This window comes from Coffea arabica, chromosome 8e (genome assembly GCF_036785885.1).
Source record: "Coffea arabica cultivar ET-39 chromosome 8e, Coffea Arabica ET-39 HiFi, whole genome shotgun sequence".
Lineage (NCBI taxonomy): Eukaryota > Viridiplantae > Streptophyta > Magnoliopsida > Gentianales > Rubiaceae > Coffea > Coffea arabica.
Window position 1 is genome coordinate 44,333,974 of NC_092324.1, and position 71,182 is coordinate 44,405,155.

A 71,182-nucleotide genomic window follows, 5' to 3' on the forward strand; every position below is an offset into this window, starting at 1 on the left:
GTGATACAAGCAACAAACTAAACTAACTACAAGTTACAACAAAGTTAACTCTGGAGTTTGTGAATAATCATTAATGAATAAGCAACTTCTACGAAAACAAAAGAATGATGTGCAGAAAATAAAGAAAACTAAACTTTACATTACAATCATTTATATGGTAATTGTGTTGCAAGGACGTAGAACTAATCGAAACGATAAAAAACAAAAAAGGCAAAGACGTAAAAGGAAAATATGAAAAAAGAAAATAAGTTTAATATTAAGTTTAATTCCTCCATAAACATGAATTTAGAGGTAAATTATGTAAATAAGTCTTTAGGAGGGCTAAGCGCAACCGTAATCACAATTCATGATGGTAAATTACAATTGCTAACTTAAACGTAAGTGGGTTGATTCACTGAACATTCAATCCATGGGGTAAAGTGATTCGTCAGGGGACGAAGTGATTTTGGGACCAAATTGTTAGGGGGCTTAATGCAATTAACCCTATTGTTTTCCCACTTTTGTTCTTTTGTAGAACACTGGAAGCCAATTAGAGTGTTGCCGTTCGTGACTTTTGGTAGCCGGCAGCTTACTTGCTCTGCTCTAAGTCTTCACAAGCACAGGAAACTGAGCTAATACTTTGTCAATTAGCACAAATAATTTATCTGAGATTGGAGAAAATGTATTCTCCTCTCTTGACCTAAAGTCTTATTTTTATTTTTTTCCCTCATCTTCTAATTAACAATTTATTACTCTTTCAGGTCTATAACAGTCAGTCTGCTAAATGACTTTGTCTCTGCAATAAGGGGGAAGGACCAAAATATTGATGGTCTATATCCATTTCATTCAACTACTTGATAGGAAGGACCAAAACAGTTGCTGTGCTGACTTACTTTTTGAAGTCTATAATTTTAAGCTTGTGTTTTAGTACATGCATGTCTACTCTGCAAGGATTAGAGACTTTGGTGTAAATACTAGGAAGATGAACAAAGAAAGAAAAGGTTTCAAATTGTAAATTGTACAATCACTTTTCCTTCTTATGCTAGATTTGTCTTCTATTAATGTTCAATACAAAGGATATATATCCTTTAGGATAAGGCAAAGTTTGTTTGTCTACAATGTACACTAATATGACAAACTGGTTAAAACAATAGAGAGTAGTTTTAGAGTATTCTAAAATGTGAAGAATGATTTTCTGCAATAAATCAATTCTCTGCAGTTAGAATAGTTGTGATTTAGGAATCGTATCTTATAGTCAATGATCAAACAACTCTTCAAAGTTTTGTTTCATCCGAATAAGTGATCAGAAACATTGTCTAAAGTGAAGGCAGCCGATCATCTGGCAATGCTGCAACGTAATTTTCGTACAATTGATTCCCACCTTCTATCCCTTGGTGTCGTTCTCATCATTCATATGGAAGGGCATGCTTAATAGAAGCAAGAGTATGCAATGCATTGTAATAAAGTAGTACAATTTATTACATAATGTAAATTACAGAAGCATAAGACCCAAACCATAATGTTGTTCAAAACATCCAATTTCGTCATCAACTCATCAACTTCAGTTCGGAGATTCAGACCAACAAACAAACAGCTGCAAATCAAGCTTTTATGCATTAGTACCAGAAAGAAGTCATCCTTTTCCATGCGAACAACACATAAACTTTTGCTTTGTTTCCTTTTTTTTCTTCTTTTAGCTAAAATAGATTCCGAATAATAGAATGAGTTAGCTTATAAGACGATATCAATAATAAAATTGCTCATCTAAAATAGAAGAAATGAACTTCAACTTCTGAACCGTATTAAATTCTTGTATGTACCTGTGGCTATTAAGGTTCAAGATTTTTTTGATATGCCCTGACACCAAGAAAAACATCCTTAATATGATGTAATTTTCCGACAACTTCATTCATGTGCATCCGATCATTTGGCGATTTCTCTGAGCATTTGAGCCCGATTTTCAACAGGGAAATAACACACTCCATCTCTCTTCCACCATCAGTTTTATCCCCTCTAGGAGTCATTCTTTTGTTTTCATCTCCTGATTTAGAAAGAAGCAAGGGATCCATGATCTCATAAACGTGTCCAGGCAAGGCCCTATTAACAAAATTATGTAGATCAAGCTCGTCCATAAACATATCATCTGTTGGTCTTTTCCTTGTGATCATCTCTAGCAAAAGAATTCCATAGCTGTAGACATCCCCCAGAGTTGATGCCGCAACACCCATTCCATACTCTGTATTTTTGTTTTTAGATATATTATTGTTATGTTATACAAGAAAACCTAAAAAAGTAAAGGGAAAATTATTTTAAGGGACATAAACTGAATCAATTATTTACGGCTATTTCCATATGAATATATTTGTTAACCTATACTCTATGAGTTTGATTATTCATGCAATTATCAAATGATATGATAAATCCACGGTTGAAAATGATAAATGATAAATGAACAATATATATATATATGTATATGTATATATACATATTAAAAAAAATCAAAGAATGAGTTAAAAGTGATTTTAAAAAGTTATTCTAAATATGCTAAACGAGATGAATGGAGAGAAAGTGTGACATGACAAAATTGAGAAGGAAAAAAAATAAAATAAAGAGAATCAGATATTGTATCTCCCAAAGTCCTTTACTCCGCTTCACAATGAAATAAAGAATGAGTTAAAGAGCCAAATAATAGTACTATGTTTTTTTGTATGTCTAAACCTTAATAGTTTGTGTACAATTTAAGTGACCATAAGAATTTGTATTTACCTGGGGCTGCGTAACCGATTGTTCCTTTAATAGCAATAGTACTGCTGGTTCCCTGCTCGGAAGATATGTTGATGGGTTTTGGGAGAAGCCTTGCCAATCCAAAATCACCCACATGTGCAACAAGATCATTGTCAAGAAGAATGTTACTTGGTTTTAGATCACAATGAACAATCTCTGCTTCGCAGTGGTTGTGAAGATATTGCAATGCTGAAGCCACATCAATTGCAATATTTAGCATCTGAAGAAGATTAAGGCTTCTTGAGCTTGTTGCCTGATCAGTTGTCTCTGAAGGATGCAACCACAAGTCCAGATTCCCATTTTCCATAAACTCATAGACTAGAGCTTTGAATTCATGACCCTTGGAATCAATACTGGAGCAATAACTCATGATAGAGACGACGTTTCTATGGCGAATATTTCTCAATGTTTTGCACTCGGCTTTAAAACTTTTGGAAGCCCCATTCTTTTGAAGATCAAGAACTTTGACCGCTACAAGCTTATTGCCATGTTCTCCTAGCCTTCCTTTATAGACAGTTCCAAAGTTACCTGAGCCAATTAAGTTTTCCGGAGAAAATCCTGAAGTTACACGATGAAGTTCATGGTAAGAAATTTGTAAATGCTTATCGACTCTTGTGGACATGCTAGAGACCCGGGCTGCCACTCTTCTTTCTCTGTTTTGATATGCCAAGAAATATAACAACAATATACCGAGAACCAGAGTTGCAGGTAAAACAATGGACAGCAATATGATAACGTTAAGCTTTCCTCTGTTTTTCCCCTTAATCACTGGGCAAGGTGGGAACTCCAATTCTGGAATGCCTCCACAGAGTTTGTTGTTGCCAATCAATGATATTTGACTCGCATTGCTGAAAAATCCTGTGTTTGGTATCTCGCCCTCAATGTCGTTATAGGAAAGGTTTAAGTATCTCAAAAATTGGAGCTTCTCAAGTTCTTTTGGTATTGGACCAGTCAACTTATTACTTGAAAGGTCTAATTGCTGGATGCTCTTCAAAGAAGCCAAATTTGGTGGAATTGTACCTTGGAAAAAATTGGCTTGCATAGAAAGATTCTCCAGATTTGAACAATCAGCAAGTGACAAGGGTATATCTCCAACAAGGTGGTTGTGGGAAACATTGAAATCCACCAAATGTATAAGCTTTCCAATTTCAGGCGGCAGAGAACCGCTAAACGAATTTTCACCTAATTTCATATATATCAGCGATGATTGTGTCTGCAAAAAATGTGGTGATATAATTCCAGTGATGATTGTTTTGAGATATATCCAGATATTGCAAATTTTGATAGTTCACAAGAACATTGTCAAATACATTGCCCCCTTCAAAATGGTTGGTTGATAGATCCAGATGGTACAGGGTGGTGCTGTTACTTAAAGTAGAGACTATCTGTCCTGCAAATTCATTATGGTCTAGCCGCAGACGACGTAAATTTTGTAATTTACCAATATCTCTTGGAATGGCCCCAGAAAGAGAGTTTTCTTCAAGGCTAAGAATATGTACGTTGACAAAATTTCCAATTCCTTCTGGAATGGTTCCCGACAGTTGGTTTGCTCTCAAGTACATTTCAGCCAGTTGATTTGAGAGATTGGCCATGACCTTAGGTATATTACCACCAAATTCATTGCCACTCAATGAAAGAGATCTTAGATTACTGCAGTTGATCAATGATGCAACAAAATCTAAATCTCCGGTAGATTTACTGCCGAAGAGATTATCATAAAGATCAAATACTATAAGATTTGTGAGATCTCCTAAATTAGCTGGAATTTGGCCTTCAAACTTATTTCTGGAAAGGTCAAGTACCTCAAGCCAGAAGCATTGGTGATTGAAGTTGCAAAGTTTCCATAGAATTTGTTTGCCCCGAGATATAATCCTTCCAAATTTGGAAGGGTGAGACCTATGTTGGTTGGGAGATTGCCATGAAAGGAATTGGCGGGTACTGAAATGGCAATAATGGCTGAACAATTAAAGATAGAGGCAGGGATTATACAAGATAGTTTATTTCCTCCAGCTGTTAATATAGCAAATTTTTTTAAGAGCCCCATCTCGCTGGGCAAATTTCCCTCCAGATTGTTGAAGCCTAGAGCAAGTGATGATAAGTTCCCGATGGAGGAGGGAATCTCACCTGTCAAATTGTTCGTATGAAGATGAAAATTTTCAAGCTTCTTCAAATTGCTCAGCTGAACAATTGGAATTTTGCCTTCGAGCTTGTTCCTGTTTAAGCTAATAGTTATCATCTGTGAGCAGTAGCTCAGGTTTGCTGGGATTTTTCCACCGAGTGCGTTACTTGACAGGTTCAAAACTCTTAGCCTGAAGAGTCGACCGAATTCTTGGGGAATCTCACCATGGAATTGATTCTCCCCAAGCTGGATGAACCGCATGAAGCTTAGATTTCCGACGTGAGGAGACATAGTTCCAGATAACTGCCTATCCATCAGAGTCAAGGCTACGACCCTTTGATGTCGAGTACTACATGTGACTCCTTCCCACTGGCAGTGGTGTTGTGAGTGGTTCCAGGAATTGAGCACTCCAAACGGGTCGTCATATATCTGATGCTTGAATTCAAGCAAAGCAAGGCGATCAGTCTCATTTTGAAATTGTTATGCAGCTGAAAGTGAAACGTGGATTGCTGGAAAGCTCATGGCAAATTGGAGCAGTAGAAAAATGTTTGCTAATCTTGATGTCCAAAATGCCCACATGGTATTTGAAATTGAAAATTTCCTCAGCTGTGAAGGCAAAGATGGATTAATATGCAACAAACTGATGAGTGAATGATAAAAGATTGATTGGGAACACGTTTGAGCTAAACTTCGTTGTTCTGTTTTTTTGGTACAAATGAACTTAATTTTATTGGTACAACTGTAAGGAAAATTAGGTAAACTTCGTTGTCAAAACTTAATACAGAAATGGTCAGCGAGCAGCCTACAGTTTTGCATTTATGCATAACGACTGTGACAATTAGAAAGCGTGAAAGAGTACCTATAAAGGAGATCAGAAACAATTAGAAGTTGAATTCCTAATGTTTGGCATCATGGATCATTCATTTGACTAATTAATTTTCACCTCAAAAAAAATTATTTTTTTTTTGGTAAGTGGAAAGTTTTGAATTCATGACCTCCTACTTACAATCCCTCCCACTTTATCATCCAATCCAACTTAACTCTCCCCTCAACTACATTAACCTAGAACTTACTATCAAAGCAAGAATTATTTTCAGCCAACCTTTCATTGATATTTTATTGAGCCAAAGTAAGGCCATGTTTGATAATCCAATTTAGTACTTAAATTTAATTAATTCAGTTCTTAATATGTTCAGATGTATTTGATAACCAAAAATTGAACATCTAAATTAAATAAATGGTACTGAATTTCGTAGGAAAAACTTGCTTTCAAAAATCAATGATAAGGTATTCAGTTATCATTGAATGTGATATACGCTCAAATGTATTTGATTTAATACTTAATAATTCAATAATTTAATATATTCAAACTTTAGATTTCAGATTTCAAATTTTAATTTTTAAATTTTAATTTTATCAAACGCATCCTAAGTGTACATCTGTAAAATGTTATCGAATGGATTCTTATGATTTACCCAAAAAGAAAGAAAAAGAAAGGAATTTCGTGAATTATGTTAATCTGAAAAGCCAGTGTAAACTTTAAAGGTTTTCTTACCAAGTCAAGAAAGATCTCTTGTATGACCTCTTACGGGCCATTTGTTCAGGAGTATTTGCTTGTACAAGTAAACTTCCTAGTCATTCTGCTGTTTGATATAGTGTATCAGAGATGATCAATAATCTTCCCAATTCGTAGACGACTAAATTCGACTTTGACAGAAGATGGATAATAAACATCAATTCTGAGATTTTTTTTTAATAAATAGCATCATCTGAATATACCACACATTTGGTTACACTCTGCTAAATCGAATATGAATAGTTGATGTGTGTGTAACATTCAACAACTTCGGTATTTTCCGTCTACTGCGTTTGGATTTCTCATTTTTTGAAAACAAGTTTTTCATGTACAATATTACAGTAGTACACAATAAAAAATACCATATTTATACAATATATCAAAAACAATTCCAAATATACAAAAAAAAATAAAATATAAAATATACACCATTTTTTTTTCTTCCATTTATCACCACCACCCATCACCACTATTCCTACCCACCACTGCCACTGTCCCCTCCCTTCTCTTCTCCTCCCTCTCTTTCTTCCTCCTCCTCCTCTCCTTCTCCGATCTTCCTCCTCCCCTTCTCTTTTCCCCTTTCCCTCCCCTTTCCAATCACGCCTCATCCCTCCCTTTCCCCCCTAAATCTGGCCTCGACCAGAGGTTATGATCTGGCCACAACCAGATCGTAAAATGTCGAAATGTCATGACCGGAGGTCTCAATCCGGTCTCAACCGAATCTGGGGGGGGAGGGGAGGGGTGAGGCGTGGCGGGAAAAGGGAAGGGGTGAGGCATGGTGGAGAAAGGGAAGGGAGGAGGGGAGAAAAGAAATGGAAGAGAAAAATGGGAGGAGGAAGGGAGGAGGAAGAAAGAGAAGGAGGAGAAGGAAGGGGGTGGTGGTGGTGGTAATTTTTAAAAAATATCACAAAAATTTTTAAATTTTAAAAATACTCCAAAATATATCCCAAAAGTAACTCCAAAAATATCACGAAAAATATCTATAGTAAAAAGTTTTTCATGTACACTGTTACAGTAAAATATTTTAAAAATACCGTAAAAAACAGCTAATCCAAATGAAACTGTAGTCTTACAAGGTGGACTTTGTTCTCCATTAGTTTGAGATCGAATCCACCAGATAAATCAATGTGAAATGTCATCAATTCATCATTATTAAAAATGACAAAAAGCTTAATTTTCCCTTTCTTAGGATTTTTATTGAGAGTTTTCTATGCACTATAATTTTCTAGTAAGAGTTTTTTTTCAAGGGGTGGCAAGTAGAAGAGAGGGACTAGACTTCTCTCCATTGCATTAAAGAGAAATTTTTTCCATTACACTCTTACAAGAGTAAAATGCCTGGAGAGCCCTTAAACTATCACTATTGGTTCCACTTTTGGCTTCTGATCTATTTTTTTTTTTTTATCTCCGACTAACTCTTGACCAATTAAAAGTGTATAATTTAAAAACTTCTTGCCATTTTAGACATTAGTCCAGCTAGAATCGAAGAGCATTTTTGTTCAACCTTGATTAAAAGTATCGCAAACTTAATCAAAAGTATTGAGAATAGGAGTAGAAATCTTGAGAAGAGAAAACCCTTCATTCTCCTTGAACTCTGCACGAGATTTTTTCACAAAATTCCCAAATTCATTGATTTCATACTTAAGTGGCCAATGTTTCATCAGATTTTTCATGTCTCTTTCAAGTATGTAATCAATGAATTTGGGCATTTTGTGGAGAAATTTGATGCAAAGTTTAAGGAAAATGAAGGGTTTTCTTTTCTGAATACTTCTACTCCTGCTATTGATGCTTTTGATTAAGTCTCGATACTTTGATTAAGGTTGGACAAAGATGCCCTTTAGTTCCGATTGGACTTATGTCTAAAATGGTTAGAAATTCTTAAACTATGAACTTTTAATTGTTTAGGGGTCAATTGGAGACAAAAAATAGATCAAGGGCTAAAAGTGAAAACAGTGATATTTTAGGGGCTCCCCAGGTTTTTTACCCCTTCAATAAAATTAATTTAAAATTTATTTTCAAAAATCAATACTGTTCATAATATATTTCATTACTCACATTAATTGTACATAAAATTTTTTATAAAATTGACCATGTTTTGCCTTTCGATTAATCATTGCAAATTTTGTCACAATAATGACCCATTTTTCACCGTTCAAATATTTTATGTAAACTAAATGTCAAAATATTCTCAAAAAATATTATTTTTTTGTTTGTTAATCTAGAGATCAAAAGGAAAGTAATGACATAATCACATGATATTATAACATTATCTAAATTTAAACATAAATAAGAGTAAATGACAAAAATGGCCACTAAACTATTCAAAATGGCATGAATTGGACATGATTTTATTTTAGTCAAAAAAGTTGCTCAACTCGTTAAAACGAGACTTTTAGATCACTTTTCGCTAAATTAACCAGAACTGCAACTTTTTAGGGGCAAAATGTCCAAATAATGCCACCTTACTCTTTTTCTCAATCTCCATCATAGCACCACCCTCTGCTACCTTCCTGCCACCTTCTCTTCTCTTCCCTCTTCACCACTCGCCGCCAACTTCTTTCCTCTCTTCCCCTCTTCCTCCTTTCTATCCTCTTTCTTCCTAACCACCATCCATTTCTCTTCCACTTCCCTTCCCCCTCCCTTCCTCCCTTCCCATTCCCTCATTTTCCCTCAATAGCCCTTCAAAAAAGAAAAGAAGAGAGAAAGCAATACTTCATCAGTTCACTCTTTCCCTACATCAAGATCATCACCGTCATCGTCATCGTCATCGTTTTCTTTTTTGTCTTCTTGTTTGATACGAGGCTGTGATGATACTTCTCTTCCTCTTTGAGTTGTAAATTGGGCATCAAATTTACGTGTCCTGTAACTTGGCTGGGCAAACCCCTAATGGCATTATTTGAAATGGGCTATCCATGTTCAAATGCACTAGGACTTGCAGCCATGGCATCATTTTTCCCTCTTTGCATGACTTTTTGACAGATTTGAGGCTTTTTTTTTCTGTTTTGCTCATATAGTTTTAGCTTGATAGAATGAAGCAGCTGAGAGATGGGTTTTTGCTATTTCTCTCTACTTAGCCTATGATTTCTTCATTACCTAGTTCGAGGGTTCCACGGAGTTGATATCTTGAAATTTAGATTTGGTTGCAAGGGAAGGAGGGAAGAGGAGGAGGAGTAAGGGAGAGGAGGGGACAATAGGGAAGGAGAGAGAGTGGGTTGTGTAACAATTACAGTAGGTGGGTAGTTGGGTGGTGGAGGAGGAAGAGGAAGAAGATGATATTGTTTGTGATTTCTTTTTGTTAATTGCATATACCTACTATGAAGTTTGGCCAAAATATGGATAAACCCCTAAAGTTTTTTTAAAAGAAAATTTGTGTTTTTACCCTTGAGAACCTATAATAGTAGGTCAAGTTTGTTTTTTTTCTGGTTGGTTTACTGGCTAAATTGGTCAAAATGATCCTGAAGGCTCATTTTGAAGAGTTGAGTGACTTTTTTGGCCAAAAAAAAAATTTGGTGGCCAACCCATGCCATTGTGAATAGTTTAATAACCATTTTGACCATTGACTTTATAAATAAATTGAGAGAGCAATTGAGAGAAATCCAATAGAAAAGATCCTAACCTAGGAAGGAAAGGAAGAAAAAGTCCAAGTGTAATGCCGCTGGGAGGGATGGGTTTATATAAATTCTATTATAAGTTAGGTAAAATTTTAGATAAATCACCTAAAAAACTCACCAACCAAACAGGCTCACTCATCACTATATTATAGACAAACACCAACATCTTTTTTGTAGAATAATGATATTAAGTTATAGTAAAATTTTAAATAAGTATTCAAAAAACACACCATCAAAGAGGACTCTCAATTGACTCTATACTCATCTGTAGGTCTGTCAATGGGTCGGCTTTGGATCGGAATTGAAAATTCCTGACTCGGACCCATCTTAATGTACTAGATCCGGACCCAAGTCATATACCCGATGGGTCTTGTACTTAAGATTGCAGAACCGGGTCCGACGGGTCCCGAGTCGGATTCGTGTCTACCCGGAAATAAAAAACCCAACATGTATCATTCATTTTCTTTTATCCATATTAGCAAAAAGATCTAACATGATCTCAAAATATTTAGCAAAAAGCACTTATATGCAACTTGTGATGAATACATTTATGATCAAACAAGTTTGTCTCTTCCAAATCCTAATTTCTTAGATACTTCATTTGGGATACGGGTAATTTGGTTAATTTGGTAAAAGAATAATTTTGTTAATTTAGTAAAAGAATGTATCTACAAATTTTTATATTTTATAATTATTAATGTATTGTTCGGATCCGGATCGAAATCATATATTTCGTATCCGACCTATTTTTTTGTTAGAGTAAACGAGTACGGATCCAGGTGCAGGTACTGGAATTATTTTTCAACCCATACCTGAAAAAAATTATAGAATCCGAGTCGGGTCTGGATCCAAACCCAACCCACTGACAGCCCTACTCATATGAATGAATAACGACGGGTAACTTAGTGGCTAGATACATGAATCATGATTCATGACCCGTAAAATGACTAGCATTGAAACTGAAAGTTTTCCACATGAATGATAGGGATGTTATGAAGCACTTGGACGCTTACATTGGGCAAACCATACCACTAAACCTTTTTAAATTTCTTATTTTGTTCACTTGAGACCCTTTTTTAATTTTTGTCCCAATTCGAATTTGATTACTTCTCAAGCTTAGGTGCCTCATATTTTCCATTCGTCTAATTTCTGCCTTTTATCTCACTGACTAAAAGGTAGCACATTCAATTTGGTATCTACTCAATGGCATTTTCCTAGGTCATCTAGCATTTAATTTTTTTCTTTGTTTTTGCACAAGAGTTATGATAAGTTTTAGGATTGACTTGTATGGGGAATGATAGGAGAAGGAATGATGTTTGTCTCGAACGTGGTATGTCTATCACAATTTAATTAAAATCCTTAAAATGTGGACTTGGTTTTTTAGTTTCAAAATTGGCATATTCTTCTTCCAATTACATAATACATTGGCCTTTTTTTTTTGTCGACATGATAGTTGTTCTATTCTACGCCTATTCTTACTCTATATTAAGAAAGAGGGGATGGGTCCAAATGGGCCAAGGAAAAACCAGAAGGGGCTGTCAGGCCAAGAAATCTATGAGAGGTTGGATGAAGCTTAGCAGAGCAAGAGTGGAAAAGTGTTTGAGAGAGAAACTGGAAATGAGCAGAGAAAAAGAAAAAGAGGGAAGAAAGAGTAACAAGGAAGAGAGAGAAAATGAATCTTGTTATTACTCATGCCAATTTGGTTACAAGAAAATGGAATTATTTATACAATTCTATTATTCCTCTAACTAACTGGACATAAAGCTACTAGATTAAGTCCAACTATGTCATTTTGCTTATTTTGCTCCATATGATCAAAACACATAGCAGTCCTTATACAACGACATTTTATCCTTTTTTTTTTGTGCCTGACATTCCCTCCCTGCTAAAGTCAAGTTTGTCCGCAAGCTTGAAAACCTGGAAACTGTTTATCAATGAAGCTTTTGTCTTCCCAAGATGATTCTGATTTTGATAAATTATTCCATTTTACCAGATATTGAATGACTGGTTGAGAATTACGCATAACAGCTCTCCTCTTCAGTACCTTCTCAGGGTATAGTATGCACTGATCAGAGGCATCAAGCTCAGGAAGAGTAGGTTCAATGTCCTAAGCAATGCCAATCTTCTTCTTTAATAAGGAGACATAGAATACTGGATGAATTCTGTCTCTTTTAGGGAGTTGTAACTTGTAAGCTACTGCTCCAAGCTTCTCTATGACCTGGAAGGGTCCATAGTACTTAGCAGATAATTTTAATTTCCTTCTGATAGCCTCTGTCTGCTGTCTATAAGGCTGTAGTTTCAGGAATACCCAATCTCCTACTTGGAAGGTCCTTTTCATCCAGTGTTGATAAGCAAAATGCTTCATTCAGTTCTAAGCTTTGTCAAGGTTATCCTAGATACTTGATGGAACTTGAAGTCTCTCTTGTACCATGTCAGTTGCTGCAGGAATTATACTATCATGAAAGGGTCCTAATGGGAAATACGCTGGCTTATAGCCGTATAAAGCCTCAAAAGGTATGGGTTGCAGACTTGTGTGAAAATTTGTAGTATACCATAGTTCAGCTGTAGACAACCAATCACTCCAATATGAGGGATGTTCATCGCACATACACCTGAGATAATTTTCTAGGCATTGATTTACCCTCTCACTCTGGCCATCTATTTGAGGGTGGTAGGATGAGCTATAGTGCAAACCAATACCCATGGTACGAAAAAGCTCCTGCCAGAATTTACTGATGAATATCTTGTCTCTATCAGAAGTGATAGACTCAAGCAGACCATGCAATTTATACACATGGTCAAGGAATAGTTGAGCTACCTGCTGTGCAGAATAAGGGTGGGACAGCTTCATGAAGTGACTGAACTTAGTGAAACGATCCACTACTCAAGATAGTGTCATACCTATTAGAGAGAGGAAGCTGCTCAAAAAATACCATAGTCAGATGTGTCCAAGCCTGTTGAGGAACTGGAAGTGGTTGCAGCAACTACGGATAGGGAACATTTTCATGTTTATTTCTCTGGCAAGTGTCACAAGCCTAAACAAATTGTATAACATCCTGTTTGATACTAGGCCAGTAAAATAGAGACTGCACCCTCTGCAAGCACCCTCGTTGACCAAAATGGCCTCCTACAGCTGAATCATGTAAAGCCTTGATTAAACTGCGCCTGATTCCATTAGCTGTTCCTACATACAATTTCCCTTTGAATTTGAGCAAACCCTTCTCCAGTTGGTATCGTAAACAAGCATTGGAATCTAACAATAGTTGAGGCATGCTGTTTTGGACCACACTATCACTATTATAACTCTCTGTTAGCTCCTTCATCCAAGCTGGTCGTACTGCTGAAAGGACACAAAGGTAGCTCACTGCTTCTTGCTTATCACAGATCCCTTCCATCCTTTTCCTAGACAAGGCATCAGCTACCCTATTATCAAACCTCTTTTTGTACTAGATCTCATAGTCTAGGCCCAATAATTTGGTAAGCCATTTATGCTGTATGGGGTGAGTAAGCCTCCATTCCAATAAATATTTGAGAGCCTGATGGTCAGTTTTGATGATAAAGTGGTGTCCAACTAAGTAGTGTTTCCATTTGGTCACTGCTAATACTAACGCCGTCAGTTCCTTCTCATAGACAGACATTCCCAAATTTTGGGAGGGATAAAGCTTTGCTAAGAAAAGCTATGGAGTGTCCTTGCTGCATCAAGACTGCTTCAATGCCAATTCCACATGCATCAGTCTCTATCATAAGATGAAGCTCAAAATTTGGCATTCTGAGGACTGGTGCAGTTATCATGGCCCTTCTGAGGTCTTTAAAGGCTATTTGAGCATTGTGACTCCACACAAAACCCTCATTCTTTAATAACTGAGTTAATGGTTTGCAAATAGCCCCATATCCTTTACTAAACCTTCTGTAATATCCAGTTAACCCCAAGAATCTTCTCAACTCCTTAACTGTGCTTGAAGTAGGCCAGGATTGAATATATTCTACCTTAGTTGTATCCATACTCACTCCATCCTCAGATATTCTATGTCCTAGATACCCCACTGAAGTTTGAGCAAAAGAACACTTAGATCTTTTGCAGTAAAGCTGGTTGTCAGCTAAGACTCCCAACACAATCTGTAAGTGCTGTGCATGTGATTCCAAGATAGGACTGTAAACCAAAATGTCATCAAAAAACACCAATACAAACTTCCTCATGTATGGTTGAAATATTTTGTTCATCAGGGATTGAAAGGTAGCTGGTGCGTTAGTCAGTCCAAAGGGTATTACTAAGAATTCAATGTGGCCATCATGCGTTTGGAAAGTAGTTTTATGTGTGTCAACTGTCTTGACTCTCAACTAATGATAAGTAGCCCTAAGATCTAGTTTAGACATATATTTTGTCCCATGCAATTCATTCAACAATTCATCAATGTTTGGGATAGGAAATCTGTCTTTGACAGTGAGCTCATTTAGTTTTCTATAATCCACACATAGCCTCCAAGAGTTGTCCTTCTTTTTAACCAACAACAAAGAGAGGCAAAGGGACTACAACTGTGTTTAACAATTCCACTTGTAAGCATTTCAGCAACCTATTTCTCAATTTCAAACTTATGTGCATGGGGGTACCTGTAAGGTTTGAGTTTGAATGGCTTCGCTCCTGGTTTAAGGATAATTTGGTGATCTAACTCTCTTTCAGGGGGTAATCCCTTTGGAGTTGCAAACACCCGAGGATATTGTTGTAGAGCTGATGCTACCTGTTCTGGAATATCCTTCTCCTGATCGTTCTGAGATTCTACTTGTAGTGAGGCAGAGCTCCTTTCCTTCTCTTGTATAAAAACCCTAAGATCCTTACCCCTCACCAGTTCCATTATAGGCTGATTAATGAAGCCTTGGAGATGTAATAAATCACCCCTACTACTAAGGGCAATACTGAGTGCATGGAAATCAAAAGTGATAAGGCTAAACTGGCACATCTAGTCAACCCCTAAGATGATGTTCCATCCTCCCAATTCCATTATCTTCAAGTCAAACTGAAACTGATAATTTTGTATCAGCCACCTGACATTTGGACAGATTGCTCCATTGGTTATGTCAATTCCATTAGCCAAGGTTACCGTAAAAGGACTGACTGCTTGATGAGGACGTTGAAGAGGCTTAACTAGTCCATAGTGTATGAAGCTATATGAACTTCCAGTATCTACAAGAATCTTGATGGGTACTCCTCCCAGGTTGCCTAACAGTATAATAGATTTCCTCTTTATTGCTATTGCAAGAGCATTCAATGACACCTCAACCATTTCCCCTACCCTGCCTGTAAGCTCATCTTGCTCTTCTTTTACATCCTCAAAGTCAGTTCCCTCCCCTTCATCCAAATCTAAATAGTTCAATCCTCCATATTTGCATTGATGGCCTACCCCAAACTTTTCCCCACATCTGTAGCACAGGTTGTGTTTATGCCTATATTGCATTTCCTGATAGGTTGCAATTTTCTCATTTATTTTATTATTAATTTTTCCTATTACCTGACCTGATGTGAATTAATTAGTAGATTCTACTCACTTTTCGTAATTTACATTTATTTCAGGGAATAGAATAAAAATACCAAACCAATACCAATTTGGCAATCATAAGGAAAGAGCCCAAGTAGCATGCATCTGGGGGCATTTTTGGAACAAGAAGATGCGGCCCTTTCTGGTAATTTGCGAAAGACAACTTTCAAAAGGAAAAAAGAGGTTGAAGTCTTCTTCGGATGGGGGACCACCACAGACCATCAGAAGTAGGCAGTAGATAGAAACTAGAATTTGCAGAGGGTTGGCACTATTTTGGAGTTTTTAGCTTTTGACTTTTCTTCTTCATTTTTAGTGGGGCCTCTTAGTAGTTTTCTTTCTTCCTTCATGGATGTTAGGAGCAAATGGAGAATTGAATGAATCTCTGTAGTTGTTTCACTTTGACTTTTTCATTTCCCATCCCGGTGTAGTTTTCTTCTCGCATGCTTGGACAATTAGAAACAATTGAATCAATTGCTGTGGCTTGCTCTTCCTTTCATTTATTCGAACGAATTGGGTTCTCCCAAACGAAGGCGATGGCCGCGCGTGTCGCATCAATTTTGCATGGGTCTCTCTTGTCAGGGATGAACTAAATCCCTTTTGTCTAGTCAAGAAACAACGGATGTTTTGATTCACCTAAAAATTGTGAGATCGATTTAATTTAATCTTTTCCTTTTATTTATTGGTATCCGCATATTCCTTGATTGCTATGCTTGTGGTTATTTAATTAATTGATTGTCTAGGATCCGGATAATTAGTTGATTGGGTAATCTATTGTCAATTAGGGCATTTAAATCCGTAATCGTTTAATTGCCTTGAATTAATGACAACTGGCACGATTGGGTTTGTGTCAGGGGGATACGCGGGCTAATCTGAAATAACCCTGGTAGTGCGTTATTTGGTTAGAATAGAGCTCTTCTAATATGTAAGGCAATTGGAGAATTAAATCTTTTGGGCGTACCTAGGATTATTTCTCAATTACAGCAGTGATTAACGGGCATACCTTAATCACCGATACAGTAAGGAGGGGTTGACTGTCATCGTTTTTCTGGCAGTTATAACCTATTTATTAATAAATAATTGGAATTGCTTGTGCATCGATGATCAATTAGGTGAACCATGCTGAAGTTATTTCTTGACTAGACCTTTAATTATTATTATCTTATCTTTAGTGAATTGCCATTTGATTTTAGTTGCCTATTCTATTTTTAATTGTTTTCTTGTTTTAATTGTTTTAAACCTTTAATTATTGTTATTCTTAGTTTAGTGAATTGTCATTTATCTTCTAGTTAGTCAATCATTTTAGTTAGTGAATTGTCATTTGTCATCGTTTATACAAAATCACCCCCTGTGTTATTTTTTTTTTATTTCAAAAGAGACAAATACCTCCAGTCCCTGAGGATACGACCCTACTTGCCATGTTTACAAATTAATATTTATTTGTGAAAAAGTCATCCCATTCGGATATATCGGATCAAGCAAACTCTTCGGAAACAGGATGAATCGAGTAACCCATTGCACACCTAGAGTCCCTGCTCTAGTACTTGGAATTGGGTTTTGGTTATTTTAATTGGCAAATAGGTTTATTTTTATTAGTGCACAGGCTTCGACAACCTGTCAATTTTTGGCGCCGTTGCCGGGGACTGGCGTTAATTATTTGTTTCTTTTTAATTCCAATTTTGTTCTAATTTTCTGGTATTTTTCTAGTTTATACCTCGTTCTTCTCGTACAGGCGAATTAGTTTTTAACCCTGAAGTAGAGAAGACCGTATGTAGAACGAGAAAGGAAACCAGACAGTTCAGAGAGGAGCAGTCCAGTGCTGCATCTCAGAGACCTGAGCCAGAAGTTAACCCAACAGATTCGTTTGGTGACACTTCGAGTGACTCTGACCAAGAGGAAGTCACCATGGCGAATGCATAAACACCAAGGGAGTTGGCTGCTTCCAATTTAAATCAGCAACCTCTATGCGTTACTTTTTCAAATTTAAATGATAACATTTGATTTGAATTAAAATCTGGTCTAATTCATCTTTTGCCATCATTCCATGGTTTACCAGGTGAGGAGCAGTATAAACACCTGCAAGAGTTTGATATAGTTTGCAACAGCATGAAGCCCCCAGGTATTACAAAAGAGCAAATAAAAATGAGGGCATTCCCCTTCTCCTTGAAGGACTCTGCAAAAGACTGGCTGTACTACCTGCCACCAGGTAGTATCACCACGTGGGACCAGCTGAAAAAAAATTCTTGGACAAATATTTTTCGACGTCTCGAACTACAAGTCTAAGAAAGGAGATCTACGGTATCAAGCAAAATCCAGGCGAGTCCCTCTATGAGTATTGAGAGAGATTCAAGAAGCTGTGCATCAAGTGCCCCCAACACCAAATAAGTGAGCAACTGCTCATTCAATACTTCTATGAGGGCCTACTCTTCAGGGACAGGAGTATAATCGATGCTGCAAGTGGAGGGGCGTTAGTGAACAAGACTCCTCGGGCAGCATGAGAACTAATTGAAGGAATGATTGAGAATTCGCAGCAATTTGGTACGAGGGAGGATGTCCCAACGTGTAGGGTGAATGAGGTAGAAACATCCTCCATCCAGCAGCAAATCTCTGAATTGACATCCTTCGTGCGACAATTATCTGTAGGAAGTGCCTCACAAGCCAAAGTGTGTAGGGTATGTGCTGCCGTGGGTCATGCTATGGAAGTGTGTCCATTGGTTCAGGAAGAAACTGCAGAGCAGGTGAACATGGCTGGCCACGCACCCGCGCCAAGAATGCAGTACGACCCTTACTCAAGCTCCTACAATCCTAGTTGGAGAGATCATCCCAACCTAAGTTATGGAGGGAATCGGCAGTCCAACTTCATACCAAATAGACAGCAAAAGTACCAGCAGCAGTACCAGCCTCGCCAACCACCACTCCGTTCGAACTCAAGTCCGTCCATGGAAGAGATGATGAAGCAATTACTTGCGAATCAACAAAAGACGGATTCAGACCTGCAAAGCATGAGGAATCAACTGGGACAAGTGCAATCACTGCAAACTCAAGTAAATCAAATGGCCATTTCGATCAACTGTTTGGAGTCCCAGGTTCAAGGAAAGTTGCCATCTCAACCTAAGTTGAATCCGAGAAATGTGAGTGCAATGACTTTGAGGAGTGGCAAGGAAGTCCAAGGACCCGAGCCGGTGATTCTTAAGGACAAGGATGAGGAGAAGATCGAAAATGAGCTTGAGAAAGAGGACAGTAATGGCACAGATCAAAAGGTACTCCCGGACCCAGTTATCACAGTTAAGACTAACCCGCTGCCTTTTCCTAGTGGGTTGGAAAAACCGAAAAAGCAGGATAAGGAGAAGGAGATTTTGGAGGTGTTCCGTAAGGTAGAGATTAATATTCCCCTGTTAGACGCAATTAAACAGGTGCCGAAGTACGCAAAGTTTCTCAGAGACCTGTGCATCAATCGAAGGCGGCTGAGGGGAGATGAAAGAGTCATTATTGGGGAAAATGTGTCGGCGGTCCTACAGAGGAAATTTCCACCAAAGTGCGGGGACTCAGGTATGTTCACGATCCCCTATAGGATAGGTAACACTGTGATTAGGAAGGCCATGTTGGACTTAGGGACGTCAATTAATGTAATACCTAAGTCTATCTATGCTTCTCTGAACCTAGGTCCATTAAAAGAAATTGGAATAATCATTCAATTAACTGACCGAACTAATGCATATCCTGATAGGTTGGTTGAAGATGTGTTAGTAAAAATTAATGATTTGGTGTTTCCAGCCGACTTTTATGTACTTGATATGGATGATGATCACTCCCCCGATCCCCCACCTTTGTTATTAGGTAGACTCTTTTTTACCACAGCACAAACAAAATTGATGTTAATAAGGGTACCTTGTCCATGGAGTTTGATGGGAAAATTGTGCGTTTTAATATCTTTGAAACTATGAAATACCCCTCAAACTCCAACTTTAGCTCGGTTTTCTTTGTGAGTGCTATTGACCCTGCGGTGCAGGAAGTGTTTGAAACTGTTGGCAGGGATGAGTTGGAGGTTGCTTTAACCAAGCACCTCGAGTTGGAGATGACTCCTGAGGTAGAGTGGAGTGAAGATTTGAAATGCACAATATGGACATTCGCTCATTGCCAACCTCAACAAAAAGGTACGAAATTTCACCTATTTTCATTCCCGAACCTCACCAAAAGGTATTACCATCTGTGGTGCAGGCACATGTGTTGGAGTTAAAACCCCTGTCGGAGCACTTGAAATATGCGTATTTGGGTGACAACGAAACACTTCCGGTGATCATCTCAGCTGCACTCTCGGAAACTCAGGAGGAGAAGTTGATTCGAGTCCATAGAGAGCATAAAGAAGCGATAGGTTGGACCATCGTAGACATCAAGGGAATCAGCCCCTCCATCTGTATGCACCAGGTTAGGCTTGAAGAGGATGCCAAACCGGTACGGCAAGCTCAAAGGAGGCTTAACCCTCTCATGATGGAAGTGGTGAAGAAAGAAATTTTGAAACTACTAGATGTAGGGATCATCTTTGCAATATCAGATAGCTCTTGGGTGAGCCCGATCCAGGTAGTCCCAAAGAAGACAGGAGTGACAGTAGAGGCCAACCAAACGGGTGAACTCGTGCTAGTGGGCAAACCCACTGGATGGAGGCAGTGTATTGACTACCGTAGGCTGAACGCCGTCACAAAAAAAGACCATTTTTCTCTCTCTTTCATTGACCAAATGGTTGAACGTTTAGCTTGTCGGGCTTACTATTGCTTTTTGAATGAATTTTCAGGGTATTTTCAGATAGCAATTGCACCAGAGGATCAAGAGAAGATGACCTTTATGTGCTCGTTCGAGACCTTTGCTTATAGACGGATGCCATTCGAGTTGTGTAATACACCTGCAACATTCCAGAGGTGTATGGTAAGATTTTTTCAGAATATGTGGAGAAAATTATTGAGGTTTTCATGGACGATTTTAGTGTATATGGTGATAGCTTTGATACATGTTTGGATAACCTGAAATTGATCTTGTTAAGATGTATAGAGACTAATCTCGTAATTAATTAGAAAAAATGTCATTTTATGATTGAACATGGGATAGTCTTAGGTCATGTTGTGTCTTCTAAAGGCATTGAGGTTGACAAGGCTAAAATAGACATTATATCTGTTTTACCTTACCCCGCGAGTATGCGGGAGGTGCGCTCTTTTCTTGGACATGCAGGATTCTATCGAAGGTTCGTCAAGGACTTCTCGAAGATTGGAACCCCGTTGTTCCAACTCTTATAAAAAGATGTGACTTTCAAGTTCGATAACAAGTGTGAGAGAGCCTTTGACAAGTTAAAGAAGCTGTTAACCTCACCCACGATCATCCAACCCCTTGACTGGAGTTTGCCATTTGAGATCATGTGTGATGCCAATGACCATGCTGTAGGAGCTGTATTGGGGCAAAGAGTGGGAAAAGCAGTTCACGTCATCTACTATGCGTCCCGAACCTTGAATGGAGCTCAATTGAACTACTCCACTACTGAGAAGGAGCTTCTTGCAGTTATTTTTGCTTTAGATAAATTCAGGTCATATTTGTGTATTTTCTGATCATGCAGCATTAAGGTACCTAATGACCAAGAAAGATGCAAAACCGAGACTCATAAGGTGGATACTGCTCCTACAGGAATTTGACCTGGAGATAAGGGATAAAAGAGGGTCAGAGAATCTAGTAGCCGACCATTTGAGTCGTATACCTGTTGGAGAGGAGAACGAGCCATTAAAGGATGCATTCCCTGAAGAGCATTTATTTTCTCTAAATTCTCAATTGTCTTGGTATGCCGATTTAGTCAATTATCTAGTAACAGGTAATTTTCCTGCAGGTTGACCAAAATCGAAGAGGGATAAATTGAAGAGCGATGCCAAGTACTTCATCTGGGATGACCCGTACTTGTGGAAGAAATGCGCTGATTAGGTGATGAGGCGATGTGTAAGTGAGGCTGAATTAGAATCAATTTTAACTTTTTGTCATACTTTTGCCTGTGGAGGTCATTTTGGACCCAAGAGAACTGCTCATAAGGTGTTAGAAAGTAGATTTTATTGGCCTTCTCTGTTTAAAGATGCGTATGTGTTTTGTAAGTCTTATGATCATTGTCAAAGAGTAGATAATATAGCCCGTAGAGATCATATGCTCCAAGTCCCGTTAATTTTTGTTGAAATTTTTGATGTATGGGGTATCGATTTCATGGGTCCTTTTCCTACCTCATTTGGTTTTGTGTATATTTTATTGGCAGTCGATTACGTGTCTAAATGGGTGGAGGCTAAGGTCACCCGGACAAATGATTCGAAAGTAGTTGCAGATTTTATCAGGTCTAATATTTTTGTGCGTTTTGGGATGCCAAGGGCAATTGTTAGTAACATGAGGACGCATTTCTGCAATAAGACCGTAGCTGCGTTATTTCGCAAGTACGGTGTACTCCACAGGGTCTCAACGTCGTACCACTCTCAGACCAATGGTCAAGCGGAGGTATCGAATCAGGAGATTAAGTCCATCTTGGAGAAAATGGTGTGCCCCGATAGGAAAGATTGGAGTCAACGGTTGGAAGATGTACTCTGGGCCTATCGGACGGCGTACAAGACTCCTATAAGGATGTCACCGTATAGATTGGTATTTGAGAAGCCGTGTCACCTTACAGTCGAGTTCGAACACAAAGCTTTTTGGACAATAAAACAATGCAACATGAATCTAGAAGAGGCCGGTGCTCAACGGAAGTTGGATTTGCAAGAATTGGAGGAGATTCGGAACGAAGCGTACGAAAATGCATTAATTTACAAGGAGAGAAGCCGGGCATTTCATGATCAACAAATTTCAAGGAAAACCTTTGAAATCGGTCAGAAGGTCCTCCTGTACCAATCCAGGCTTAAACTCTTCCCAAGTAAGTTAAGTTCCCGTTGGATTGAACCTTTTATTGTTACTCACATCTTTTCCTATGGTGCAGTTGAAATCCAGAGTGCTAAGACAGACAATAAGTTTGTGGTGAATGGGCACCGTCTCAAACATTATTACGAAGGTTTTTCAAGTGGAGAAAGGGAGACGATAAGTCTAGATGCACCACCGTGTCCCAATTAGTGACACCTTGCCATGTCTAGTCAAAGACATTAAAAAGAGGCGCTCATTGGGAGGCAACACAATCTCTTTTGATTGTTTGTTTGGTTTTTTGTGATAGTTTCAATATGTTTTTCTTGATTTTATTGATTTCGGGTTTTAATTTTCGTTTTTGGTGATTTGTAGGTGTTCTTCTGTCATGACGCATCCGCGTCAAGTCGCAGGGAAAGCTCATGGACAGAAGGGTTGTTGCTCTCATGACGTGCCCGCGTCACGTTCGCGGGAAAGGTAAGCATTAAAAAAAAAACTCAAAACTGTTATTGATTTCGTGTTAGTCTCTAATTTTGAATTTCCAAAAATAAATCTGGTTCATATTAATCAATTTTTCATAAAAAAATAAAAAAAAAATTCAATAAACAAAATATAAATTAATTAATTCTTTAATTCGAAAAAAATAGAAATTTTTTTCCGTAGCTTAGATTTTCAAAGTTAATGTTTTAATAAAAAAAAAAAAATTTCCCTCTTTTCTTTCTTTTTCTTTCTTTCTTTCTTCTTCTTCTTCTTTCTTCTTTCTTTCTTCTCCCCTGTTCTCCTCTGTGTCACCCGAAGCTTCACGCCGCCGCCATATTCTTCTCCACAAACGACGCACGCCGCCAACCTTTGCTTCCAGCTCAGCCCACCACCAGCCCTTTCTCTCTGCCTGCCGCTCCCTAGCTCCAACCACTCCACCACCAGATCTCCTCCAAAGTCACGCGCTCTTCCTCATCGCGCGCCGCCGCACTACCACCAGCTCAACCAAGCGCCATCAGCTCGCTCCAACCGTCGCACTCCGCCGTCTCTTGGACTCGTCACGGCACCACAGCCCTCCGCGCGCACAACTCCTCTCCACTCCAACCCTTTACCATCGCCTTCTGCGCACGCAACCACTGCTGAAGCTCGCACGCTGCCGCGTCTTACGCCTAAGCAGAGAGTCGCAGCCGTGGCCCACCAGCTCCCTGAGCTTCCTCATCTCTCCCCTCGGCGTTCGCCAAACGCCGACGCCGCCTCTAACCACCGCTGGCTCCTCGCCGCGCGACTCACGTAGCCACCCCAGCGAGCCCAAGCCGACGCCGCCTTCTCGTTCCTCCCACTTCGCATGCCACCACCCTTGTGCGGCGACTCCAATCCCAGCAGCAGCAGCCCATTGCATGGCTACTTCGCACGCCACTGGTCACGTACCGCTGCCTACTCCAGCCGCAATCGCCGTTCAGCCATCGTGGAGGTAGTCCACTGTTTTCATTCGTTTTCAATTGCTGGTGGGACTTTCTGCCATTAACAGACATCTATGCCATTTGCATTGCTTGTTCAAAGGGGTAAATCTAATTGAATTCTTGGGGATATTCTGACCGTTGCTTTCAATTGCTAATCTCGTTGAGGTTTCTATTGAGATCGTGGTTGAATTAATTCAGAAGTTGCCTGTTTACTTGGGAGGCTTGTACCACTTGATTTACTTGCTGCGGTTGGTAGTATCAAATTGATCTATTGAGGGCAATCTGGTTGTCGAGCATTGGGTATTTGTAGTTCCTGGTGGGTGAATACTTGATTGGGGGTAAATGCTGTGTTCCTGCTCTGCTCTGTTATAGCAATTTTCTGCTTTTTTGAATTGCGATTTGCACCAGTGGTACTGGTACGAGTACTTGTTGACTCTATTTGGATACCTGGTTGTCTGCTGAGAGTTTGTGACTGGGTTGTCGTTTTTCAATTTTTGAACTCTAATTACTGGTAGGATACACAGCTTGCTTGCTGAAAGTTACGGGTTGACTGTTGGGACAATTTGTTCGGATTTTGGGTACACGCAGTTTGCTTGTTGACTGACTACATTGGGTAGTCCCTGTGCCTATTGAATTGCTTTTGCCAGTTGCTAGTTGTTGATAATAGTTGGGCATCCTGTAGTTATTGCGTGCCATTGTTGCTTTGTTAAGAAATTGGTATAAATTGTGAGTGACTCGATTGTACATTTTCTGGTTGCTTAAATTGGCATTTGCTGGTTATTCTTGTCTTGACGATCATGGTGAGACCTAATCATCTTCTAGGTCTAGAGCCTCTCAATCTCAGCCCTCACCCCAACCCTCCATTCCAGTCCATACCCCTATCAACCAATCTTCTGCTTCTGGTGTCCGAACCCGATTAGGCAGGGGTAGGGATGCTCATGTGGCCTCTGCTGCTCACCTAGACGGGCATTTGAACTTTACTAGACCCGCTAATCAGCAGAGATATGCTAAGGTTTGTGAGAGGCGTATCATATCTTGCAAGAGTTGTGAGAAACTTGCTATGATTGGCCTAGGCATCCGGGAGGAGGTCGATCAGATGTTTACTAATATCGGGTGGCGTCCTTATCGTGATATCTTCTGTCCCACCTTTGTCAAGCTGATTAGGGAATTTTACTCCACTTTCGAGTTTGAGTTGCCTACGAGGTATACCATAGAGACCCCAAATGTTATTCATTTCCGTCTGATGGGTCAGGAGTTCAATTTCTCCATTACCCAGTTTAATCTGGCATTTGGATTCATTACTCCGGAGTATGCCGAGACTAGGGAATACGCTGAGAGTGCCTGTGATTATGTAGAGCCATTTCTTTCTTCCTACCACGACATTTGGAGGGACATGTCTGTCGAAAGGCACCTCTAGGACCCTTTTAGATCTAGGAGCTCCTTTTTCAAGGATCCTAGTGCCCGTTATGTTCAGCGACTTCTGGCCTACAGCTACTTGGGTCGAAAGGACAGCTCTAGTATACTCTCCCGACACGAGTTCTTCTTCATTTGGTGCATGAAGAACAATGTCAAGATGAATTTGGGGTGTTGGTTGGCGGCACAGTTCAAGACCGTTTTAGCCAAAAAGAACAAACCCCTAATCCTCAGGTCCTATATCACACACTTGGCGGTACAGCTAGGAGTTCTTAATCTTCAGGACCACGACCTGCATTTGGCTTTCGAAATGGAGTTGCTGAACATGGAATGCTTAGAGAAGATGGGAGTTGTTGAGTGCCTACCCAATGGCTTCTTTCAGTTTACCTTTCTGGGACCGGTACGAGCACCGGGTACGCGCCCTTTGACACAAGCGGGCCCTCTTCGTTCCCTGGGTCTGCCGAGGATACCGCTGGCCCCTCCTCCTATGCACCTCCTCCACCCCCTGGGCCGCTGATTGGAATCAACTTCGGACGCAAGTTTAGAATCTGGAGGCTCGGATGACCAATATTGATCACAACGTGCATTTCATGGCGCAGAATTTAGCGGCATTTATGCAGCATGCGGGTCTTACGCCGCAATTTGGTTATCATCCACCACTTTGACCTCACTTCAGGGAAGTTTTGTTGCCCTCTCTCCTACTTTTGGTGTTTATTTGCTACATTGAGGGCAATGTATCGTTTAGCTGTGGGAGGGTCAGTTGTGGTTCTAGTTTTTAGTTTTTAGGTATTTTTCCTTTATTTCTAGTTTGTTATTTGTTTATCTTTCGTTCAGTCTCTTTCTTTCTTTTTGGTGCTTAGCTCTCATGTGAATGCCAAAGTTTGACGTTGAATTATTGACTCTAATTCTACTATTGCCATGATTTAATAATAAAAGTGTATCTAGTTAATGTGGTTAAGTCCAGAACATCTCTTTGGTGAATATCGGTGATTGCTCGACTCTTTTGATTTCTTTATTAACTCTTCTAGGTATAGGGAATGACTGTTGGCATTTTAATGTGAATCGGTCCAATTTGACTCTGGTTCTCCATGTTTAGCAATAATGAGGCTAGCTGCTCCTAATATTATGTTTAGCAGTGTTATTTTGCGTTATAGTGTTATTTGGCTGTGAATAAACTTGACTGTACTCCGCTATTAGTTACTACTGAGTAACCGGGGATTTTCACCTAAAAGTGTCGATTCTCGATTCAAAAAATAGTAATTTCTATGAATATGTGGTCGTATAGCGATAAGAGCTGAGTAACCGAACTCCTTCATCTAAAAAATATCGGAGTTCGCGTCAAAAGATTTCAATGGCTAGAGACTAAGTCTTTTGCGCTAAAAAAAAGGAGTAAATAATAGAAAACATGAAAAAAAGTGCAGGTTGTGTTAGTGTGTGTTAGAGGTCAGCTTGCCGATTTATAGACTTAATATAGAGATTTTGGTTAATAGTTGGACCATTTGCTGATAAATGTTGTGCGCCATTCCTTCTTCTTAGATTGGTTAATTTGGAATTAGAGGAGTTTGCGGTTTAGAAGCTAACCGAGGTGATGTTTCTCGAATTTTGATCACTGATGCTTGATATATGATTTTTCTTGGCATCTTGGCAATTTGGTAGATAGAGCGATGGCCATTATCAAATTTTGGTGTTTGTTTACTGTTCTTATGCTTGAGGACAAACATGGTTTAGGTGTGGGGGGAATTGATAGGTTGTAATTTTTTCATTTATTTTATTATTAATTTTCCCTATTACCTGACCCGATGTGGATTAATTAGTAGTTCAACTCACTTTTCATAATTTGCATTTATTTCAGGGAGTAGAACGAAAATACCAAACCAATGCCAATTTGGCAATCATAAGGAAAGAGCCCAAGTAGCATGCATCCAGGGGCATATTTGGAACAAGAAGATGCGGCCCTTTCTAGTAATTTGTGGAAGACAACTTTCAAAAGGAAAAAAGAGGCTGAAGTCTTCTTCGGATGGGGGGCTGCCACAGACCATCAGAAGTAGGCAGTAGATAGAAACTAGAATTTGCAAAGGGTTGGCACTATTTTGGAGTTTTTAGCTTTTGACTTATCTTCTTCATTTTTAGTGGGGCCTCTTAGTAGTTTTCTTTCTTCCTTCGTGGATGTTAGGAGCAAATGGAGAATTGAATGAATCTCTGTAGTTGTTTCACTTTGACATTTCCATTTCCCATCCCGGTGTAGTTTTCTTCTCGCATGCCTGGACAATTAGAAACAATTGAATCAATTGCTGTGGCTTGCTCTTCCTTTCATTTATTCGAACGAATTGGGTTCTCCCAAACGAAGGCGATGGCCGCGCGTGTTGCATCAATTTTGCGTGGGTCTCTCTTGTCAAGGATGAACTAAATCCCCTTTGTCTAGTCAAGAAACAACGGATGCTTTGTTTCGCCTAAAAATTGTGAGATCAATTTAATTTAATCTTTTCCTTTTATTTATTGGTATCCGCATATTCCTTGATTGCTATGCTTATGGTTATTTAATTAATTGATTGTCTTGGATCCGGATAATTAGTTGATTGAATAATCTATTGTCAATTAGGGCATTTAAATCCGTAATTGTTTAATTGCCTTGAATTAGTGACAACTGGCACGATTGGCTTTGTGTCAGGGGAATACGCGGACTAATTTGAAATAACCCTGGTAGTGCGTTATTTGGTAAGAATAGGGCTCTTCTAATATGTAAGGCAATTGGAGAATTAAATCTTATAGGCGTACCTAGGATTATTTCTCAATTAGAGCAGTGATTAACGGGCGTACCTTAATCACCGACACAGTAAGGAGGGATTGACTGTCATCGCTTGTTTGGCAGTTATAACCTATTTATTAATAAATAATTAGAATTGTTTGTACATCGATGATCAATTAGGTGAACCATTGTTGAAGTTATTTCTTGGCTAGACCTTTAATTATTATTACCTTGCCTTTAGTGAATTGCCATTTGATTTTAGTTGCCTATTCTATTTTTAATTGTTTTCTTGTTTTAATTGTTTTAGACCTTTAATTATTGTTATTCTTTGTTTAGTGAATTGTCATTTATCTTCTAGTTAGTTAATCATTTTAGTTAGTGAATTGTCATTTGTCGTCGTTTATACAAAATCACCCCCTGTGTTATTTTTTTTTTTTGGATTTCAAAAGAGACAAATACCTCCAATCCCTGAGGATACGACCCTACTTGCCCTGTTTACAAATTAATATTTATTTGTGAAAAAGCCATTACATTCGGGTATATCGGATCAAACAAACTCTTCGGGAACAGGGTGAATCGAGTAACCCATTGCACACCTAGAGTCCTTGTTCCAGTACTTGGAATTGGGTTTTGGTTATTTTAATTGGCAAATAGGTTTATTTTTATTATTGCACAGGCTTCGACAACCTGTCATTTCCTCAACTGAAATCCTATTATATTCCATGGATTTAGTTTCAACCTTCTTGAAATTTGGGTCAATAGCAGGAAGTTTGTAGGAATTTGGATTGCTCTGACCATTTGCGTGGTTCCTGTACATCCCATACTTGGGTTCTACTGCTATTTTCCTGAAGGCTTATGCTGTTCAGATGGAACTTCAAGCGAGCACTCCTGCAATTATGCAACTTCAAAAGCTTTGGATAGAGTTTGTGGTTTGAACATCTTGACCATTGGCTTAATTTCTTCCTTTAAGCCACTGATGAAACTGGACACAAACTACCTCTCACCCGGTTTGGGGTTTCTAATCAACATAAGGGTCTTTAATTCTTCAAATTTCTCCTCATACTCTTCTACAGTTCCCTTTTGTTGTAATTTGTTAAATTCCTCTACCACATCACGTGACCACTTTCCAGCAAACCTTTCACACAATAATTCGCAAAATTCAGACCAAGACATCCTAGGTCTTTCTAGCTTCACCCCTTGGAACCAATTGTCAGCCTTTCCTTCCAAAAATATTTCTATCACATCTATCCTCTGGTTCTCAGGTATTTGGTAATTCAAGAAGTATTTCTCACATTTTCTTAGCCACTCCCTAGGGTTACCCGAAGAAGACATAGGCATCTCTAGTCTTGGCAGGTTGGGAACAAAGTTCTTACCTCTAGCATCAGGCTATATTCCATGCATTTCTGCAGAGGACATGAGCTTCAAATGCGCTGGGAGAGTAGGTAGAATTGGTTCTGACGTTCCTGCTTCAACCTCTGACATGCCTTTTTCTTTCATCATTACCTTTAGTAGAGCATTGAACTTCTGCTCCATCTTGTTGAACTTCTGATCTGGGTTCCCTACCATAGCCGCTAATCTCGAATTGTTCTGCTCCAATTCTTCATGGAATTTGTGCTGCAAATTGTTTTGACAAGAGGCCTAAACTGCAGTCATGGTCCCCATTACTTCTTGGAGTCTACTTTCCTGTTTCTTGAGTTGATCCTCCAACGATCGAAATCTGGTGTTTTCAGCCATGAGTGGTGTCCCTAGCAGCCAAGGATCGACTGCTCTAATTCCAATTGTCAGGCCAAGAAATCTATGAGAGGTTGGATGAAACTTAGCAAAGCAAGAGTGGAGAAGTGTTTGAGAGAGAAACTAGAAATGAGCAGAGAAAGAAGAAGAGAGAAGAGAGAGTAACAAGGAAGAGAGAGAAGATGAACCTTGGTATTACTCATGCCAATTCGGTTACAAGAAAATGGAATTATTTACACAATTCCATTATTCCTCTAACTAACTGGACATAAAGCACTAACTACCAGATTAAGTCCAACTATGTCGTTTTGCTTATTTTGCTCCTTATGATCAAAATGCATAGCAATCATTATAAAACGACATTTTATACTTCTTTTGATGCCTGACAGGGGACTGAACCACCATTGGATCAAATGGATGCCTTTGCACCCGCTGGTGAAACTTTTAAAAAATCTTCAAGATGAATGCAAATCAAGAGATTTAATCCCTTAACTTGCACCCAAGGAGAGCCTTGGTCACATGATCGAAAGAAGCGTGACCAATATTAAGCTTGGACTTAATATATTTTCAGTCAATCGAAGCATTTTTTTAATGTAAGTAGGAAGTCTCGAATTCGAGATCTCTCACTTATACTCCATTTCCCGTACCACCAAATCTATCCCCCTCCCCCTCGGTACACCTATGAAGCATGACCAGCATCCACATGGAAATGATTGTGACCAAATCACGTACATAAACTGCAAATTTTTTTTGAGGAAAAAGAATTAACAGAAAACACAACATTAGTCTTGATAAAACACAGCTGCAATTATTTTTTTTAAAAAAAAATTTGTTTTCTAGCAAGGGAAGGGTAGTTGGGAGGAGAAAGGGAGATTTCAACCTGAGCCACGAAACCAATACCTCATTGGCACAATTGCAATTAATATTGATAAAACATTAAAGGAAAATGAAGATTACGATATTATCAGAAAATTCCACAACATTAACCAATTTGGCAAAATCACAACTGTCCTCGGAATGAGAAACCACCCCATCCACCTCATTCATCTCTAATAATTCCTTCATAGCATCTATAATGTGCAATCTGGACGCATCTTTGCACCTAACAAAGATACTCAAAAAAAAAGTTTCATCACACTTTTCACTTGGCTCCTGTAATATCCCGATTAGAAATCATTACAAGATTGTTGAGTCCGGTAGTTAGTTATGGAATATTTCCACGTCAGCAATTGTACAGTTAGGGAGAATCTCAGTAGTAACCGCCATTTTTTTTCGTATAAGGTTCCGTTTGATAAATCTGAATCTGAATTCTGAAGTCTGAATTCTGAAATCTGAATACTGAAACAATTAATTTGCTGAATTTTAAGCACTGAAAAAAATATATGAATGTCTGAATTTTAATGCTAAACCTATTTATACTGTTTGATAAATATTTATAACTGAATGCTTAATAAGTTTAATTTGACAATTTTGCCCTTATATCCTTTCATTCAAAAAAGAAATAGAATCTATGATTTAATTAGTTTAAATTTTGTTAGGTATGAAAATGATAATATTTATTTTGAAATCAAATTAATATAAAAGATGAAATATATTATATGAGAAGTATGGAGAAGATGTGAAGGTCATTAAAAAGGGAGAAAGAGAAACTAAAAATCGTTAGATAGAGAATATTAGGTTGTTTAATTAAATAAGAATTTTGAATATAATTAACAAACAAGGGTAGATTTGGTAGATAAGATAAAGTAGTTGAAGTAATTCTATTGATTCTTATCAGAATTAAGCATTCAGTTAGGATTCTTGTGCTGAAAAAAATACATACAGGTTCAGCACTACTTAACAAGTTCAGCAAATAGATTTTTATTTATCAAACACTCAAAACATCTAAATGTCTGAAACAATTCAGATTCAGCACTTTTTTATGTTATCAAACAATTCAGATTCAGCACTATGTTATTTCCATGTCAGCAATTGTACAGTTAGGGAGAATCTCAGTAGTAACCGCCATTTTTTTCGTATAAATAAGAGAATTAGTGAAGTGCAGAGTGTGTGTTGATTTGATGTAACTAATTCTCACTCTCTCAATAAAATTCTCTCTCTTCTCTCCCAATTTCTTCTTCTTCTTTTCCTTTTCTCTTTCTTCAACCCCTCCACTGGGTCATTACAAGGTGGTATCTGAGCTACCTTTCCTTGGCTTGATCTGAGGTAGTTAGTTCCACCATGGCGGAAGGAACCAGATTGAAATCTCTAAAGGAACAGCTTAAAAGACAGGAAATTAGAACCCAGGGAGTAATGGACAGCTGGGTGGCGACGGAGAAGCAAATGAGGGATTCGATGACCGCTGATCGGCAACATTTGGAAGAGAAAATTGAATCATCCATCGATGAATTGAAGAACTTAATTGCAGCTCTATCCAATCAATTCAGAGCTGCGATGAGGACTGTTCATGGTGATAGAGGAATTTTGCAGACCCCCACAGGGCATTCTGACGGGCAAAATCACTGGGGACGTATTGAATAAGATTCCGATGGAAATAGCCAGTTCTTGCAATTGGCCATTCCAAGGATGGAATTTCCAGTCTTTGATGGAGAAAACCCATGGGAATGGATCCCAAAAAGTCAAAAATATTTTCATACATTCCATATTCCTGACTCTCAAAAGATGGATATGCCATTAGTTTATTAAGGCTTCGGTAGCCTTTCAGCATACTGAGTTGATCAAGAAGATTAAGCCCTTTAGGGTGAAAGTAGCTAATGGAGATAATTTATTGTGTAAATTCTCACATGATTTCTACGTACTGGATATGGAGCCTTATGATGTGATCATTGGTGTTGACTGGATGAAAGCATATAGCTCACTTACTTTTGATTTCAAGAAGTTACAATTAGTCTTTGACAAGGAACAGGAGTTGGTTAACCTGCAAGGAGATTCAAAGACTGCTGGTGTGAAAATGCATTAGGGAAACAGAGCAACCAGGATCCATAACAGGCATAGGATTCATATCAAGAGAAAGAACTTCATTCCAGGACACGAAATCATAATCAAGAAAGAACTTCATTCCAGGACACGAAATCATAAACAAGTATAAGAAGTTATTAGTAACTAATTTATACCACTAATCTGAGGTGAACTCAAGTTTCAGGCAGTGCTCGAAATTTCAGACACACAAGGAGACTGATTTTAGTATGAACAAAAATTGGAATTATGGGGATCCATTTTTTCTCGGAGAAGAGGAATAGATTTGTAAATTAAGCGTTGACTGAAAGTTTCTACAGGCCAATATTAAGCAAGGACTAAATACTCTTATAGTATAATGTACAGTATGGAAGCATAAGATCCAAGCATAGTATGGAAGCGTAAAGATGTTCAAACCGAATTGACCTAATTGACTACCTTCCAAAACATACAATTCTTGTAAAGAAAGACTAGGAATATGTTTGAATCATCCATTTATTTTTTCAAATAAAAAGCCACAGATGTCTTCTTTATCAGTTCATCGAACTAGCAACTTCATCTTGGTGATTCAGACCAGTAAGCAGCTGCAAATCAAGATTTCAAGCATTAGTACAAGAAGACATCCTTTTCCATGCTAGTGGGCACAGCACTTATATATCTTTTCTCTTGTTTCCGTTTTTTTTTTTTTTTGTGTGTCTAAAATGGATTCTGAACGATAGAAACCAGTTAGCTTACAAGACTTCGTCCAAAATAAAAGAATTTATCTAAATTAGAAAAAAAAAATGAACTTCAACTTGTGGGCTGTATTAAATTCTCGAGTATACCTGTGGCAATCAAACTTCAAGATTTTCTTGGTGTACCCTCAGACCAAGTAAAACATCCTTAATGACATGTAATTTTCTGACAACTTCATTCATATGCATCCTGTCATTTGGTAATCTTGCAGAGCACTTCAGTCCAATTTTCAGTAGGGAAATAATGCACTCCATCTCTTTTCCACCATTGCTATTTTTCCCTCCAGGAGTTATTTTTCTGTTTTCATCTCCTTCAAGAAAAAGCAACGGGTTCATGGTCTCAGAAACTTGTTCATGTAAAGCCCCATTAACATAGTTATGTAGATTCAGGTCACCCACGAATATATCATCAGTTGGTCTCCTCCCTGTAAGCATCTCTAGCAAAAGAATGCCGTAGCTGTAGACATCCCCCTGAGTTGATGCCCCAAGGCCCATTCCATACTCTGAGATTTTGTTTCTAGACATATTATTATTGGGTAGTAAAAGCAAAACTATATAAAAGAAATAAGTTATTAAAATAAATAAAATGTTAGATTGGGGCATAATGGACCTTCTTTTAGAACAAAATGACTTTAATTAAAATTTTTACTATGCATCGGTGATTGGAGATTTCATGTAAATCTGAAAAAAAAAATTAAAAAGAATTAAATGTCCCAAAAGTTCTATATTTCCGTGCACAATTAAGTAACATCTTGACCATAAAAAGGTTGTAAATTATAATTACCTGGAGCTGCGTAACCTATTGTTCCTTTTATGGCAATAGTACTGCTGGTTCCTTGCTCCGAAGAAGTGTTGACGGGTTTCGGGAGAAGCCTTGCCAATCCAAAATCACCCACATGAGCAACAAGATCATTGTCAAGAAGAATGTTACTTGGTTTTAGATCACAGTGAACAATCTCATCTTCGCAGTGGTCGTGAAGATATTGCAATGCTGAAGCCACATCAATTGCAATATTTAGCTTCTGAAGAAGATTAAGACTTCTTGAGCTTGTTGCCTGATCAGTTGTGTCTGAAGGATGCAGCCACAGGTCCAGATTTCCATTTTCCATCAACTCATAGATTAGAGCTTTGAATTCATCACCCTTGGAATCAATACTGGAGCAATAACTCACGATAGAAACGAGGTTTCTATGGCGAATATTTCTCAATGCTTTGCACTCCGCCTTAAAACTTTTCGAAGCTCCGTTCTTTTGAAGATCAAGAACTTTAACTGCTACAAGCTTATTGCCATATTTTCCTAGCCTTCCTTTGTAGACAGCTCAGAAATTTCCTGAACCAATTAAGTTTTCTGAAGAAAATCCTGAAGTTGCACGAAGAAGTTCATGGTAAGAAACCCGTAAGAGCTCATCGATTCTTGTGGGCATGCTAGAGAATCCGGCCACCATTCTTCTTTCTCTTTTTCGATATACCAAGAAATATAACAACAATGCACCGAGAACCAGAAGCGCTGCTGGTAAAACAATGGACAGCAATATGATAACCTTCAGCTTTCCTCTAGTTTTCCCCTTAATCACTGGGCAAGGTGGGAACTCCAATTCTGGAATGCCTCCACAGAGTTTGTTGTTGCCAGTCAGTGATATTTGACTTTCATTCCTGAAAACTCCTATGTTTGGTATCTCGCCCTCCATGTCGTTGTAGGAAAGATTTAAGTAGCTCAAAAACTGAAGCTTCTCAAGTTCTTTGGGTATTGGACCAGACAAGTTATTACTTGAAAGGTCTAATTTCTGGATGCTCTTCCAAGAAGCCAAATTTGGTGGAATTGTTCCTTGGAAAAAATTGGATTGCATAAAAAGAGTCGCCAGATCTGCACAGTCAGCAAGTGATATGGGCATACCTCCAGCAAGTTGGTTGTGGGAAACATTGAAATCCACCAAATGTATAAGCTTTCCAACTTCCGGAGGCAGAGAACCACTAAACGAATTCTCACCTATTTTCATGTAAATCAGTGATGAGTGCGTCTGCAGAAAATGTGGTGATATAATTCCAGTGAAGTTGTTTTGAGATATATCTAGATATTGCAAATTTTGACAGTTCATAAGAACATTGTCAAATATATTGCCCCCTTCAAACTGGTTAAATGATAAGTCCAGATAGTATAGAGCGGTAGCATTACATAGGGTAGATACTATCTGTCCTGAAAATTGATTATTGTCTAGACGCACAAATTGCAAATTTTGTAATTTGCCAAAATCTCTTGGAATGACCCCTGAAAGATAGTTCAATTCAAGGCTAAGTCGAATTAGGTTGACAAAGTTTCCAAATCCTTGTGGAATGGTTCCTGACAGTTGGTTTCCTCCCAAGTACAATGTAGTGAGTTGATTTGAGAGATTGGCCATGACTTTAGGTATATTACCTCCAAAATTGTTGGTACTCAATGAAAAAAGGCTTAGATCACTGCAGTTGGTCAATGATGCAATAAAATCTAAGTCTCCAGTTGAATTACCGCCGAAGAGGTTTCTTTCAAGATTTAATCTTTGAAGATTTGTCAGATCTCCTAAATTAGCCGGAACTTGGCCTGCGAACTTATTGCTGGAAAGATCAAGTTCCTCAAGCCCAGAAGCATTGGTGATTGAAGTGGGAAAGTTTCCAGAGAACTCATTTATCCCAAGAAATAATTCTCCCAGATTTGGTAGGGTGAGACCCATGTTAATTGGGAGATTGCCGTGAAAGTAATTGTCTGTTACTGAAATGGAAGTAATGTCTGAACTATTAAAGATGGAGGCAGGGATTATACCAGATAGTTTATTTCCATGAAGTCCTATATACTTCAACCTTTTGAAGAGCCCCATCTCCATGGGCAAATTTCCCTCCAGATTGTTGTACTGGAGACCAATTCTGATCAATGAAGATAGGTTCCCAATGGAAGAGGGAATCTCTCCTGTCAAATTGTTCTGGCCAAGATAAAAAATTTCAAGCTTCTTCAAATTGCTCAGCTGATCGATCGGGATTTTCCCTTCTAGATTGTTCCCCGTTAGGCTAATATTTATCATCTCTGCGCTGTAGCTCAAGTTTGCTGGGATTTTTCCACTGATTGTGTTACTTGACAGGTTCAAGACTCTCAGCCTGAAGAGGCGACCGAACTCTTGGGGAATCTCACCATGGAATTGATTGTCCCCAAGTTGGATGGACCTCATGAAGCTCAGATTTCCGACATGAGGAGATATGGTTCCAGACAACTGCTTACTCCTCAGAGTCAAGGCTATGACCCTTTGGTGTTGAGTACCACAAGTGACTCCTTCCCACCGGCAATGGTGCTGTGAATGGTTCCAGGATTTCAGCGCTCCAAACGGGTCATCATATATCTGATCCTTGAATTCAAGCAGAGCCAGGCGATCGGTCTCATTTTGAAATTGTTTAGCAGATGAAACATGGCTTACTGAAAAGTTCATGGCAACTGAGAGTAGGAGAAAAATGTTTCCTAATGTCGATGAGCGAAGTCCCCACATGGTCTTTGTTGGGATCGGCTACAAACTGATGATTGAATGGTAAAAGTTTCTGTGGATTGGGAACACGTTTGAGCCGTTAAAGATTCTTGTTGTTCTGCTTTATGGTTGCCCAAACAACCATAAACTTCGTTGTCAAAGCTTAAACAAAGATATGGTCAGTGAGCTTCCGCCAGACTCAATAGAATTTCAGCATGTCGACCATGACCCAATTCCTGGTACTTTTCAAACCCCGAAAATTACTTGTAAAGGAGATCAGAAACAATTAGATGTTGAATTCCTAATGTTTTGCATTATGGATCATTCATTTGACTAATTAATTTTCACCTCAGCTTTGTTAACCGAGAAGGTCTTATCAAAGCAAGAGTTATCTCCTGCCAATTTTTCATTGATATATATTATTCAGCCAAAGTAAGTGTACCTCTATAAAATGTCATCGAAGGGGATTCTTGTGATTTAAACAAAGGAAAAATCGGTCAAAAAGTCTCTCATACTTTGTTCATAAAATTGGACTTTTTTATACCTTAAGAAAAGGATCAAGTGTGAGTTACGTGGTGTATTTAGATTAAAACGTGGTCAAAAATTTAGATTGGAACCAAATCTGATCTACTTAATTTTGTAAGGGACATAAAATCAACATTTTAAAAGTGAGAAATGGAAAAAATTCATTTAACAAAGTGTAAGATCCTGAAGGACATTTCAATAATTTTCCCTTACAAAAAAAAAAGAAAAAAGAGAACGAATTTGGTGAGGTTTAACCGTGAGTCAAAAAAGATGTCTCTGAAAGGGCGTAAACTCCCTAGTGATTCTGCTGTCTGATACCGCGTGATGGAGGATCAGAGATGGTCAATGATCTTCCCAGTTTGGCCCACAATGAGAATCAAATTTAACTGACGATGGACTCTCAACTCACACTATCCTCATCCCAGCAAATAGCATTGGGCCAGTCGATGACTGGATAAATGAATCACAACAAAATGGCCGAGGTTGAAACTGAAAATTTTCCACACCAGTAACAGGGATGTTATGAACCACTTGGAGGCTTGGGCTCTTTGCCGAGGGCCCAGTTAGCAGACTTATTAAATTGGGCAAACTATACTAACACCGGCTGAACCTTTTGAAAACATTTCTTATTTTGTTCACTTGATGTTTTTTTTTTACCCCAGTTCGATTTGATCATTTAGCTTAGCTTAGGTGCCTCATCTTTCCATTAGTCTAATTTCTACCTTTTGTCTTATTGATTAAAAGGTCCCAGATTTAATACGGTATCTACTCCGGAGACATTTTCATCTATTGTCTTCATCCGTTTAGCCATTTAGATCTAGAAATGAGACATATTGATGAGATATGGGCATTAAGTATCGGATTAATAGAAGAAATTGAATAAAATGGACAAAATGTGATATTTACTATTAGGGTTTTTGTCAATGTTGTTAAACTTGGACTGGATAGAGACTGGCTAAACCACTGGATCAATAGTCAACTGGACGAATTGGTCGGACCATTCTCGACAATCTGCTGATATCAGTATGATATCATAATTATTTTATATTTTTATAAGTTTTAAAATATATTGAAATTAAATTCTTGGTTATATTTGGCCAATCATGAAAATGTTTCAAAAATATTAGACTTGCAATCAAATATACACCTAATAATTATATATAAAAATGTAAATTTATGGTTAAAACATGTCCATTCTCTAAAATTACTTAAAAAAACTAAATTAAAACAAATTAATGCAAGTTGGAATCATTGATGCTAAATTAATGAAATCATAGGGATACAAACATCTTGATTTAGAGATTATTTAGAAAAGCGAGTGATTTTGATATTTACACTAAATGGATGACTTTTTTTTTTATTCCTATTAATAAATGAAAGTGTTACAATTTAGGCAACTCAAATTATGTTTGGGGAAAAGAAGAAAATAAAGTTTGAGAATCGGATCAACCAGTTAAATCTGGTCACTGGTTTAACTGATTTTTTATGGTTTTGACTGATTTTTTACCAAAGCAGTTTTATACTACAAACCAGTTCAAAAAAGAAGGGCGGTTCACAATCGGATTGATCGAACCGTCTGGTCCAGTTTGGATCTTCATGATCGAATCGATCGAACTGTCCGGTCCAGTTGGATCCAACAACATTGGTTTTTGTAATAGATGGTTTAGGGCACTTGTAAACACATCTAACCTAACATAAATATATATATATATATATATATATATATAGAGATAAACACACACACACACATACTAACAATGATTATCTTCCCTTATATTTATATACTTTTCCTATTTAATTTTGCTGATCTTCCCTTGTATTTATTTACTTTTCCTAATTAATCTTATATTTATAAAAATATAACACCTAAAATATATCTTAACGAGTGTTTTATGGGCACACGTTACTATTATTGTATAACCTATTTGAGACACCCCAACAAAATAGGAATAAAAATAAAAAAGGTTAGTACATACGGACTGATTATGCAGGTGATGATGCATATGATTATCATGTAATTTAATACTAATTGAAAATTTTTTTTACAATGACCACCATGGCCATCCATAACTTGATCGGGCAATGTATGGATATGCTAGCAAGGGAACATATGGGTTTATTGTGCAATTGATTCCTGCCCTCTACCCCTTTATGTCGTTCTCATTGTGACTAAGATTTCATGTGGTAGCAAAATCAACATTCAAAGAAAGGCATGCTTATGTAAATCAATCATAGGAGCAAGAGCATGCCCTGTAATTAAGTACAGTACAATTTATTGTATAATGTATATTATGGAAACATAAGATTCAAGTATAACACAGGAGGATAAAGATGTTCAAGCAGAATTGAGCCAATTGACTGCCTTCCGAAACATTCAGTTCCTATAAAGAAAGAACATACCAACATATTTGAGTCGTCCATTTAATTTTTCAAATAAAAGAGCCAAAGGTGTCTTCTTTAGCTGCTCACACAGCTATCAACTTCAGCTCAGAGATTCAGACCAACAAACGGCTGCAAATCCAGATACATCTTTTTCCACGCTAGTGAGCACAACACATCACTCCTTTTTTTTTTTTTTGGCTAAAATAGATTCTGAATAGAAAAAATCGTTTGTCTAAAATAGAAAAACTGAACCTCAATTTGTGACTGTATTAAATTCTCATGCATACCTGTAGCAATTAAACTTCAAGATTTTCTTGATGTACCCTGGCACCGAGAAAAACATCCTTAATGAGATGTAATTTGCTGACAACTTCATTCATGTGCATCCGATCATTTGGCAATCTTTGTGAGCATTTGAGGCCGAGTTTTAACAGGGAAATAACACACTCCATCTCTCTTCCACCATTGATATTTTCCCTTTTAGGAGTCATTCTTCTGTTTCCATCTCCTGCTTTGCAAAGAATCAAGGGTTCCACGATCTCACAAACTTGTTCAGGCAGAGCCCTACTAACATAGTTATGCAGATCTAGCTCATCCATAAACATATCATCAGTTGGCCTCCTCCTAGTGATCATCTCTAGCAGGAGAATCCCATAACTATAGACATCCCCAAGAGTTGATGCCGTAAGACCCATTCCGTATTCTGAATTTTTGTTTTCAGATATATAATGTTACGTTGTAAAAGAAAAACTTTAAAAAAAATAGGGAAAATTATCTAAGGGAGATAACTGGATCAATTGTTTAGATTGGGGTAGATTAAACATATCTACTAGGTACTGGTTCATAAATGAGACTTAATTGAAATTGTTAAATATGAATCACTAAAAGCCTAATGTTTAGATTGGGGGTCAATTGCCCGAAACCATTTTATCAATTAGTAACTCATTAAAATTAACTATCAATTATACAGGGTATATCACCCAAGATTCTAACAAAAGATCATTTATAATTTTTTTTTACTTTAATTGAACAAAATTTATTTGTTGCTCATCATCTTGTTTTTCCTTTTTTTTTTTTTTTGCTTCTCCTTGTGGACATGCCGCCATTTTCTTGCAATTCATTTCAATAATATGTATATTTTTTCTTCTTATTATTTAATATTAGTCTCAAATTGCATTTTAAAGTAGGTGACTGAAAATTGTGGTGTTACCTAGGGTAGGTTAGACATATAATTTGGGGGAAGGGGTGGAAAGAAATATAAACGAGAGGTTCTGGGTTTGAACCTCCTACTTATAATAATTAAAACAAAACCTATAATTTGAGAGTTTGATTAGTCTGCGCACAATTAAGTAAAATCTTGGCAACAAAAATTTGCATTACCTGGGGCTGCGTAACCGATTGTTCCTTTTATAGCAATAGTACTGCTGCCTTCTTTCTCGGAAGATCTGTTGACGGGTTTCGGGAGAAGCCTTGCCAATCCAAAATCACCCACATGTGCAACAAGATCATTGTCAAGAAGAATGTTACTTGGTTTTAGATCACAATGAACAATCTCTGCTTCACAGTGGTTGTGAAGATACTGCAATGCTGAAGCCACATCAATTGCAATGTTCAGCTTCTGAGAAAGATTAAGGCTTCTTGAGCTTGTTGGTTTATCAGTTGTCTCTGGATGCAGCCACAGGTCTAGATTTCCATTTTCCATCAACTCATAGACTAGAGCTTTGAATTCATCATCCTTGGAATCAATACTGGAGCAATAACTCACGATAGAGACAAGGTTTCTATGGCGAATATTTCTCAATGCTTTGTACTCGGCCTTAAAACTTGTGGAAGCCCCATTCTTTCGAAGATCGAGAACTTTGACTGCTACAAGCATATTGCCATGTTTTTCTAGCCTTCCTTTGTAGACAGCTCCAAAATTTCCTGAACCAATTAAGTTTTCTGAAGAAAATCCTGAAGTTGCACGATGAAGTTCGTGGTAAGAAATTCGCAAGAGCTTATCGACTCCTGTAGGCATGCTAGAGAATCCGGCCACCAGTCTTCTTTCTCTTTTTCGATATACCAAGATATATAACAACACTGTAATAAGAACCAGAAGCGTTGCCGGTAAAACAATGGACAGCAATATGACAACCTTCAGCTTTCCTCTGTTTTTCCCCTTAATCACTGGGCAAGGTGGGAACTCCAATTCTGGAATGCCTCCACAGAGTTTGTTGTTGCCAATCAATGATATTTGACTTGCATTGCTGAAAATTCCTGTGTTTGGTATCTCGCCCTCGATGTTGTTGTAGGAAAGGTTTAAGTACCTCAAATATTGAAGCTTCTCAAGTTCTTTTGGTATTGGTCCAGTCAAATTATTACTTGAAAGGTCTACTTGCTGGATGCTCTTCCAAGAAGCCAAATTTGGTGGAAATGTTCCTTTGAAAAAATTGGCCTGCATAAAAAGATTCTCCAGATTTGAACAATCAGCAAGTGAGATGGGTATATCTCCAGCAAATTGATTGTGGGAAACATTGAAATCCACCAAATGTATAAGCTTTCCAACTTCAGGAGGCAGAGAACCACTAAACAAATTTTCACCTATTTTGATGTACATCAGTGATGAGTGCGTCTGCAGAAAATGTGGTGATATAATTCCAGTGAAGTTGTTTTGAGATATATCCAGATATTGCAAATTTTGACAGTTCATAAGAACATTGTCAAATATATTGCCCCCTTCAAACTGGTTAAATGATAAGTCCAGATAGTATAGATTGGTGTTGTTGCATAGGGTAGAGACTATCTGTCCTGACAAGTCATTATGGTCCAGACGCAATCCTTGCAAATTTGGTAACTTGCCAAAATCTCTTGGAATAATCCCTGAAAAAGAGTTCAATTCAAGGCCAAGTTGAATTAGGTTGACAAAGTTTCCAAATCCTTCTGGAATGGTTCCTGACAGTTGGTTTCCTCCCACGAACAATTCAGTGAGTTGATTTGAGAGATTGGCCATGATTTTAGGTACATTACCTCCAAATGTATTGGCACTCAAGGACAGAATTCTTAGATTACTGCAGTTGGTCAGTGATGCAATAAAATCCAAATCTCCTGTAGAATTATTACCGAAGAGATTGTGATTAAGATTAGCTCTTTTGAGTTGTGTCAGATCTCCTAAATTAGTTGGAATTTGGCCTGCGAACTTATTATAGGGAAGATCAAGTATCTCAAGCCCAGAAGCATTAGTGATTGAAGTTGGAAAGTTTCCATACAAGTTGTTCCCCCCGACATACAACACTTGTAGATTTGGTAGGGTGAGACCTATGTTGGTTGGGAGATTGCCATGAAAGGAATTGTCGGCCACTGAAATGACAGTAATGGCTGAACTATTAAAGATGGAGGCAGGGATAATACCAGATAGTTTATTTTCTGCTGCTGAAAATATAGATAACCTTTTCAAGAGCCCCATCTCCATGGGCAAATTTCCCTCTAGATTGTTGAAGTCGAGACTGATTCGGATCAATGATGATAAGTTCCCAATGGAAGAGGGAATCTCTCCTGTCAAATTGTTTGTGCGAAGATAAAAATGTTCAAGCTTCTTCAAATTGCTTAGCTGATCAATTGGAATCTTCCCTTCTAGCTTGTTACTGGTTAGGTCAATAGCTATCATCTCTGCGCAGTAGCTCAGATTTTCTGGGATTTTTCCACCGAGTGCATTACTTGACAGGTTCAAGACTCTTAGCCTTTTGAGGCGACTGAATTCTTGGGGAATCTCACCATGGAATTGATTCTCCGCAAGTTGGATGAACCTCATGAAGCTTAGATTTCCGACATGAGGAGATATGGTTCCAGACAACTGCTTATACCTTAGAATCAAGGCTATGACCCTCTGATGTCGAGTACTGCAGGTGACTCCTTCCCACTGGCAATGGTGTTGTGAATGGTTCCAGGAATTCAGCACTCCAAATGGGTCATCATATATCTGCTTCTTGAATTCAAGCAGAGCAAGTCGATCGGTCTCATTTTGAAATTGTTTTGCAGCTGAAACATGGTTTACTGAAAAGCTCATGGCAACTAAGAGTAGGAGAAAAATGTTTGCTAATGTTGATGAGCGAAATCCCCACATGGTATTTGGAATTTCGATGGGATGTGAAGGCAAAGATGGATTAATTTGCAACAAATTGATGATTGAATGATAAAAGTTTCTGTGGAATGGGAACAATGTTTGAGCAGTTATAGATTTTTGTAGTTCTGCTTATATTATCCCAAACAACTGGAACGAAATAATTTCTTGGTATATTTTCGAGTAAAATGAGCTAAACTTCGTTGTGAGAACTTAATACAGAAATGGTCAGCGAGCTTCCACCAACTTACAATTTAGTAACCTAATAAAACAAACACGCAAGATGATTATTGGTCCTTTACGTATCAACGTCTATCAGTTTGGAAAATGGCCAGCGACTTTATAGAAATCAAATGCGCTTCTATTTCTAAATTCTAGTTGCTCTGCTCTAAGTCTACACAAACATACAAAACTGAGGACAAATAATTTATCTGAGGTTGGAGAAAATGTATTCTTGTTTCTTGACCTAAACAACAAAAGTGTTCTCTTCGTCTTACTGAGTTATATTTTTATTCCTTTTTCCACATCTTCTAATTGACAACCAACCTAATGTCTTCTCTCAAATAATTGAGATGACTAGTCAGCGGCGGATTTGTAGTATGGGCATGGAGCACCAAATTCCATTAGTATAGCCTTCAATTTTAGTAGATTTTAAGCATTGCCCCCCCAATAAATTTTCCTCAAAAGTGAATGTACTGCTCCAAAATCAAAGGACTAGGTTTGCAATTTGATGGAATTGGAATACTAAACAATTCAAAATCAAATGCTTTTTACTCTAATCATTTAGTTTCCTCGAAAGTCAAGTTAATTTACTACTCATTACTTAAATACTTTCTTTGGACTAAAAAATAAGAAGAAACTTTAATATTGGTGGCTAAAAAACTTCTTTAATCCAATCTTCAAATGCTCAAGCAGAGTTGAGCCGGTTGACTTCAACTTTTAAATCAGCATGACTAGCACGACAAAACAAGAAAATAAAATGTTTGAAGGATACATTTATTTTCAAAGTAAAATCCATAAGGATGTATCTCTTCATGAGTTCACAAGCTAGCAATTTCACTTTGGGGCTTCAGATCTGCATACAGCTGCAAATCTAAAGAAAACCACGTCTTAGCTGTTAGCACCAAGAAGATATCCACTTCCATGCTAGGGAGTGAATTTAGAAATAAAGAACCAAAAAAAAAAAAAGGAAAGGGAATAACGAAACTTCCCTGAAAATAGAGGAGGACGTTGCATTGCTAAGGATGTGGAGTAAAAGGTGGAATGAAACCAATAGAATGAAAATAGCTACCGAATTTTTCAATTATTTTAGATGCAGGTACACCTAAAACATAAGGAGTCTTCTGGTAAAAAATTTTCAATTCGCCAATTTCAGCGTGACTCATAGATGTGGGCACGTCTTGTTGACCAGTAGTCTTCTGAAATTTTTTAACATGTCTTTAGAACTGATCAACTAGTTAGGCATAGGTGGGCCTTATCTGATAGTAGCTTTCTATCCATTAAAACAATAAAATCAATATCAAATGCACAAAACACAAGAAATCTAAAATAAAAGTAATAAAAATGAACTAAAAATGAATTGGGTTGCCTCCCAACAAGTGTCTTTCTTTAATGGTTTTGGCTAGACATTATCATATTTGCTCAAAGAGGATAAAATCATATAACTCATTTCAGTGTTTCATCTTCTATATAATCTTGATAACTTTCGTAAGTAGAGTGATCCTTAAGCACACGCGTTACTTTCTTTCATTGATTAGTAAATGGCGCCAAACAAGTAAGAATGACCTTAATTCTTCACTTATTCCTCCATCACGAGCACTTATCAATTCAAGATATTTTGGCTATCACAACTCTTAATTTATTCCTATCATGAAACTCAAAATTTTCTGGTATCACAAAGTCAATTTTATTAACAGAAATTACAGAATAAGAGTTAAGAAAATATCGGTTAGGGAATGGAGGAGGTGTCATTACATTTGGGAATTGTTTATTGGATTCGTTCACAAGAGCAATTTGAGGTTGGGGTCTCATTTTTTTTTTCTTTTCAATTGTATCTTTAGATCCTTCTTCTTAAAACTCTTGTAGTTCCTTGACACTTATCGAGGTAATTGCACTCTCATATTTCTTAAGATTGATAATGATCTATGAGGACAATTCTTCACAAATCAGAGAAGCCAATTGCGTCACTTTAGATGCCAATAGACATATTTGATCCTCTAGATTTCTAATTCTCATTTCTGTCTCCTGTTAAAATCGATATGTATTAGTAGCTTGTAATTCAATAATTTCTTTAAAAGACATATCTGGTGTGGATGATGGTTGTTACTATTGATATTGATATCGAAAAACTCTTGGTCTTACTGCATAATTAAAATTGGAGTTGTTCCACCATCCTTGATTATGCACATTTGAATTAGGATCATACCACGTTTGAGACATGATTGGAAAACCTCTAAAGTGTTGATTGGGGGCATTCAGGTCATCTTGAAATGTGGAGCACATATCAGTTGAATGACTCGATGCATAATAAATTTCACAGGTTGTAACGACCAATTTTTTAACAAGAGGGGTTAATGTATCTAAATATTGGTCATTAGAAGAGACACAAGCCTCATTAACCCTCTTAGAAATAAAATCCAGCATATTACCAAAATATTGAATATTAGCAGTCATAAACTAGTAAAAAAATAAAAAAAGAAATAAATTAATCAGGCACCAATTGACAGGCGTCAAACCTGTGCAATAATAAATACCTGCTTAAATAAAATACAAATTCTGTATATAGCGGTAAGCAGGGTCGAATCCACAGGGATTGGGGATAATTTAATTTCTTCTCAAGTTCCAGATATGGGGGGTTTTGAAAATGATAGTAACTAAATTACTTGGAATAAATAAATTAAAATAAAATAACTACAACTCAAATAACTAATTATCACAATAAAAATAATAATGGACGAACTCTAGCCAAGAGACAACTTCGGAGATGGTTCACTTAATTCGATCACAGATGCAAGGATTATTCCAGTTACTATCTGATAAATTAGTTATAGTTGTCATACACGCGATAAACAACCAACTCTTCCTCAATTCGTCGATAGCCAAGGTACGACCGTTGACTATTTCTCTAATCAGGAAATAACCCTAGGTACGACCATAGAAGTTCAATTCCCTAATTGCATGAATAATTAGAAGAGTCTAATTCTAACCAATCAACACGCTACGAGGGTCTCTTTAAGTTAGCCTGTCTATCTCCCTGACACAAACCCAATCATGCCAGTTGCCACCAGTTTAGAATAATTAAACAATTACGGATTTAACTATCTTAATTGGCGTCAGGTTATTGAATTAATCTAGAATCCGGGCCCTGGATAATCGAATAATAAAACAACCATATGAACATAAAGCAGAAGATAGACAAATACCAGTGAATAATGGAAATAAATAAAAACTAATTCGATCTCACAAATTTAGTAGAACCAAGTCCTCCGTTGTTCTTGACTAGACAAACTTAGCCACGTCTCATGAGAAAATCTTCAAGTAATTTCATTGAGGTCCAGGCCATCAAAAGAGCCAAGAAAGAAACAAAACTAAAACTATGCTAAAAACTGTCTAAACTAAAACTATTGATTGATAAAAATTCTCTATACGTTTCCCCCTTTTTAAAGCCAAAAGGAAGTCTAATGCTATCTCTAGTGGTCCCCACACCAAATTCAAAGTCTTGTACGTTTCTTTTCCTAGAGTCCAAATGACTCATGCTTCTTATCCGTGGTCCCCGCACATGTGGACAAAGCCTCCAAAGTACTTGTTGTTCCAAATCTCTCTACGTTGCTTTCTTTGAAAAGCCCAAATGACTAAGTGCCTTGCACTAGCTTGTGGTCCCCACCAATTCAAGGACCCAAAGGTTGAAACCCTTAGAAGTTTGCATTTTTCCATACAAGTCCCTCCTTTTTGGTAATTTTCTGCTTCACTCCTGAAATTGATTCCAAATACCAAATATGAGTAAATATCAGCAATTAACACAATATTTGTCAGGGATAGAAGGGGAAATCAATAATAAATTTACTAACAAATTATACCCTATCACCAATCCCCAACAATAGCACCAAAAATTAACAGGTGTTGAGTTTGTGCAATAATAATAACCTACTCAAGAAAAATATAAATTTTTGAGTAGGGTCGAATCCATGGGGATTTAAAAAAATTTGTTTCTTCTAAAGTCCAAAAATACGGGATATTTTTATAAAATCGAGAATAATTAAATAACTCAGATAAAATAAATAAATAAATAATGACAATTTATTAAAAGTAAAGTAATAATAAATAAACTGTAGCCAAGAAATAATTTCAAAAATGGTTTGCTCAATTGATCATTGATGCAATAATAATTCCGTTTATTAACTGATAAATAAGTTATAACTGCCAAACAAGTGATAGCAGTCAACTTTTCTTTACTATATTGGTGATTAAGGTATGACCCTTAACCACTACTCTAATCAAGAAATAACTCTAGGTATGACCTTAGAGTTCAATTTTTCAATTACTTTAAGAATTAGAAAAGTTCTGTTCTAACAAAATAATATATTATGGGGGTTACTTTAAATTAGCTCATATGTCCACTTGACACAAATCCAATCATGTCAGTTACCATTATTTTAAAGCAATTAAACAATAATGGATTTAACTGTTCTAATTGGTTCTATGTTATTAGATTAATTAAACACTAGGTCTTAAATATTCAAATAAAATAATGACCATAAAAAATTAAATCACGGAACATATGAATATTAGTAAATAAAAAAATAAATATAATCAATTCGATGTCATAATTTTAGTTGAATTAAATCCTTTGTTGTTCCTTAACTAGAATGAAAAGTTTAGCTCATCTCCTTGTGAGAAAGAAAAAGTCGATAATGATGTTCCTCTTCCTTTCCCCAAGCAATTGTTTCTTGCTTGGTGATAGGTCATAATTTATTGCTAAATTTATAATTATTCTTCCCTTGATTTTAGCTAAATATTGCGTTATTTGATAGATTCTACTTAAATTTGGTTAATGGTGCTAAATTGTAGGAAAAAGAGCAAAACGTGACAAAAATGGGCAATCTTCCAACTAATTTGATGGTGGCACATTCGAGGCCGATTTCTAAGTTCGATTCAAACTTTGGGCAGCTTTAGAAGAAGATTTGGAAGACTTGAATTCTTATTATTAGTCTTATGGTTGAATTAGGAAACTTGAAATACTTTCTTTTGTGGTTTATTTTTCCATTTTTAGGAGACTAGTTTTACTTGGTAGTAGACTTGCATTAGGAAACAAAAAGAATAAGGAAAAGCCGGATTCCCGAGTAATCAAGAGTTTGGCCAGCAACAATCTCGCGAGGAGATTTGATTAGTTTCGGCCGCAAGGGATTCTTTGGGGAGCATAAGACAGTCGTCATTGGTTCATCATTGGTTAGTTTTTTGGCTGGGAGCTTGCTTTCATTAGTTTTAGAGGAAAATCAATGGCAACCAGATTCCATGGAGTTTGGTGGAATTTCTTCTAGGATGCGTAGATAAATCTCCATTTTCTAGTCAAGGGGACAACTGAAGATTTGGTTCAACAATAACTGTGAGATCTAAATTATTTTAACTGTTTCTTTCATTTATTGGTATTCGTATGTTTTCTATTTTTAATTGTTGTTATAACTATCGTGTATAAATGAATAGATGCGCAATATTTAATTATTCACATAGGCTAATTGTTAATTAGAGGTAGTTGAATCCGTAATTGTTCGATTACTTTCATCCCGGTAGCAACCAGCATAATTAGATTTATGTCAGGAAAACATACGATCTCACTTAAACAAACCCTCGTAGTGTGTTTGTTAGTTAGGATTGGGCTTTTCTAATTCTTAATGCAATCTAGAAATTAAATCCTATGGTCGTACTTAGGGTTATTTCTTGGTTAGAGAAATAGTTAACGGTCGTACCTTGACTATCGAAAAGGTAAGGAAAAGTTGGTTGTTTATCGCGTGTATGACAGCTATAACCAATCTATTAGGGAATGCTGAAATTATACTTGAATCGATAATCAGTTGTATGAACCATTTCTGAAGTGTATTCTTGGCTAGAGTTTCTCCATTTGTTTCTCTCAATTAATTATTTTTTGCATTGAATTTATTTAGTTAGTAATTCATTAGCATTTAATCCTAAAACCCCCCGTTTGTCTTGACTTGAAAGGAAACGAATTTTTCTCCAGTCCCTAAGGAGACCACCCTGTTTGCCACTGTCTACTAATTAGTAAATTCTGTCAGCTAATTAATTCTGGTATATCGGATTAAGCAAATTTTTCAGGGACAAGGTAAATCAAATAACCCATTGCACACCTAGAACCCCTGTTCCGGTACCTAGAATTGATTATTGACTGCTTTTGGTGGTAGTTAAATTTTAGTATTATTATTGCACAGGTTCGGCACCTGTCAATTTTTGGCGCCGTTGTCGAGGACTGGTGCCTGATTAATTTGTTTCTTTTTTAGTTCATCTTGTTTTTATTTTTTTTATTTTTCTCTTATTTTTTATATATAGTTTGTGGCTGCTAACATTCCGTATTTTGGTGATAGACTGAATTTTATTTCTAGAAGGGGTTATGAGACTCGTGTTTTTTCTAATGATCAATGGACTGTTGCAAATTATGGAACTTATTTTGTCTCGAATCATTCAACCCACATATGCCTTGCATTTCAAGATAATCTAAGTGCTCCAATCGATACTTTTGAAAATTTTTCACCTCAATATCAAACGTGGTATGATTCTTATTCAAACGGGTATGATTAAGAATGGTGGAATGATTCCAATTTTAATTATACGGCCAGGCCAATGGGTTTTCAACAACAAGAGTCTCAAGAAACGTCATCTACATTAGGTATGTCTCTTGAAGAATGATTGAATCACTAGCTACTAATACATATCTATTTCATCAGAAGACACAAGTGAGCATGCGTAACCTGGTGGATCAAGTGAATCAATTGACATCTAGGATAACATAATTGACTTCTCGAATGTCTGAAGAATTGCCCTTACACACTATTATTGACCATGAGAAAGATGATAGTGCAATTATCCTGACAAATGACATGGTCCTGCGAGAATCTCAAGAAGAATGATCTAAAGATGCTGTTGAAAAAAAAGTTGAAGTGCAAGAAATGAGACCCCAACATCAAATGGTTCAAGTGAATGAATCTAGAGAACAATCTCCAAATGCGATGACATCTCCTCCATTCCTTAATCAATATTTTCTTAACTCTTATTCTTTAATTTTTGTTAGTGAGATTGACTTTATTATGCCAGAAGATTTTGACTTTCATGATAGGAATAAGTTAAGAGTCACGATGGCAAAATATCTCGAACCAATAAGTGCTCGTGATGGAGAAGTGAGGGAAGAATTAAGGCCGTTACTTGTTTGTTTGGGGCCATCTATTAGTCCATGGAAGACCGTAGCTCATATGCTCAAGGATTACTCTATTTATGAGAGCTATCAGGATTATATAGAGGATGAAATATTGAAACGAGCCACAAGATTTTATCCTCTGTGAATAAACATGAAAATGTCTAACCAAAGACATTAAAGAAAGGCGCTGCTTGGGAGGCAACCCAAGACCCATTGTTTTAGCTTTCTCATATTTCTGGAGTTTTTGTTAAGTGTTAGTTGCGTTTAGTAATTTATTGCTTTTGTTACAGGAAGTTGGCAATTAAACGTGCTCACGCCAAGTGGTCATGCCTAAGGAAGGCAATTCGCGTCTGCGGGCAGAAGACTCTCCATTAGTTAAGCGTACCCATGTTAGGTGGTCATGCTTAAGGAATTCAATTTTCGAAAATTGAGTTCCGAAGACTCTCCAGTAGTTAGGCATGCCCACACCAAGTGATCACATTTAAAGATCTTAATTTCCATGGGTTGGTCAGAAGAGTCAAGGGCAGTTAGGCGTGCCCACGTCTAACGCAGCGGTTCAAAAAAAAAATTTCCTTTCTTTTCTTTTTCTTTTTCCTTTTCTTTTTCTTTCTTTCTCTCTTTTCTTCTTCTCTCCCTTTCCTTTTTATTCCTTTCTTTCCTTTTCCAGCCGCAAGACCGCAACCAAAGGACCTCAAATTCCACCGCCACCGTTGCGCTGTTCAACGTGGGTCATTGGTTCCTGATTATCACTGCTCATTGCGCGTAATTCTCCCTCATCCATCGTAAGCCACTCGACATTCTTAGCTGCCGATCATAGCCTTCATCTTCATTAGTTTTGCCATCAAGCTTTACATGTCTTTTGCCTCTTACCTACAGCTATGCCACAGCCTCCCTTAGATGATCAGGGAAGTTTCGTTGTCCTTTTTGGTTTTATATTTTATTCTTTATTGCTTACATTGAGGACAATGTAAGATTTATGTGTGGGGAGAGTAGTATATTGATAATATATTGAAAAAGTGCAAGTGTAGGCATTTTGTTGGAATTTTTTGTTTGACTTTGTCGAATTTTATCCAATTTTTACCTATCTTTGTGCATATTTGTGATTGTTCTTGATAAACCATGGTTAGATGTCTCAAATTTTTCTACTGCCAAAATTTTATACTCTAAGGTGTTAAGTATGACATGGTTAAATTTAAGGGTATCTCTTTGGTGAATATTTGAGATTTTGTGACTTTTGCACTTTTTGGTTAACTTCTCTAAGTATTATAAATATTTGTCTAATTTTTTTTTTATGTAAATTGGTTCAGCTATTAATCTTAGTTTTCCATGTTTAAGAAATGAAACGAGTTTGTGTGATTTTTAATTTTAAGTTGATGCTCATTTATGAACAGTATTTGGCTATATTCCGCTAGATATCGTTGCCTAGTAACCGGAAGTTTTCACCATGTGTTGACTTTCACGTCAAAAAGTGACGATAACTATTAGTATGTGGTCCTTTAGCAATGATGGCTGAGTAACCGGGCTTCTTCATTTAGCCAATGTCGGAGTTCGCGTCAAAACGCTTAAATGGCTAAAAACTAAGCATTTTCCCTGAAAAAAAAATCAATCAAGTATAGGGATATTTTAGAAAAAGTGTGTTAATAGTGAAAAATGTGGAAGTGTTTGAATGAATTATTAGCCCACTGATCTATGAATTTTAATGTTGAGATTTTGCTTAATAGCCGAATCATTTGCTGATGAATGCTGGTTGAATATTTTATATTCTTAGATTAGTTAGTCATAAATTGAAAGAGTCCATGATCTTGAAAGCTAACTAGAGAGATATTTCTTGAAAATTGCCACTAATACTTGACATATGTTTTAATTGTATCTTGGCAATGGAAGATTTGAGCAACAACTATTGCTTGAATTTGATTGCTTGATTTGTTATTCTCATGCTTGAGAACAAGCATGGTTTAGGTGTGGGGAAAATTGATAGGTCATAATTTGTTGCTAAATTTATAATTATTCTTCCCTTGATTTTAGCCAAATACTGCGTTAATTGATGGATTCTACTTATATTTGGTTAATGGTGCTAAATTGTAGGAAAAAGAGCAAAACGTGACAAAAAGGGACAATCTTCCAATTAATTTGATGGTGGCACGTTCGGGACTGATTTCTAAGTTCGATTCAAACTCTGGGCAGCTTTAGAAGAAGATTTGGAAGACTTGAATTCTAATTATTAGTCTTATGGTTGAATTAGGAAACTTGAAATACTTTCTTTTGTGGTTTATTTTTCTATTTTTAGGAGACTAGTTTTATTTGGTAGTAGACTTCCATTAGGAAACAAAAAGAATAAGGAAAAGTCAGATTTTCGCGTAATCAAGAGTTTGGCCAGCAACAATCTCGTGAGGAGATTTGATTAGTTTCAGCCGCAAGGGATTCTTTAGGGAGCATAAGACAGCCGTCATTGGTTCATCTTTGGCTAGTTTTTCAGCTGGGGGCTTGCTTTCATTAGTTTTAGAGGAAAATCAATGGCAACCAGATTCCATGGAGTCTAGTGGAATTTCTTCTAGGATACATAGCTAAATCTAACATTTTCTAGTCAATGGGACAATTGAAGATTTTGTTCAACAATAACTGTGAGATCTAAATTATTTTAACTGTTTCCTTCATTTATTAGTATTCGTATGTTTTCTGCTTTTAATTGTTATTATAGCTATCGTGTATGATTGAATAGATGCACAATATTTAATTATTCACGTAGGCTAATTGCTAATTGGGGGTAGTTGAATTCGTAATTGTTCGATTACTTTCGTCCCGGTAGCAACTGGTATAATTGGGTTTATGTCAGGAAAACATACGATCTTCTTTACACGAACCCTCGTAATGTGTTTGTTAGTTAGGGTTGGACTTGTCTAATTCTTAATGCAATCTAGAAATTAAATCCTATGATCGTATCTAGGCTTATTTCCTGGTTAGAGAAATAGTTAACGGTTGTATCTTGATTATCGAAAAGGTAAGGAAAAGCTGGTTGTTTATCGCGTGAAAGACAGTTATAACCAATCTATTAGTGAATGTTGGAATTATACTTGAATCGATGATCAGTTGCATGAACCATTTCTGAAGTGTATCCTTGGCTAGAGTTTCTTCAATTATTTCTCTGAATTAATTATTTTTCACATTTAATTTATTTAGTTAGCGATTCATTAGCATTTAATCCTAAAACCTCCCGTTTGTCTTGACTCAAAAGGAAACAAATTTTTCTTCAGTCCCTGAGGAGACGATCCTGCTTACCACTGTCTACTAGTTAGTAAATTCTGTCAGCTATAATTCTGATAAATCAGATTAAGCAAACTCTACGGGAACAAGATGAATCAAGTAACCCATTGCACACCTAGAGTCCCTGCTCCAGTACCTAGAATTGATTATTGACTGCTTTTGGGGGTAATTAGGTTTTATTATTATTATTGCACAAGTTTAAGGAAGAAAGGAATCCTCAAAAGATAATATAAACAAAATGGTTCATAATAAGAATTGGAAACTAATGTCTCGAAAGAAAATCCATATTCACACTTCAACTCAAGAATCCCAACTGCTTTAGGAAACTTATGAATAATTTAAATATAAAAATTAACAACATTTCTACATGTTCATTCATATTAATTTTTAAAAAATTAATATTTTAAATATCCAATTATTTACTATTTTTTAAAAATTTGTTTACATACTTTCACTATAATATGATAGTATACATCAAATAATGCATCTCATATCCAAAATTTGGTAGATATTCTCATTTATAAATATTCTTTTAGATAATTTAAATTTTTATAATGACCATAAACCTAGAATTATATATTCTTACTTAATTAAGTAGAAAAAGATCCATTAATCCATTTTTCTTCATTAATAAATATTTAATTTTCAATAATATTGGTAAATGTATATGTATAACAGTTAATTTTCTTTTTTACACTAAGTTAATTCAAAATTAAGAAGAGATGATGAACAATTTAAATACTAATCAATGATATGATGGTGAAAGGAAGTAATTTATGAGATATGTAAGATTTCAATAATTGTGATTTAAAAAGATTTTACTATATTTTTATATAATAATTTGGTAGAAAACAGGAATCATTAAGATAAGATTGGTTATTTTTTAAAGTTATTTTAACATTAAAGATAATTTTAAACATATAATATAATCATTGTAATAATTTGATAGAAAAAAATTGTTCAAATAAGATTAATTTTTTAAAAGTTATTTTAAAATTAGACATAATTTTTAAACACATAATATAATCCAAATAGGATTCAGTATGGGTAAAACCCAAGTGATCCATAACTCGTTAATTCTTTTCAATTAGACATGTCACATAAGAATGAGAAATATTGTAATTAAAATAACTACTTTCATATATATATATATATATATATAAATATATATATATACATACATTTCTCCTGACAGCGTGTTTCGTTCTAGACCCAAATATTGCAAGTTGATAGGTTACATTTTTGTCGTAAAATTTATGATTATTCCCCCCTTGATTTTAGCCAAATATTGCATTTATTAATAGTTTTTATTTATATTTGGTGATTAGTGTTGATTGTAGGGATTCGGAGCGAAAAGGAGTTAAAAACGTAAATTTTATCTAATTTCTGTGTAATTTGGCATGGGCATGTCAAGGACCAATTTTGCAAGTCTGGAAAGCTCGAGAGGTGAAACGTAATATCCAATCGTGAGTTGTAGTTCCAAGAGTCTCCGACCAGATGGATTGGATAATTTGTCTTATTCGGTTAAGATATGATTTGAAGGAACAAATTGACTTCAATTAGTAGTTGAAGTTTAGTACTAGTAGGAGATTAGTTAGTAGCTTTTCATTAGTCATTTTCCTTACCTCTTCATGAAGAGGCGGCGAACAAGTAGTCAGATTCTTTTCTTTTTGTTAGCCGCAAGACACAAGAAAAACACTCGTTTTTTCTTTCTCTTTCTTCGAATAAAAATACATCACTTTTGGGGGAGAAGACTCATGTCAATTAGTTCGACTAATTTGCATGGGATTTCTTCAACGAAGATGAACTAAGCTACTCTTTCTAGTCAAGAAACAATGAAGAATTTGGTTCATCTAAAATTATGAGATCAAATTGATTATATTTATTTCTTTTATTTTACTGGTATTTGTATGTTCTTTGATTCAATTGCTTATGGTTATTATTTTATCTGAATATCAAGGGTGCCCGATATTTAATTTAATTTAATAACTTAAAACCAATTAGAGCAATTAAATCTATAATGTTTAATTGTTCTAAATTAGTAGTGACTGGCATGATTGAATTTGTGTGAAGGAAACATATGGGCTAACTTAAAATAACCCCATGATGTATTATTTGATTAGAACAAGGTTTCTCTAATTTTTAAGGCAATTGGAAAATTGAAATCTAAGGATGTATCTAGGGTTATTTCTTGATTAGGGAAGTGATTAATGATCATCCCTTGATCACCGATATAATAAGGAGAAATTGATTATCATCGCGTGTTTGGCAGTAATAACTTGTTTATCAGTGAGTGAATGATATTATTATTGCATCCATGATCAATTGATTGAACAATTTTTGAAGTTATTTCTTGGTTAGAGATTATTCATTATTGAGTGAACTTTGGACTTTAGAAGAAATGAATTATCCCAAATTCCTGTAGATTCGACTTTACTCATCCTATATACAAAAATTGTATTTTTTTTTCTTGATTAAATATTTATTATTGCACAGACTTGACACTTATCACAAGTTTTGAAATTTACCAAAGTTACTTGGTATGACTCTGAAGGAGAATTCCGTGACATGTCAAAGACAATTACATTGACAAGATTTCCAAGTCCTTCAGGGATAGTTCCCCATGTTTGATTTTGTTGGTTTTTTCTTTTTTGAAGCTGAAATAAACTTATATTATTCATTAATTGACTCACTATTTATAGTGATTACAATCAACAAACTAACAAAATTTCTAAATAACAATTATCTTAAAAACTCTCAACAAACATAATCTTCTACTTGCAAATCTTAGCTAAAGCATTTGTTAACAAACTAACATGATTTTTGGTTAACAAATATACTTATTTTTCTTCTAACTAAATTATTCTGATACCAAATATAATTGATAGGTCATAATTTGTTGCTAAATTTATAATTATTCTTCCCTTGATTTTAGCTAAAAGTTGTTTAATTGTCGGATTCTACTTATATTTGATTAATAGTGTTAATTGCAGGAAAAGGAGCAAAACATGATTAAAAGTGGCAATTTTTCAGTTAATTTGATGGTGGTACGTTCGGGACCTACATTCAAGGCCAAAAAGTCGGGATTGATATTGGGCAATCTCCAAATCCGAATTAATTTCCTAATTTGATAGCTATCAGGACCTTCCTGATTTCGTGGGATCATTCTCAAGTGATGAAGAGAGTTTTTAGGAAATTAAATTGTAATAGGAAGTTCCTTAGGAATCTGATTGGTACTAGGAAACCAATCAATTCAAAAGTCAGCAAGTAGAAATCGTGGGGAGACCCATCTTTGGCAACATAGAATTCTTGTCTTTTCTTTCCTTTGCACGGATTTGGAGAAATAATGGGGAAGCTTCAAACAGATTTTGGATGGCTTGTTCTCCATTAATGGAGAACTAATTTCATACTTCTAGTCAAGGGGGCAACTGACAATTGGTTCGGCAATTACTGTGAGATCTAAACCATTTTTAATTATTTCTCTCATTTATTGATATTTATATGTTTCCTACTTTTAATTGTTATAACTCTTGTGTATGATTGATTAGTACGCAATAATTAATTATTCATATAGGATATTTTGCTAAATAGGGATAATTGAATCCGTAATTATTCGGTTATCTCTATCTCAGTAGCAACTGGCGTAATTAGGTTTATGTCAGGGAAATATACGATCTAATTTAAACAAACCCTCGTAACGTGTTTGTTAGTTAGGATTGGGCCTTTCTAATTATTAATGCAATCTAGAAATTAAATGCTACGATCGTTGACAGGTGCCGAACTTGTGCAATAATAATAAATAAAACCTAACTACCACTTAAAACAGTCAATAATCAATTCGAGTACTGGAGCAGGGACTCTAGGTGTGCAATGGGTTACTTGATTCACCCTGTTCCCGAAGAGTTTGCTTAATCCGATATACCTGAATTAATTATTTAACTGAATTCCCTAACTAGTAGACAGTGGTAAGCAGGGTCGTCTCCTCAGGGACTAGCAAGATATTTTGCTTCTTTTCAAATCAAGATTAATGGGGGGTTTTGGTATCGAATGCCAACTAAACAAATTAAATGCAGAAAATAATTAATTAAAAGAAATAACTAAGAGAAACTCTAGCCAAGGGTATACTTCAGAAATGGTTCATGCAACTGATCATCGATTCAAGGTAATTCCAACATTTATTAATAGATTAGTTATAGTTGTCATGCACGCGATAAACAACCAACCCTTCCTTAATTTATCGATAGCTAAGGTACGACCATTAACTATTTCTCTAACCCAAAAACAACCCTAGGTACGACCGTAGGATTTAATTTCTAGATTGCATTAAGAATTAGAAAGGCCCAATCCTAACTAACAAACACGCTAAGAGGGTTTGTTTAAGTTAGATCGTATGTTTCCCTGACATAAATCCAATTACGCCAGTTGCTACTGGGATAGAGGTAACGAACAATTACGGATTCAATTACCCCTATTTAGCAAAATAGCCTATATGAATAATTAATTATTGCGCACTAATCAATCATACACAAGAGCTATAACAATTAAAAGCAGGAATCATATAAATACCAATAAATGAGAAAGCGATTAAAATAAATACGATCTCACAGTAATTGCAGAACCAAATCATCAGTTGTCCCTTGACTAGAAATAAGAGACTAGTTCTCCATTAATGGAGAACCAACCTATTCGAAGCTTACAATTGCTGTCTCCCAAATTCCGTCCAAAGAAGAAAAGTAAAAGACTGAAAATAAAAACCAAAGCAATTCTCCTTTTCAAAGTCGGCCAAAGGAGACAAAAGTGGAGAGCAAGTCTAGTGCCCTCACGTCTCTTATTGTTTCCTCCCCGAAGTCAAACAGGAGCCCTGGCCAAGTAGCAATCCCGCGGGATCCGGCTTTCTCTTTTCTTTTGTTTCCTATTCAGCTTCTACTACTCCCTCAAGTCGTCCGTGCAAAGGAAATCAAAGGACCAGAAATTGCTGCTTCCTTTGAGTATTAATTACACGGGCCGGCTATCCTCTCATTTCCTAATTTGTAGCTTTTTGAAACCAAATAGACTTCCTCTTAATCTTCCGTCAATAATCCATGTAGACTCCATTTTGAATTGGGAAACTCTTGTAAAATCACATCTTTTATCTCTTTTTGCTCCACCTTCCTACAATTAGTACCAAATACCAAATATAAGTAGAATCAATCAATTAAAATAATATTTGGTATAATAAAAGAGGAAAATAATCATAGAATTAATGGCAAAAATATAACCCATCAATCGTACCTAGGGTTATTTCCGGGTTAGAGAAATAGTTAATAGTCGTATCTTAACTATCGAGAAATTAAAAAAAGGTTGGTTGTTTATCGCATACATGACAGTTATAACCAATCTCTTAATAAATGTTGCAATTATATTTGAATCGATGATCAGTTGTATGAACCATTTCTGAAGTATATCATTGGATAGAATTCTCCTAATTATTCTTTTAATTAATTATTTTCTGTATTTAATTTATTTAGTTCATTAGCATTTAATCCCAAAAACACCCCATACTTCGGACTCTGGAAGAAATGAATTATCTCCAACCCTTGTGGATTCGACCCTACTTGCCACTATCTACTAGTTAATAAATTCTGTCAACTAATTAATTCCGATATATCGGATTAAATAAATTCTTCGGGAACAGAGTGAATCAAGTAACCCATTGCACACCTAGAGTCTCTGTTCCAGTATCTAGAATTGATTATTGACTGCTTTTGGTGGTAATTAGTTATTATTATTACTATTGCACAGGCTAGGTACCTGTCAATTTTTGGCGCCGTTGCCGGGGACTGATGCCTGATTAATTTGTTTCTTTTTGAGTTCATCTTGTTTTCATTTTTTTTATTTTTCTCTTATTTTTTTTATTTATAGTTTAGCGCTACCAACATTCTGTACTTTGGTGATAGATAGGATTTTATTTCTAAAAGGGGTTATAAGACTCGTATTTTTTCTAATGATCAATGGGCTGTTGCAAATTGTGAAACTTATTTTGCTTCAGATCATTCAACCGACATATGTCGTGCATTTCAAGATGGTCTAAGTGCTCCAATCGATACTTTTAAAAATTTTTCACCTCAATATCAAATGTGGTATGACCCTTATTCAAACAGGTATGATCAAGGATAGTGAGATGATTTCAATTTTAATTATGAACAAATGCCAATAGATTTTCAACAGCTAAAGTCTCAAGAACCGTCATCCATGTCAGGTATGTCTCTTGAAGAAATAGTTGAATTAATAGTTACTAACACATATCAACTTCAACATGAGACACATCAACTTCAACAGGAGACACATCAATTTCAACAGGAGACACAAAGGTTGATTAAAGAGATGGAAGATGGAATGCGTGAATTGGCATCTACAATGAGCAAATTGATTTTTTCATTTTATGAAGAATTGCCCTCACAAATCATCAACGATCTTAAAGAAGATGAGAGTACAATTATCCTGACAAATGACATGGAGCTGCAAGAGTTTCAAGAAGAAGAATCTAAAGATGCAGTTGAAAAGAGAATTGAAATGTAAGAAATGAGACCCCAATATCAAATAGTTCAAGTGAATGAATCTAGTGAACAATCTGCAAATGTGGTGACATCTCCTCCATTCCTTAATCAATATTCTTCTGACTTTTATTCTTTAATTCCTGTTGGTGAGATCGACTTTATTATATCAGACGATTTTGAATTTCATGACAGGAATAAGTTAAAAGTCACAAAGGCAAAATATCTCGAACCAATAAGTGCTCGTGATGGAGGAGTGAGTGAAGAATTAAGATTCTTGTTGACTTGTTTAGCGCCATCTACTAATCCATGAAAGACCGTATCTCGTGTGCTCAAGAATTACTCTATTTACGAGGGATACCAGAATTACATAGAAGATGAAACACTGAAACGAGCTACACGATTTTATCCTCCGTGAATAAACAGGACAAAGTCTAGCCAAAGACATTAAAGAAAAGCGCTGCTTGGGAGGCAACCCAAGGCTTTTTGTTTTAGTTTTCTTATATTTTTGGAGTTTTTGTTAAGTGTTAGTGTCATTTAGTGATTTGTTATTATTGTGACAGGAAACTGACAGTTAGACGTGCCCACGCCAGGTGGTCACGCATAAGGAATGAAGTTTTGAATTGACGGACAGAAGACTCTCCAGTAGTTAGGCGTATCCAAACTAAGTGACCACACTTAAGGAGAGAAACTCACGCCCGCGGTCAGAAGACTCTGTAGCAGTTAAGCGTGCCAATGCCAGGTGGTCACACTTAAAGAACTCAATTTTCGAAAATTGGTCAGAAGACTCTTGGATAGTTAGGCGTGTCCTCGTCATGTGGTCACGTTTAAGGAATTTAATTTTAAAGAGTTAATCAGAAAATTTGAGGGCAGTTAGGCGTGCCCACGTCTAACACAGTGGTTCTAAAAATAAAAAATTTTATTTTCTTTCTCTCTTTTCTCTCTTTCTTTCTTTCTTTCCTTTCCTTTTTCCTTTTCCTTTTCTTTTTCCATTTTCTTTTTTTCTCTTTCTCTTTCTTTCTTCTTTCTTTCTTTCTTTTCTTCTTCTCTCCCTTTCCTTTTTATTTCTTTTATTTTATTTTTCAGCCGCAAGACCGCAACCAAAGGACCTCAAATTCTATCGCCACTGTTGTGCTGTTCAACGTGGGTCATCAGTTCCTGATTATCGCTGTCATCGCGCGTAATTCTTTCTCATCCATCATGAGCTACCCGACATCCTTAGTTGCCGATCATAGCCTTTATCTTCATCGGTTTTGCCATCGAGCTCTACATGTCTTTTGCCTCTCACCTACAGCTGTGCCACAACCCCACTTTGATAATCAGAAAAGTTTCGTTGTCCCTTTTTACTTTATATTTTATTCTTTATTGCTTATATTGGGGACAATGTAAGATTTAGGTGTGGGGGGAGAGTAGTATATTGGTATTCTATTGAAAAAGTGCAAGTGTATGCATTTTTGTTTGAATTTTTTGTTTGACTTAGTCGAATTTTATCCAATTTTTGCCTATTTTTGTGCATATATGTGATTGCTCCTGATAAACGATGGTTAGATGTTTCAAATCTTTTTATTGCTAAGATTTTACACTCCTAAGGTGTTAAGTATGACATGGTTAAGTTTAAAGATATATTTTTAGTGAATATTTAAGATTTTGTGACTTTTGCGCTTTTTGGTTAACTTCTCTAAGTATGGTGAATATTTGTTCAATATTTTTTATGCAAATTGGTTCAACTATTAATCTTAGTTCTCCATATTTAATAAATGAAGCGGATTTGTGTGATTTTTAATTTTAATTTGGTGCTTATTTATGAATAGTATTTGGCTATACTCCGCTAGTATCGTTGCTTAGTAACCGGAGATCTTCACCATAAGTGTCGACTTTCGCGTCAAAAAGCTACGATAGCTAAGAGTATGTATTTTTTAAGTGATGATGGTTGAGTAATCGGGCTCTTTCATGTGGCCAATGTCGGAATTCGCGTCAAAACGCTTAAATGGCAAAAACTAAGCATTCCCACTGAAAAAAAAATCAATCAAGTGTGGGAATATTTTGGAAAAAAATGTGTTAATAGTGGAAAATTTGAAAGTGTTTGAATGAATTGTTAACCCGTTGATCCATGAATTTTAATGTTGAGATTTTGCTTAATAGTCGAACCATTTGCTTATAGATGTTGGTTGAATATTTTATATTCTTAGGTCAGTTAGTCATAAATTGAAAGAGTCATTGATCTTGAAAGCTAACTTGAGAGATATTTCTTGAAAATTACCACTTATACTTGATATATGTTTTAATTGTATCTTGGCAATAGAAGATTTGAGCAATAGCTATTGTTTGAATTTGATTGCTTGATTTGCTGTTCTCAAACTTGAGGACAAATATGGTTTAGGTGTGGGAAAAATTGATAGGTCATAATTTGTTGCTAAATTTATAATTATTCTTCCCTTAATTTTAGCCAAATATTGTTTTAATTGTCGGATTCTACTTATATTCGGTTAATGGTGCTAATTGTAGGAAAAAGAGCAAAACATGATTAAAAATGGCAATTTTTCAGTTAATTTGATGGTGGTATGTTCGGGACCTACATTCAAGACCAAAAAGTCGGGATTGATATTGGACAATCTCCAAATCCGAATCAGTTTCCTAATTTGATAGCTATCAGGACCTTCCTGATTTCGCGGGATCATTCTCAAGTGATTGGGAGAGTTTTTAGGAAATTAAATTGTAATAGGAAGCTCCTTAGAAATCTGATTGGTACTAGGAAACCAATCAATTGAAAAGTCAGCAAGTAGAAACCGTGAAGAGACCCATCTTTGGCAACATAGAATTCTTGTCTTTTCTTTCCTTTGCACGGATTTTGGAGAAATAATGGGGAAGCTTCAAACAGATTTTGGATGGCTTGTTCTCCATTAATGGAGAACTAATTTCATACTTCTAGTCAAGGGGGCAACTAATGATTTGGTTCGACAATTACTGTGAGATCTAAACCGTTTTTAATTGTTTCTTTCATTTATTGATATTTTATATGTTTCATGCTTTTAATTGTTATAGCTCTTGTGTATGATTGATTAGTACGCAATAATTAATTATTCATATAGGCTATTTTGCTAAATAGAGATAATTGAATCCATAATTATTCGGTTATATTTATCTCAGTAGCAACTGGCGTAATTAGGTTTATGTCAAGAAAACACAAGATCTAATTTAAACAAACCCTCGTAGTATGTTTGTTAGTTAGGATTGGGCCTTTCTAATTATTAATTGATATGTCATAATTTGTTGCTAAATTTATAATTATTCTGCCCTTGATTTTAGCCAAATACTGCGTTAATTGATGGATTCTACTTATATTTGGTTAATGGTGCTAAATTGTAGGAAAAAGAGTAAAACGTGACAAAAAGGGGCAATCTTTTAATTAATTTGATGGTGGCACGTTCGGGATCGATTTCCAAATTCGATTCTAACTCCCAGCAGCTTTAGAGGAAGATTTGGAAGACTTGAATTCTAATTATTAGTTTTATAGTTGAATTAGGAAACTTGAAATACTTTCTTTTGTGGTTTATTTTTCTATTTAGGAAACTAGTTCTATTTGGTAATAGATTTCCATTAGGAAACTAAGGAGAAAAAGAAAGCCAGATTTCTGTGTGATTAGGAGATGCCAACAACGTTTTTGGGAGATTCTTATTATCTTTGAGAGGTCGGCCGTAAAGGGGGAGGACGGCAGAGCCATTTGGCCAATCTTTTATTCTCTCAAGTTTTTTCTTTTATGAAAGACTAATGCGGCTGACTTTGGAAAAAAAGTGTGAATTGCTTCAATTGGCTATGCGCAACTAAGTTCCTTTTCTAGTAGAAGGTTAATTTGAAGACGTGGATCCAAACATCTGTGAGATCGAATTATTTTACTTTTTGCTTTTATTCATTGGTATTTGTACGTTTTCTGGTTTAATTGCTTATGATTATTTTGTTATTTGAATGTCAAGGGCCCGATATTCAAATTAACCTAATGATCTAATGCCAAATTAATTGATTGAATCCGTAATTGTTTAATTGATTAATATCAGTGGCGACTAGCGTGATTGGTTTCATGTTAGGAAAACGTATGATCTAATTTAAACAAGCCCTCGTAGTATATTTGTTAGTTAGGGTTGGGTTTTTCTAATTCTTAATGCAATCGAGGAATTAAATCCTACGGTCGTACTTAGGGTTGTTTCTTGGCTAGAGAAATAGTTAACAGTCGTACCTTGACTATCGAAAAAGTAAGGAAAGTTTGGTTGTTTATTGCGTATATGACAACTATAACCAATCTATTAATGAGTAATTGAATTATCTTTGCATCGATGATCAGTTGAATGGACCATGTCTGAAAAGTTGCACCTTTGGCTAGAGTCGTATTGGTTGTTGATTAATTCCTGTTTATTTCTATTAGTTGTTTCATTAGTTGGTTAATTAGTTATTTGATATTTTCCAAAAATCCCCCATGCTCTAAACTCTAGAAGAAACGAATTATCTCCAGTCCCTGTAGATTCGACCTTGCTCACTGCTATATACAAAATTTGTATTTTTCTCGAATATGTATTTATTATTGCACAGGCTCGACAACTGTCAATTTTTGGCGCCGTTGCCGGGTACTGATGCCTAATTAATTTGCTTCTTTTTGTGTTCATCTTTTTTTTTTTCATTTTTCTTATTTTTTTATATATAGTTTATGGCTGTTAACATTCCATATTTTGGTGATAAATTGGATTTTATTTCTAGAAGGGGTTATGAGACTCGTGCTTTTTCTAATGATCAATGGGTTGTTGCAAATTGTGAAACTTATTTTGCCTCAGATCATTCAATCGATATATGCCATACATTTCAAGATGGTCTAAGTGCTCCAATCGATACTTTTGAAGATTTTTCACCTCAATATCAAATTTGGTAACACTCTTATTCAAACGGACATAAGCAAGGATGGTGTGATGATTTCAATTTTAATTACGAACAAAGACCAATAAATTTTCAACAGGTAGAGTCTCAAGAACCGTCATCCATGTCAGGTATGTCTCTTGAAGAAATAGTTAAATTAATAGCTACTAACACACATCAAATTCAACAGGAGACATATCAACTTCAACAGGAGACAATGAATTTTCATCAGGAGACACAAGTAAGTATGCGTAATCTGGCGGATCAAATGAATCAATTGACATCTAGGATAACGCAATTGACTTCTTGAATGAGTGAAGAATTGCCCTCACCGACTATTATCAACTATGAGGAAGATGAGAGTGCAATTATCCGGACAAATGACATGGAACTGCAAGAGTCTCAAGAAGAATTATCTAAAGAAGCAGTTGAAGAGAAAGTTGAAGTGCAAGAAATAGGACCCCAATATCAAATTGTTCAAGTGAATGAATCCAGTGAACAATCTCCAAATGCGGTGATATCTCCTCCATTTCTTAATCAATATTCTTCTGACTCTTATTCGTTAATTCCTGTTAGTGAGATTGATTTAATTATACCAAAAAATTTTGAGTTTCATGACAGGAATAAGTTAAGATTCACGATGCTAAAATATCTCGAATCAGTAAGTGCTTGTGATAGAGGAGTGAGTGAAGACTTAAGGTCATTACTTGTTTGTTTGGCGCCATCTACTAGTTCATGAAAAGCCGTAGCTCGTGTGCTCAAGAATTACTCTATTTACGAGGGCTATCAGGATTACATAGAAGATGAAGCACTGAAACGAGTTACATGATTTTATCCTCTGTAAATAAACATGACAATGTCTAGCCAAAAACATTAAAGAAAGGCGCTACTTAGGAGGCAACCAAAGGCCTTTGTTTTAGTTTTCTTATTTTTTGAAGTTTTTATTAAATGTTAGTTGCGTTTAGTAATTTGTTGCTTTTGTGGCAGAAAACTAATAGTTGGGCATGCCCGCGTCTAGTGGTCACACCTAAGGAAGGGGGTTTTAATTTGGTGGACAGAAGACTAACTAGTAATTAGACGTGCCCACGCCAAGTGGTCACGCCTAAAGAAGGTAATTCGTGTCTGCAGGCAGAAGACTCTCCATTAGTTAAGCGTGTCCATACCAGGTGGTCACGCTTAAGGAACTCAATTTCTGAAGATTGGTCAGAAAACTCTCTAGTAGTTAGGCGTGCCCATGCCAGGTGGTCACACTTAAGGATCTTAATTTCCGTGGATTGGTCGGAAGATTCAAGGGTAGTTAGGCGTACCCACGTCTAATGCAGTGGTTCCAAAATTTTTTTTTTCCTTTCTTTTCTTTTTCTTTCTTTCTTTCTTTCTTCTTTATCGTTCTTCTTTCTTTCTCTTTTTTCTTCTTCTCTCCCTTTATTTTTTATTCCTTTCCTTTCTTTTCTAGTTGCAATACCGCAACCAAAGGACCTCAAATTCCAGGTCCACCATTGTGCTGTTCAACGTGGGTCGTCGGTCCCTGATTATCGCTGCTCATCGCACATAATTCTTCCTCATCCATCATGAGCTACCCAACATCCTTAGCTGCTGATCATAGCCTTCATCTTTATCAGTTATGCCATCGAGCTCTACATGTTTTTTGCTTCTCACCTACAGCTGTGCCACAACCCCCCTTAGATGATCAGAGAAGTTTCGTTGTCCCTTTTTGCTTTATATTTTATTCTTTATTGTTTACATTGGGGACAATGTAAGATTTAGGTGTGGGGGGAGTAGTATTTTGATAATATATTAAAAAAGTGTAAGTGTGGGCATTTTTTTGGGAATTTTTTTGTTTGACTTTGTCGAATTTTATCCAATTTTTGCCTGTCTTTGTGAATATTTGTTATTATTCCTAATAAACAATGGTTAGATATCTTAAATTTTTCTATTGCTAAAATTTTACACTCTAAAGTGTTAAGTATGACATGGTTAAGTTTAAGGGTATCTTTTTGGTGAATATTTGAGATTTTGTGACTTTTGCACATTTTGGTTAACTTCTCTAAGAATCGTAAATATTTGTCTAGCATTTTTTTTATGCAAATTGGTTCAACTATTAATCTTAGTTCTCCATATTTAAGAAATAAAGTGGGTTTGTGTAATTGTTAATTTTAATTTGGTGCTTATTTATGAGCAGTATTCGGCTATACTCCACTAGTATCGTTGCCTAGTAACCGGAGATCTTCACTACAAATGTCGATTTTCGCGTCAAAAAATGACGATAACTATGAGTATCCTTTAGCGATAAAAGTTGAGTAACCGGGCTCCTTCATTTAGTAGATGTTGGAGTTCATGTCAAAACACTTATATGGCTAAAGACTAAGCATTTCTCCTAAAAAAAAAAATCAATCAAATGTGGGGATATTTTAGAAAAAAAAAGTGCAAATAGTGAAAAATGTGGAAATATTTGAATGAATTATTAGTCCGCTAATCCATGAATTTTAATGTTGAGATTTTGCGTAATAGCCGAACCATTTGCTGATGGATGTTGGTTGAATATTTTATATTCTTAGATTAGTTAGTCATAAATTAAAAGAGTCCTTGATCTTGAAAACTAACTAGAGAGATATTTCTTGAAAATTGCCACTAATACTTGACATATGTGATAGGTTGTAAATTTATCAGTTATTTTATTATTAATTCCTCTTATTACTTGATCCGATGTGGATTAATTGTTGGATTCTACTCACTTTTAGTATTTTACATTTATTTCAGGGAGTAGAACGAAAATATGATAACAAGTGCCAATTTAACAAGAAAAGAGTCCAAATAACAGAGCTTGGCCCAGGGGCATTTTTGGAAAAGAAGATGTTACGCCCATTTTGGTAAATTCTACGAAGGAAGGACGGCTGAAGGGTTTTTCTTGCTGGTAGGAGCCGCCGCACAGCTGGAGGCATTGGATAGGAATTAGAATAAATTATGCAGAGAACAAGCACTATAGGGGGGCTTAGCTTTTCTTTTAACTTTTCTCCTTAGTATTTCGTCCTCTAGTGGTTTTTGCTCCTATGTCTGCTGGGAGCAATTAGGAACAAGCAAATTGGATGATGTTGACTTTTCTTTTCGTCTTTAGTTGCCCTTCCGTAGGAGTAGACAAGGGATGAGTTAAATCCCTTCGTCTAGTCAAGAAACAATGGAAGTTTTGGTTCGCATAAAAATTGTGAGATTGATTTAATTTTATCTTTTCCTTTTATTTATTGGTATTCGCATATTTTTTGATTTCAGTACTTATGGTTATTTAATTAATTGATTGTCTTGGATCCGGATAATTAGTTAATTTGGTAATCTATTGTCAATTAGGGCATTTAAATCCGCAATTGTTTAATTGCCTTGAAATAGTGACAACTGGCATGATTGGGTTTGTGTCAGGGGGATATGTGAGCTAATCTGAAATAACCCTGGTAGTTCGTTATTTGGTTAGAATAGGACTCCTCTAATACGTAAGACAATTGGGAAATTAAATCTTATGGGCGTACCTAAGATTATTTTTCAATTAGAGTAGTGATTAACGGGCGTACCTTAATCACCGGCACAGTAAGGAGGGGTTGACTGTCATTACTTATTTGGCAGTTATAACCTATTTATTGGTAAATAATTAGAATTGGCTTTGCATCGATGATCAATTAGGTGAACCATTACTGAAATTATTCCTTGGCTAGATCCTTAATTATCACTCATTTGATTTTAGTAAATTGTTATTTAGTTTTTAGTAGTTCCTTGGATTTTATTTGCATTTATTTGATTGTCACTCTTTGCACAAAAACACCCCCTTGTCACTGTGAATTTGAAAAGAAACAATTACACCCAGTCCCCGTGGATTCGACCCTGCTTATCAATATCTACAAAAATTAACTTTAGTTGAGTAGGTTTTTATTATTGCACAGGCTGACAACCTGTCAATATGTTTTAATTATATCTTGGCAATAAAAAATTTGAGCAACAACCATTGCTTGAATTTGATTGTTTGATTTGTTATTCTCATGCTTGAGAACAAGCATGGTTTAGGTGTGGGGGAAATTGATAGATCATAATTTATTCCTAAATTTATAATTATTCTTCCCTTGATTTTAGCCAAATACTGCGTTAATTGATGGATTTTACTTATATTTGGTTAATGGTACTAAATTGTAGGAAAAAGAGTAAAACGTGACAAAAAGGGGCAATCTTTCAATTAATTTCATGGTGGCACGTTCGGGACCGGTTTCCAAGTTCGATTCAAACTCCGAGCAACTTTAGAGGAAGATTTGGAAGACTTGAATTCTAATTATTAATTTTATAGTTGAATTAGGAAACTTGAAATACTTTCTTCTGTGGTTTATTTTTCTATTTAGGAAACTAGTTCTATTTGGTGATGGATTTCCATTAGGAAACTAAGGAGAAAAAGAAAGCCAGATTTCCGTGTGATTAGGAGAAGCCAACAACGTTTTTTGGGGATTCTTATTATCTTTATGGGGTCGGGCGCAAAGGGGGAGGACGGAAGAGCCATTTGGCCAACTTTTATTCTCTCCAGTTTTTTCTTTTATGAAAGACAAATGCGGCTGGCTTTGGAAAAAAGGTGTGAATTGCTTCAATTGGCTATGCGCAACTAAGTTCCTTTTCTAGTAGAAGGTTAATTTGAAGACGCGGTTCCAAACATTTGTGAGATCGAATTATTTTACTTATTTCTTTTATTCATTTGTATTTGTACGTTTTCTGGTTTAATTGCTTATGATTGTTTTGTTATTTGAATGTCATGGGCCCGATATTCAAATTAACCTAATGATTTAATGGCAAATTAATTGATTGAATCCGTAATTGTTTAATTGATTAATATCAGTGGCGACTAGCATGATTGGTTTCATGTTAGGAAAACGTATGATCTAACTTAAACAAATCCTCGTAGCGTGTTTGTTAGTTAGGGTTGGGTTTTTCTAATTCTTAATGCAATCGAGAAATTAAATCCTACGGTCGTACGTAGGGTTGTTTCTTGGTTAGAGAAATAGTTAATGGTCATACCTTGACTATCGAAAAAGTAAGTAAAGGTTGGTTGTTTATCA

At 36.4% G+C, this 71,182-nt stretch overlaps 5 protein-coding genes and 1 non-coding gene across 9 annotated transcripts; 1 reads left to right on the forward strand and 5 right to left on the reverse strand.

Moving 5' to 3' along the window:
* Window positions 1-1,338: 1,338 nt before the first annotated feature.
* On the reverse strand, window positions 1,339-5,565 carry LOC113703316 (putative receptor-like protein kinase At3g47110). The gene is made up of 3 exons (XM_027224642.2): window positions 2,746-5,565; window positions 1,800-2,215; window positions 1,339-1,573 (listed from the first exon to the last, which is right to left on the reverse strand). Exons 1-2 carry the CDS (start codon window positions 3,953-3,955, stop codon window positions 1,809-1,811), a joined length of 1,617 nt encoding a protein of 538 aa, XP_027080443.1. The 5' UTR covers window positions 3,956-5,565; the 3' UTR covers window positions 1,339-1,573; window positions 1,800-1,808.
* Window positions 5,566-15,696: 10,131 nt separating this feature from the next.
* LOC140012804 (uncharacterized) lies at window positions 15,697-22,704 on the forward strand. Its single transcript, XM_072061117.1, has 13 exons — window positions 15,697-15,742; window positions 17,327-17,461; window positions 17,651-17,800; window positions 18,238-19,143; window positions 19,258-19,336; window positions 19,453-19,681; window positions 19,813-20,157; window positions 20,395-20,514; window positions 20,661-20,789; window positions 20,898-21,137; window positions 21,262-21,442; window positions 21,869-22,510; window positions 22,574-22,704. The coding sequence occupies exons 1-13, from the start codon at window positions 15,697-15,699 to the stop codon at window positions 22,702-22,704; spliced, it is 3,333 nt and encodes a 1,110-aa protein (XP_071917218.1).
* Window positions 17,871-17,977, reverse strand: LOC113705109 (small nucleolar RNA R71). Its single transcript, XR_003451757.1, has one exon. It is a non-coding gene; the product is annotated as a small nucleolar RNA R71 (small nucleolar RNA).
* Window positions 22,705-33,100: 10,396 nt separating the features above from the next.
* On the reverse strand, window positions 33,101-37,108 carry LOC113703317 (receptor kinase-like protein Xa21). Of its 2 annotated transcripts, XM_072062230.1 has the most exons (4): window positions 34,294-37,108; window positions 33,909-34,012; window positions 33,600-33,820; window positions 33,101-33,359 (listed from the first exon to the last, which is right to left on the reverse strand). In XM_072062230.1, the coding sequence occupies exon 1, from the start codon at window positions 37,013-37,015 to the stop codon at window positions 34,829-34,831; it is 2,187 nt and encodes a 728-aa protein (XP_071918331.1). In that variant the 5' UTR covers window positions 37,016-37,108; the 3' UTR covers window positions 33,101-33,359; window positions 33,600-33,820; window positions 33,909-34,012; window positions 34,294-34,828. The 2 variants fall into 2 exon arrangements, with proteins under 2 accessions (XP_071918331.1, XP_027080444.2); XM_027224643.2 differs by having other exon boundaries at window positions 33,600-34,012.
* LOC140004369 (receptor kinase-like protein Xa21) lies at window positions 33,309-34,618 on the reverse strand. Its single transcript, XM_072061118.1, has 3 exons — window positions 34,294-34,618; window positions 33,636-34,060; window positions 33,309-33,359 (listed from the first exon to the last, which is right to left on the reverse strand). Exons 1-3 carry the CDS (start codon window positions 34,616-34,618, stop codon window positions 33,309-33,311), a joined length of 801 nt encoding a protein of 266 aa, XP_071917219.1.
* A 2,624-nt stretch (window positions 37,109-39,732) lies between the features above and the next one.
* LOC113704860 (putative receptor-like protein kinase At3g47110) lies at window positions 39,733-44,157 on the reverse strand. 3 transcript variants are annotated; one of them, XM_072060817.1, is made up of 3 exons: window positions 41,279-44,157; window positions 40,186-40,601; window positions 39,733-40,108 (listed from the first exon to the last, which is right to left on the reverse strand). In XM_072060817.1, exons 1-2 carry the CDS (start codon window positions 43,995-43,997, stop codon window positions 40,195-40,197), a joined length of 3,126 nt encoding a protein of 1,041 aa, XP_071916918.1. In that variant the 5' UTR covers window positions 43,998-44,157; the 3' UTR covers window positions 39,733-40,108; window positions 40,186-40,194. The 3 variants fall into 3 exon arrangements, with proteins under 3 accessions (XP_071916918.1, XP_071916919.1, XP_027082531.1); XM_072060818.1 differs by having other exon boundaries at window positions 39,733-40,406; XM_027226730.2 differs by having other exon boundaries at window positions 39,733-40,601.
* Window positions 44,158-71,182: the final 27,025 nt, after the last annotated feature.

What these genes read in the sequence shown, in the direction of transcription:
- LOC113703316 (XM_027224642.2), bottom strand. Translation starts at nt 3,955, where the DNA reads ATGAAATTAGGTGAAAATTCGTTTAGCGGTTCTCTGCCGCCTGAAATT. An exon ending in AATCGGTTACGCAGCCCCAG is followed by an intron (nt 2,216 to 2,745) that starts GTAAATACAAAT and finishes ACAAAAATACAG; the next exon opens with AGTATGGAATGGGTGTTGCG.
- LOC140012804 (XM_072061117.1), top strand. Translation starts at nt 15,697, where the DNA reads ATGCATCTGGGGGCATTTTTGGAACAAGAAGATGCGGCCCTTTCTG. An exon ending in AGTTGGAGATGACTCCTGAG is followed by an intron (nt 19,682 to 19,812) that starts GTAGAGTGGAGT and finishes TCTGTGGTGCAG; the next exon opens with GCACATGTGTTGGAGTTAAA. An exon ending in CAATATCAGATAGCTCTTGG is followed by an intron (nt 20,158 to 20,394) that starts GTGAGCCCGATC and finishes GGGTATTTTCAG; the next exon opens with ATAGCAATTGCACCAGAGGA.
- LOC140004369 (XM_072061118.1), bottom strand. Translation starts at nt 34,618, where the DNA reads ATGGAAAATGGAAATCTGGACCTGTGGCTGCATCCTTCAGACACAACT. An exon ending in AATAGGTTACGCAGCTCCAG is followed by an intron (nt 34,061 to 34,293) that starts GTAATTATAATT and finishes TCTTTTATATAG; the next exon opens with TTTTGCTTTTACTACCCAAT. An exon ending in ATGTTTTACTTGGTCTGAGG is followed by an intron (nt 33,360 to 33,635) that starts GTACACCAAGAA and finishes CTTGATTTGCAG; the next exon opens with CTGCTTACTGGTCTGAATCA.
- LOC113703317 (XM_072062230.1), bottom strand. Translation starts at nt 37,015, where the DNA reads ATGTGGGGACTTCGCTCATCGACATTAGGAAACATTTTTCTCCTACTC.
- LOC113704860 (XM_072060817.1), bottom strand. Translation starts at nt 43,997, where the DNA reads ATGTGGGGATTTCGCTCATCAACATTAGCAAACATTTTTCTCCTACTC. An exon ending in AATCGGTTACGCAGCCCCAG is followed by an intron (nt 40,602 to 41,278) that starts GTAATGCAAATT and finishes ACAAAAATTCAG; the next exon opens with AATACGGAATGGGTCTTACG.